Source organism: Drosophila subpulchrella, unplaced genomic scaffold (genome assembly GCF_014743375.2).
Source record: "Drosophila subpulchrella strain 33 F10 #4 breed RU33 unplaced genomic scaffold, RU_Dsub_v1.1 Primary Assembly Seq20, whole genome shotgun sequence".
Classification (NCBI taxonomy): Eukaryota; Metazoa; Arthropoda; class Insecta; order Diptera; family Drosophilidae; genus Drosophila; species Drosophila subpulchrella.
The window spans coordinates 406,360-478,448 of NW_023665530.1; the positions used below are offsets into that span (position 1 = coordinate 406,360).

The following is a 72,089-nucleotide window of genomic DNA, read 5'->3' on the forward strand; positions in this document are numbered from 1 at the left end:
ACATAAAAACGGTCATAATATTTACTACCCTAAAAGCTATATATTCTAATGCAAATAACAACATAATCATTTCACAAGCCCGTAAAGGTATGCCATATAAAAATCAGAGTCCTTTTGACCAAGTTATGGGCTTTTAAAGATGGAGAGAAGGCCCGTTTCTGTAAGCCTTTGCAAAATTAAAATCAATGACATAAAAACGGTCAAACTTTTTACTACCTTTAAAGTTATATATTGTAATGTAGATAACAACATAATCATTCCACAAGCCCATAAAGGTATGCCATATCGAAATCCGAGGCCTTTTGGCCAAGTTATGGGCTTTTAAAAATGGAGAGAAGGCCCATTTCTGTAAACCTTCGCAAAATTAAAATCAATGACATAAAAACGGTCATATTTTTTACTACCTTTAAAGCTATATATTCTAATGCAGATACAAAACATAATCATTCCACAAGCCCATAAAGGCATGCCATATCGAAATCCGAGTTCTTTTGACCAAGTTGTGGGCTTTTAAAGATGGAGAGAAGGCCCATATCTGTAAACTTTCGCAAAGTAAAAATCAATGACATAAAAACGGTCATATTTGTTACTACCTTTAAAGCTATATATTCTAATGCAGATACAAAACATAATCATTCCACAAACCCATAAAGGCATGCCATATCGAAACCCGAGTTCTTTTGTCCAAGTTGTGGGCTTTTAAAGATGGAGAGAGGGCCCGTTTCTGTAAGCCTTTGCAAAATTAAAATCAATGACATAAAAACGGTAATACTTTTTACTACCTTTAAAGCTATATATTCTAATGCAGATACAAAACATAATCATTCCACTGTATTCCATATCGAAATCCGAGCCTTTTTGGCCAAGTTATGGGCTTTTAAAGATGGAGAGAAGGCCCATTTCAATCAATCAATGACATAAAAACGGTCATATTTTTTACTACCTTTAAAGCTATATATTTTAATGCAAATAACAACATAATCTTTCCACAAGCCCATAAAGGTATGCCATATCGAAGCCAGAGTCTTTTTTGGCCAAGTTATAGGCTTTTAAAGATGGAGAGAGTCCCATTTCTGTAAACCTTTGCAAAATTAAAATCAATGACATAAAAACGGTCATATTTTGTACTACCTTTAAAGCTATATATTCTAATGCAGATAACAACATAATCATTCCACAAGCCCATAAAGGTATGCCATATCGAAACCCGAGTCTTTTTGGCCAAGTTATGGGCTTTTAAATATGGAGAGAAGGCCCATTTCTGTAAACCTTTGCAAAATTAAAATCAATGACATAAAAACGGTCATATTTTTTACTACCTTTAAATCTATATATCTTAATGCAGATAACAACATAATCATTCCACAAGCCCATAAAGGTATGCCATATCGAAATCCGAGTCCTTTTGGCCAAGTTATGTTCTTTTAAAGATGGAGAGAAGGCCCATTTTTGTAAACCTTCGCAAAATTAAAATCAATGACGTAAAAATGTCATATATTTTACTACCTTTATAGCTATATATTTTAATGCAGATAACAACATAATCATTCCACAAGCCCATAAAGGTATGCCATATCGAATTCTGAGTCCTTTTGACCAAGTTATGGGCTTTTAAAGATGGAGAGAAGGCCCATTTCTGTAAGCCTTCACAAAATTAAAATCAATGAAATAAAAACGGTCATATTTTGTACTACCTTTAAAGCTATATATTCTAATGCAGATCACAACATAATCATTCCACAAGCCCATAATGGTATGCCATATCGAAACCCGAGTCTTTTTAGCCAAGCTATGGGCTTTTAAAGATGGAGAGAAGGCCCATTTCTGTAAGCCTTTGCAAAATTAAAATCAATGACATAAAAACGGTCATATTTTTTACTACCTTTAAATCTATATATCTTAATGCAGATAACAACATAATCATTCCACAAGCCCATAGAGGTATGCCATATCGAATTCCGAGTCCTTTTGACCAAGTTATGGGTTTTTAAAGATGGAGAGAATGCCCATTTCTGTAAGCCTTCACAAAATTAAAATCAATGAAATAAAAACGGTCATATTTTTTACTGCCTTTAAAGCTTTATATTCTAATGCAGATAACAACATAATCATTCCACAACCCCATAAAGGTATGCCATATCGAAATCCGAGTCCTTTTGGCCAAGTTATGGGCTTTTACAAATGGAGAGAAGGCCCATTTCTGTAAACCTTCGCAAAATTAAAATCAATGACATAAAAACGGTCATATTTTTTACTACCTTTAAAGCTTTATATTCTAATGCAGATACAAAACATAATCATTCCACAAGCCCATAAAGGCATGCCATATCGAAATCCGAGTTCTTTTGACCAAGTTGGGGGCTTTAAAAGATGGAGAGAAGGCCCATTTCTGTAAGCCTTTGCAAAATTAAAATCAATGTCATAAAAAAGGTCATATTTTTTACTACCTTTAAATCTATATATCTTAATGCAGATAACAACATAATCATTCCACAAGCCCATAGAGGTATGCCATATCGAATTCCGAGTCCTTTTGACCAAGTTATGGGCTTTTAAAGATGGAGAGAAGGCACGTTTCTGTAAGCCTTCGCAAAAATAAAATCAATGACATAAAAACGGTCAAACTTTTTACTACCTTTAAAGTTATATATTGTAATGTAGATAACAACATAATCATTCTACAAGCCCATAAAGCTATGCCATATCGAAATCCGAGTCCTTTTGGCCAAGTTATGGGCTTTTACAAATGGAGAGAAGGCCCATTTCTGTAAACCTTCGCAAAATTAAAATCAATGACATAAAAACGGTCATATTTTTTACTACCTTTAAAGCTTTATATTCTAATGCAGATACAAAACATAATCATTCCACAAGCCCATAAAGGCATGCCATATCGAAATCCGTGTTCTTTTGACTAAGTTGGGGGCTTTAAAAGATGGAGAGAAGGCCCATATCTGTAAACTTTCGCAAAATAAAAATCAATGACATAAAAGAGGTCATATTTGTTACTACCTTTAAAGCTATATATTCTAATGCAGATACAAAACATAATCATTCCGAGTCTATTTGGCCAAGTTATGGGCCTTTAAAGATGGAGAGAAGGCCCATATCTGTAAACTTTCGCAAAATAAAAATCAATGACATAAAAACGGTCATATTTGTTACTACCTTTAAAGCTCTATTTTCTAATGCAGATACAAAACATAATCATTCTACCAGCCCATAAAGGCATGCCATATCGAAATCCGAGTTCTTTTGACCAAGTTGTGGGCTTTTAAAGATGGAGAGAGCCCCGTTTCTGTAAACCTTTGCAAAATTAAAATCAATGACATAAAAACGGTCATATATTTTACTACCTTTAAAGGTATATATTCGAATGCAGATACAAAACATAATCATTCCACAAGCCCATAAAGGCCTGCCATATCGAAACCCGAGTCTTTTTGGCCAAGTTATGGGCTTTTAAAGATGGAGAGAAGGCCCATTTCTGTACACCTTTGCAAAATTAAAATCAATGACATAAGAACGGTCATATTTTTACTACCTTTAAATCTATATATCTTAATGCAGATAACAACATAATCATTCCACAAGCCCATAAAGGTACGCCATATTGAAATCCGAGTTCTTTTGACCAAGATGTGGGCTTTCAAAGATGGAGAGAAGGCCCATTTCTGTAAACCTTCGCAAAATTTAAATCAATGACATAAAAACGGTCATATTTTTTACTACCCTTAAAGCTATATATTCTAATGCAAATAGCAACATAATCATTCCACAAGCCCGTAAAGGTATGCCATATCAAAATCAGAGTCCTTTTGACCAAGTTATGGGCTTTTAAAGATGGAGAGAAGGGCCGTTTCTGTAAGCCTTTGCAAAATTAAAATCAATGACATAAAAACGGTCATATTTTTTAATACCTTAAAAGGTATATATTCGAATGCAGATACAAAACATAATCATTCCACAAGCCCATAAAGGCCTGCCATATCGAATCCGAGTTCTATTGACCAAGTTGTGGGCTTTTAAAGATGGAGAGAAGGCCCATTTCTGTAAACCTTTGCAAAATTAAAATCAATGACATAAAAACGGTCATAATATTTACTACCCTTAAAGCTATATATTCTTATGCAGATAACAACATAATCATTCCACAAGCCCGTAAAGGTATGCCATATTAAAATCAGAGTCCTTTTGAGCAAGTTATGGGCTTTTAAAGATGGAGAGAAGGCCCGTTTCTGTAAACCTTTGCAAAAATAAAATCAATGACATAAAAACGGTCAAACTTTTTACTACCTTTAAAGTTATATATTGTTATGTAGATAACAACATAATCATTCCACAAGCCCATAAAGGTATGCCATATCGAAATCCGAGTCCTTTTGACCAAGTTATGGGCTTTTAAAGATGGAGAGAACCCCGTTTCTGTAAACCTTTGCAAAAATAAAATCAATGACATAAAAACGGTCAAACTTTTTACTACCTTTAAAGTTATATATTGTTATGTAGATAACAACATAATCATTCCACAAGCCCATAAAGGTATGCCATATCGAAATCCGAGTCCTTTTGGCCAAGTTATGGGCTTTTAAAAATGGAGAGAAGGCCAATTTCTGTAAACCTTCGCAAAATTAAAATCAATGACATAAAAACGGTCATATTTTTTACTACCTTTAAAGCTTTATATTCTAATGCAGATACAAAACATAATCATTCCACAAGCCCATAAAGGCATGCCATATCGAAATCCGAGTTCTTTTGACCAAGTTGTGGGCTTTTAAAGATGGAGAGAAGGCCCATATCTGTAAACTATCGCAAAATAAAAATCAATGACATAAAAACGGTCATATTTGTTACAACCTTTAAAGCTATATATTCTAATGCAGATACAAAACATAATCATTCCACAAGCCCATAAAGGCATGCCATATCGAAATCCGAGTTCTTTTGACCAAGTTGTGGGCTTTTAAAGATGGAGAGAAGGCCCATTTCTGTAAGCCTTCGCCAAATTAAAATCAATGACATAAAAACGGTCATAATTTTTACTACCCTTAAAGCTATATATTTTAATGCATATAACAACATAATCATTCCACAAGCCCATAAAGGTATGCCCTATCGAAATCCGAGTCCTTTTGGCCAAGTTATGGGCTTTTAAAGATGGAGAGAAGGCCCGTTTCTGTAAGCCTTTGCAAAATTAAAATCAATGACATAAAAACGGTCATACTTTTTACTACCTTTAAAGATATATATTCTAATGCAGATAACAACATAATCATTCCACAAGCCCATAAAGGTATGCCATATCGAAACCCGAGTCTTTTTGGCCAAGTTATGGGCTTTTAAAGATGGAGGCCCATTTCTGTAAACCTTTCCAAAATTAAAATCAATGACATAAAAACGGTCAAAATTTTTACTACCTTTAAATCTATATATCCTAATGCAGATAACAACATCATCATTTCACAAGCCGATAAAGGTATGCCATATCGAAATCCGAGTCCTTTTGGCCAAGTTATGTTCTTTTAAAGATGGAGAGAAGGCCCATTTTTGTAAACCTTCTCAAAATTAAAATCAATGACATCAAAATGTCATATATTTTACTACCTTTACTGCTATATATTTTAATGCAGATAACAACATAATCATTCCACAAGCCCATAAAGGTATGCCATATCGAATTCTGAGTCCTTTTGACCAAGTTATGGGCTTTTAAAGATGGAGAGAAGGCCCATTTCTGTAAGCCTTCACAAAATTAAAATCAATGACATAAAAACGGTCATAATATTTACTACCCTTAAAGCTATATATTCTTATGCAGATAACAACATAATCATTCCACAAGCCCGTAAAGGTATGCCATATCAAAATCAGAGTCCTTTTGAGCAAGTTATGGGCTTTTAAAGATGGAGAAAAGGCCCGTTTCTGTAAGCCTTTGCAAAATTAAAATCAATGACATAAAAACGGTCATATTTTTTACTACCTTTAAAGCTATATATTCTAATGCAGATACAAAACATAATCATTCCACAAGCCCATAAAGGCCTGCCATATCGAATCCGAGTTCTTTTGACCAAGTTGTGGGCTTTTAAAGATGGAGAGAAGGCCCATTTCTGTAAACCTTCGCAAAATTAAAATCAATGACATAAAAACGGTCATATTTTTTACTACCTTTAAAGCTATATATTTTAATGCAGATAACAACATAATCATTCCTTAAGCCCATAAAGGTATGCTATATCGAAACCCGAGTCTTTTTTGACCAAGTTATAGGCTTTTAAAGATGGAGAGAGGCCCATTTCGGTAACCTTTGCAAAATTAAAATCAATGACATAAAAACGGTCATAATTTTTACCACCCTTAAATCTATATATTTTAATGCATAAAACAACATAATCATTCCACAAGCCCATAAAGGCATGCCATATCGAAATCCGAGTTCTTTTGACCAAGTTGTGGGCTTTTAAAGATGGAGAGAATTTCTGTAAGCCTTCGCAAAATTAAAATCAATGACATAATAACGGTCATAATTTTTACTACCCTTAAATCTATATATTTTAATGCATAAAACAACATAATCATTCCACAAGCCCATAAAGGTGTGCCCTATCGAAATCCGAGTCCTTTTGGCTAAGTTATGGGCTTTTAAAGATGGAGAGAAGGCCCGTTTTTGTAAGCCTTTGCAAAATTAAAATCAATGACATAAAAACGGTCATATTTGTTACTACCTTTAAAGCTATATATTCTAATGCAGATACAAAACATAATCATTCCACAAGCCCATAAAGGCATGCCATATCGAAATCCGAGTTCTTTTGACCAAGTTGTGGGCTTTTAAAGATGGAGAGAAGGCCCATTTCTGTAAGCCTTCGCAAAATTAAAATCAATGACATAAAAACGGTCATAATTTTTACTACCCTTAAATCTATATATTTTAATGCATAAAACAACATAATCATTCAATAAGCCCATAAAGGTATGCCCTATCGAAATCCGAGTCCTTTTGGCTAAGTTATGGGCCTTTAAAGATGGAGAAAAGGCCCGTTTTTGTAAGCCTTTGCAAAATTAAAATCAATGACATAAAAACGGTCATATTTTTTACTACCCTTAAAGCTATATATTCTAATGCAAATAACAACATAATCATTCCACAAGCCCGTAAAGGTATGCCATATAAAAATCAGAGTCCTTTTGACCAAGTTATGGGCTTTTAAAGATGGAGAGAAGGCCCGTTTCTGTAAGCCTTTGCAAAATTAAAATCAATGACACAAAAACGGTCATATTTTTTACTACCTTTAAAGCTATATATTCTAATGCAGATAACAACATAATCATTCCACAAGCCCATAAAGGTATGCCATATCGAAACCCGAGTCTTTTTGGCCAAGTTATGGGCTTTTAAAGATGGAGAGAAGGCCCACTTCTGTAAACCTTTCCAAAATTAAAATCAATGACATAAAAACGGTCATAATTTTTACTACCTTTAAATCTATATATCTTAATGCAGATAACAACATAATCATTCAACAAGCCCATAAAGGTATGCCATATCGAAATCCGAGTCCTTTTGGCCAAGTTATGTTCTTTTAAAGACGGAGAGAACTCCCATTTTTGTAAACCTTCTCAAAATTAAAATCACTGACATAAAAACGGTCATATGTTTTACTACCTTTAAATCTATATATTTTAATGCAGATAACAACATAATCAATCCACAAGCTCATAAAGGTATGCCATATCGAATTCCGAGTCCTTTTGACCAAGTTATGGGCTTTTAAAGATGGAGAGAAGGCCCATTTCTGTAAGCCTTCACAAAATTAAAATCAATGAAATAAAAACGGTCATATTTGTTACTACCTTTAAAGCTATATATTCTAATGCAGATACAAAACATAATCATTCCACAAGCCCATAAAGGCATGCCATATCGAAATCCGAGTTCTTTTGACCAAGTTGTGGGCTTTTAAAGATGGAGAGAAGGCCCATTTCTGTAAGCCTTCGCAAAATTAAAATCAATGACATAAAAACGGTCATAATTTTTACGACCCTAAAAGCTATATATTTTAATGCAGATAACAACATAATCATTCCACAAGCCCATAAAGGTATGCCATATCGAAACCCGAGTCTTTTTTGGCCAAGTTATAGGCTTTTAAAGATGGAGAGAGGCCCATTTCTGTATACCTTTGCAAAATTAAAATCAATGACATAAAAACGGTCATATTTTTTACTACCTTTAAAGCTATATATTCTAATGCAGATAACAACATAATCATTCCACAAGCCCATAAAAGTATGCCATATCGAAACCCGAGTCTTTTTGGCCAAGTTATGGGCTTTTAAAGATGGAGAGAAGGCCCATTTCTGTAAGCCTTTGCAAAATTAAAATCAATGACATAAAAACGGTCATATTTTTTACTACCTTTAAATCTATATATCTCAATGCAGATAACAACATATACATTTCACAAGCCCATAAAGGTATGCCATATCGAAACCCGAGTCCTTTTGGCCAAGTTATGTTCTTTTAAAGATGGAGAGAAGGCCCATTTTTGTAAACCTTCGCAAAATTAAAATCAATGTCATAAAAATGTCATATATTTTACTACCTTTATAGCTATATATTTTAATGCAGATAACAACATAATCATTCCACAAGCCCATAAAGGTATGCCATATGGAATTCTGAGTCCTTTTGACCAAGTTACGGGCTTTTAAAGATGGAGAGAAGGCCCATTTCTGTAAGCCTTCACAAAATTAAAATCAATGAAATAAAAACGGTCATATTTTTTACTACCCCTAAAGCTATATATTCTAATGCAGATAACAACATAATCATTCCACAAGCCCATAAAGGTATGCCATATCGAAACCCGAGTCTTTTTGGCCAAGTTATGGGCTTTTAAAGATGGAGAGAAGGCCCATTTCTGTAAGCCTTCGCAAAATTAAAATCAATGACATAAAAACGGTCATAATTTTTACTTCCCTTAAAGCTATATATTTTAATGCAGATAACAACATAATCATTCCACAAACCCATAAAGGTATGCCCTATCGAAATCCGAGTCCTTTTGACCAAGTTATGGGCTTTTAAAGATGGAGAGAAGGCCCATTTCTGTAAACCTTCGCAAAATTAAAATCAATGACATAAAAACGGTCATATTTTTTACTTCCCTTAAATCTATATATCTTAATGCAGATAACAACATAATCATTCCACAAGCCCATAAAGGTATGCCATATCGAAATCCGAGTCCTTTTGGCAAAGTTATGATCTTTTTAAGATGGAGAGAAGGCCCATTTCTGTAAACCTTCGCCAAATTAAAATCAATGAAATAAAAACTGTCATATTTTTTACTACCTTTAAAGCTATATATTCTAATGCAGATAACAACATAATCATTCCACAAGCCCATAAAGGTATGCCATATCGAAATCCGAGTTCTTTTGACCAAGTTGTGGGCTTTTAAAGATGGAGAGAAGGCCCATTTCTGTAAACCTTCGCAAAATTAAAATCAATGACATAAAAACGGTCATATTTTTTACTACCTTTAAAGCTTTATATTCTTATGCAGATACAAAACATAATCATTCCACAAGCCCATTAAGGCATGATATATCGAAATCCAAGTTGTGGGCTTTTAAAGATGGAGAGAAGGCCCATTTCTGTAAACCTTCGCCAAATTAAAATCAATGAAATAAAAACGGTCATATTTTTTACTACCTTTAAAGCTATATATTCTAATGCAGATAACAACATAATCATTCCACAAGCCCATAAAAGTATGCCATATCGAAACCCGAGTCTTTTTGGCCAAGTTATGGGCTTTTAAAGATGGAGAGAAGGCCCATTTCTGTAAACCTTTGCAAAATTAAAATCAATGACATAAAAACGGTCATATTTTTTACTACCTTTAAATCTATATATCTCAATGCAGATAACAACATAATCATTTCACAAGCCCATAAAGGTATGCCATATCGAAATCCGAGTCCTTTTGGCCAAGTTATGTTCTTTTAAAGATGGAGAGAAGGCCCATTTTTGTAAACCTTCGCAAAATTAAAATCAATGTCATAAAAATGTCATATATTTTACTACCTTTATAGCTATATATTTTAATGCAGATAACAACATAATCATTCCACAAGCCCATAAAGGTATGCCATATCGAATTCTGAGTCCTTTTGACCAAGTTACGGGCTTTTAAAGATGGAGAGAAGGCCCATTTCTGTAAGCCTTCACAAAATTAAAATCAATGAAATAAAAACGGTCATATTTTTTACTACCCCTAAAGCTATATATTCTAATGCAGATAACAACATAATCATTCCACAAGCCCATAAAGGTATGCCATATCGAAACCCGAGTCTTTTTGGCCAAGTTATGGGCTTTTAAAGATGGAGAGAAGGCCCATTTCTGTAAGCCTTCGCAAAATTAAAATCAATGACATAAAAACGGTCATAATTTTTACTTCCCTTAAAGCTATATATTTTAATGCAGATAACAACATAATCATTCCACAAACCCATAAAGGTATGCCCTATCGAAATCCGAGTCCTTTTGACCAAGTTATGGGCTTTTAAAGATGGAGAGAAGGCCCATTTCTGTAAACCTTCGCAAAATTAAAATCAATGACATAAAAACGGTCATATTTTTTACTACCCTTAAATCTATATATCTTAATGCAGATAACAACATAATCATTCCACAAGCCCATAAAGGTATGCCATATCGAAATCCGAGTCCTTTTGGCAAAGTTATGATCTTTTTAAGATGGAGAGAAGGCCCATTTCTGTAAACCTTCGCCAAATTAAAATCAATGAAATAAAAACGGTCATATTTTTTACTACCTTTAAAGCTATATATTCTAATGCAGATAACAACATAATCATTCCACAAGCCCATAAAGGTATGCCATATCGAAATCCGAGTTCTTTTGACCAAGTTGTGGGCTTTTAAAGATGGAGAGAAGGCCCATTTCTGTAAACCTTCGCAAAATTAAAATCAATGACATAAAAACGGTCATATTTTTTACTACCTTTAAAGCTTTATATTCTTATGCAGATACAAAACATAATCATTCCACAAGCCCATTAAGGCATGATATATCGAAATCCAAGTTGTGGGCTTTTAAAGATGGAGAGAAGGCCCATATCTGTAAACTTTCGCAAAATAAAAATCAATGACATAAAAACGGTCATATTTGTTACTACCTTTAAAGCTATATATTCTAATGCAGATACAAAACATAATCATTCCACAAGCCCATAAAGGCATGCCATATCGAAATCCAAGTTGTGGGCTTTTAAAGATGGAGAGAGGCCCATATCTGTAAACTTTCGCAAAATAAAAATCAATGACATAAAAACGGTCATATTTGTTACTACCTTTAAAGCTATATATTCTAATGCAGATACAAAACATAATCATTCCACAAGCCCATAAAGGCATGCCATATCGAAATCCGAGTCCTTTTGGCCAAGTTATGGGCTTTTAAAAATAGAGAGAAGGCCCATTTCTGTAAGCCTTCGCAAAATTAAAATCAATGACATAAAAACGGTCATAATTTTTACTACCTTTAAAGCTTTATATTCTAATGCAGATACAAAACATAATCATTCCACAAGCCCATAAAGGCATGCCATATCGAAATCCAAGTTGTGGGCTTTTAAAGATGAAGAGAAGGCCCATATCTGTAAACTTTCGCAAAATAAAAATCAATGACATAAAAACGGTCATATTTGTTACTACCTTTAAAGCTTTATATTCTTATGCAGATACAAAACATAATCATTCCACAAGCCCATAAAGGTATGCCATATCGAATTCTGAGTCCTTTTGACCAAGTTACGGGCTTTTAAAGATGGAGAGAAGGCCCATTTCTGTAAGCCTTCACAAAATTAAAATCAATGAAATAAAAACGGTCATATTTTTTACTACCCTTAAAGCTATATATTCTAATGCAGATAGCAACATAATCATTCCACAAGCCCATAAAGGTATGCCATATCGAAACCCGAGTCTTTTTGGCAAAGTTATGGGCTTTTATAGATGGAGAGAAGGCCCGTTTCTGTAAGCCCTTGCAAAATTAAAATCAATGACATAAAAACGGTCATATTTTTTACTACCCTTAAATCTATATATCTTAATGCAGATAACAACATAATCATTCCACAAGCCCATAAAGGTATGCCATATCGAAATCCGAGTCCTTTTGGCCAAGATATGATCTTTTTAAGATGGAGAGAAGGCCCATTTCTGTAAACCTTCGCCAAATTAAAATCAATGACATAAAAACGGTCATATTTTTTACTATTTTTAAAGCTATATATTTTAATGCAGATAACAACATAATCATTCCACAAGCCCATAAAGGTATGCCCTATCGAAATCCGAGTCCTTTTGACCAAGTTATGGGCTTTTAAAGATGGAGAGAAGGCCCATTTCTGTAAACCTTCGCAAAATTAAAATCAATGACATAAAAACGGTCATATTTGTTACTACCTTTAAAGCTATATATTCTAATGCAGATACAAAACATAATCATTCCACAAGCCCATAAAGGCATGCCATATCGAAATCCGAGCCCTTTTGGCCAAGTTATGGGCTTTTAAAAATGGAGAGATGGCCCATTTCTGTAAGCCTTTGCAAAATAAAAATCAATGACATAAAAACGGTCATATTTTTTACTATCTTTAAATCTATATATTCTAATGCAGATAACAACATAATCATTCCACAAGCCCATAAAGGTATGCCATATCGATATCCGAGTTCTTTTGACCAAGTTGTGGGCTTTTAAAGATGGAGAGAAGGCCCATTTCTGTAAGCCTTCGCAAAATTAAAATCAATGACATAAAAACGGTCATATTTTTTACTACCTTTAAAGCTTTATATTCTAATGCAGATACAAAACATAATCATTCCACAAGCCCATTAAGGCATGATATATCGAAATCCAAGTTGTGGGCTTTTAAAGATGGAGAGAAGGCCCATATCTGTAAACTTTCGCAAAATAAAAATCAATGACATAAAAACGGTCATATTTGTTACTACCTTTAAAGATATATATTCTAATGCAGATAGAAAACATAATCATTCCACAAGCCCATAAAGGCATGCCATATCGAAATCCAAGTTGTGGGCTTTTAAAGATGGAGAGAAGGCCCATATCTGTAAACTTTCGCAAAATAAAAATCAATGACATAAAAACGGTCATATTTGTTTCTACCTTTAAAGCTATATATTCTAATGCAGATACAAAACATAATCATTCCACAAGCCCATAAAGGCATGCCATATCGAAATCCGAGTCCTTTTGGCCAAGTTATGGGCTTTTAAAAATAGAGAGAAGGCCCATTTCTGTAAGCCTTCGCAAAATTAAAATCAATGACATAAAAACGGTCATAATTTTTACTACCTTTAAAGCTTTATATTCTAATGCAGATACAAAACATAATCATTCCACAAGCCCATAAAGGCATGCCATATCGAAATCCAAGTTGTGGGCTTTTAAAGATGGAGAGAAGGCCCATATCTGTAAACTTTCGCAAAATAAAAATCAATGACATAAAAACGGTCATATTTGTTACTACCTTTAAAGCTATATATTCTTATGCAGATACAAAACATTATCATTCCACAAGCCCATAAAGGTATGCCATTTCGAATTCTGAGTCCTTTTGACCAAGTTACGGGCTTTTAAAGATGGAGAGAAGGCCCATTTCTGTAAGCCTTCACAAAATTAAAATCAATGAAATAAAAACGGTCATATTTTTTACTACCCTTAAAGCTATATATTCTAATGCAGATAGCAACATAATCATTCCACAAGCCCATAAAGGTATCGAAACCCGAGTCTTTTTGGCAAAGTTATGGGCTTTTAAAGATGGAGAGAAGGCCCGTTTCTGTAAGCCCTTGCAAAATTAAAATCAATGACATAAAAACGGTCATATTTTTTACTACCCTTAAATCTATATATCTTAATGCAGATAACAACATAATCATTCCACAAGCCCATAAAGGTATGCCATATCGAAATCCGAGTCCTTTTGGCCAAGTTATGATCTTTTTAAGATGGAGAGAAGGCCCATTTCTGTAAACCTTCGCCAAATTAAAATCAATGACATAAAAACGGTCATATTTTTTACTATTTTTAAAGCTATATATTTTAATGCAGATAACAACATAATCATTCCACAAGCCCATAAAGGTATGCCCTATCGAAATCCGAGTCTTTTTGACCAAGTTATGGGCTTTTAAAAATGGAGAGAAGGCCCATTTCTGTAAACCTTCGCAAAATTAAAATCAATGACATAAAAACGGTCATATTTGTTACTACCTTTAAAGCTATATATTCTAATGCAGATACAAAACATAATCATTCCACAAGCCCATAAAGGCATGCCATATCGAAATCCGAGCCCTTTTGGCCAAGTTATGGGCTTTTAAAAATGGAGAGAAGGCCCATTTCTGTAAGCCTTTGCAAAATAAAAATCAATGACATCAAAACGGTCATATTTTTTACTATCTTTAAATCTATATATTCTAATGCAGATAACAACATAATCATTCCACAAGCCCATAAAGGTATGCCATATCGATATCCGAGTTCTTTTGACCAAGTTGTGGGCTTTTAAAGATGGAGAGAAGGCCCATTTCTGTAAGCCTTCGCAAAATTAAAATCAATGACATAAAAACGGTCATATTTTTTACTACCTTTAAAGATTTATATTCTAATGCAGATACAAAACATAATCATTCCACAAGCCCATTAAGGCATGATATATCGAAATCCAAGTTGTGGGCTTTTAAAGATGGAGAGAAGGCCCATATCTGTAAACTTTCGCAAAATAAAAATCAATGACATAAAAACGGTCATATTTGTTACTACCTTTAAAGCTATATATTCTAATGCAGATACAAAACATAATCATTCCACAAGCCCATAAAGGCATGCCATATCGAAATCCAAGTTGTGGGCTTTTAAAGATGGAGAGAAGGCCCATATCTGGTAACTTTCGCAAAATAAAAATCAATGACATAAAAACGGTCATATTTGTTACTACCTTTAAAGCTATATATTCTAATGCAGATACAAAACATAATCATTCCACAAGCCCATAAAGGCATGCCATATCGAAATTCGAGTCCTTTTGGCCAAGTTATGGGCTTTTAAAAATGGAGAGAAGGCCCATTTCTGTAAGCCTTCGCAAAATTAAAATCAATGACATAAAAACGGTCATAATTTTTACTACCTTTAAAGCTTTATATTCTAATGCAGATACAAAACATAATCATTCCACAAGCCCCTAAAGGCATGCCATATCGAAATCCAAGTTGTGGGCTTTTAAAGATGGAGAGAACCCCCATTTCTGTAAACTTTCGCAAAATAAAAATCAATGACATAAAAACGGTCATATTTGTTACTACCTTTGAAGCTATATATTCTTATGCAGATACAAAACATAATCATTCCACAAGCCCATAAAGGTATGCCATATCGAATTCTGAGTCCTTTTGACCAAGTTACGGGCTTTTAAAGATGGAGAGAAGGCCCATTTCTGTAAGCCTTCACAAAATTAAAATCAATGAAATAAAAACGGTCATATTTTTTACTACCCTTAAAGCTATATATTCTAATGCAGATAGCAACATAATCATTCCACAAGCCCATAAAGGTATCGAAACCCGAGTCTTTTTGGCAAAGTTATGGGCTTTTAAAGATGGAGAGAAGGCCCATTTCTGTAAGCCTTTGCAAAATAAAAATCAATGACATAAAAACGGTCATATTTTTTACTATCTTTAAATCTATATATTTTAATGCAGATAACAACATAATCAATCCACAAGCCCATAAAGGTATGCCATATCGAATTCCGAGTCCTTTTGACCAAGTTATGGGCTTTTAAAGATGGAGAGAAGGCCCATTTCTGTAAGCCTTCACAAAATTAAAATCAATGAAATAAAAACGGTCATATTTTTTACTACCTTTAAAGTTATATATTGTAATGTGGATAACAACATAATCATTCCACAAGCCCATAAAGGTATGCCATATCGAAATCCGAGTCCTTTTGGCCAAGTTATGGGCTTTTAAAAATGGAGAGAAGGCCCATTTCTGTAAACCTTCGCAAAATTAAAATCAATGACATAAAAACGGTCATATTTTTTACTTCCTTTTAAGCTTTATATTCTAATGCAGATACAAAACATAATCATTCCACAAGCCCATAAAGGCATGCCATATCGAAATCCAAGTTGTGGGCTTTTAAAGATGGAGAGAAGGCCCATATCTGTAAACTTTCGCAAAATAAAAATCAATGACATAAAAACGGTCATATTTGTTACTACCTTTAAAGCTATATATTCTAATGCAGATACAAAACATAATCATTCCACAAGCCCATAAAGGCATGCCATATCGAAATCCAAGTTGTGGGCTTTTAAAGATGGAGAGAAGGCCCATATCTGTAAACTTTCGCAAAATAAAAATCAATGACATAAAAACGGTCATATTTGTTACTACCTTTAAAGCTATATATTCTAATGCAGATACAAAACATAATCATTCCACAAGCCCATAAAGGCATGCCATATCGAAATCCGAGTCCTTTTGGCCAAGTTATGGGCTTTTAAAAATGGAGAGTGTAGTGGCGACTGAATAGGCCGTTTTAGTTCATCCTAGAAGTATGCTCCTCTTCAGTATCTGTAAGCCGAGCTTCGTTGCATATCCGAAATTTTGGTGCAATGTTATCGGGGTAATACCAATGAGAATGGTAATTCATCGAAGGTCAGCCGGCGCAGGGAGTCTTTGGAAAGCTCGACTCAGCTGTGAAACATTTCCGCCGATGGCCCCAGTTAGGCCACGCTATTTTAGATTCGGTCTTTTCAAATCAAGCCGTCATTGAGTGCAGATGCACTCACTCTCTATTCCAATAAAATTGGTAACATCCCACGTGTAGCTCAGGCAGGAGATGCAGGAAAGCCCCTGAGATAGGGCCCTAAGTCCGATCGCGAATTCATTTTTTTAAATCTGTGGAACATTTTTTTTTGGGCATAAGAACCCCAAAACCACCAGGTGGGTAAACCTTGTGCTCGATTTTCCCCGCACTTAAAATTTACAGTAGCCATACAAATTTCGCAGAGCTGCAGAGAAGCAGCCAAATCGGAGAAGCATACGCCGGAGGAGCACCCTGCCCACCTAGCACACGTCGGAGAAGTAGCCTTTTGGCCGCATCTGAGAAACATCCGCCAGAGGAGCACCCTGTCCACACAGCACACGTCGGAGAAGTAGCCTCTTTGGCCGCATCTGAGAAGCATTCGCCAGAGGAGCACCCTGCCGCAGAGCACACGCCAGAGGAGCACCCTGTCCACACAGCACACGTCGGAGAAGTAGCCTCTTTGGCCTCATCTGAGAAACATCCGCCAGAGGAGCACCCTGCCCACACAGCACACGTGGGAGAAGTAGCCTCTTTGGCCGCATCTGAGAAGCATTCGCCAGAGGAGCACCCTGCCGCAGAGCACACGCCAGAGGAGCACCCTGTCCACACAGCACACGTCGGAGAAGTAGCCTCTTTGGCCGCATCTGAGAAGCATTCGCCAGAGGAGCACCCTGCCGCAGAGCACACGCCAGAGGAGCACCCTGTCCACACAGCACACGTCGGAGAAGTAGCCTCTTTGGCCGCATCTGAGAAGCATCCGCCAGAGGAGCGCCCTGTCGAGGAGCGCGCACCGGAGTAGCCGCGCCGTAAGAGGAAGCCCTGCCGGAGGAGCAGCCCCATCGGAGAAGCACCCGCCGGAGAAGTGCCCAAGAGACCGCTGCCTGAGGCGCGCGCATCGCTCGTTCGCTTAGCCGTCAGAGGAGCCGTTTAGATTCCCCGGTTGGCGTCGTCATTGAGTGAGCCACTGGGGCTTGACCCATTGGTGCCAGGGACGTTCGACTAGCCCCAGACAACTAGTGTAGAAGAGGAGCGACTTCCGACAGTTAACCAATTGCACAAGACAGAAAATTCTAGGCCATATTTTTTTTGTGAGAGAGAGATATTCGCGATGTAAAATGCCGGGATGATAATCAGAAAAGTTTTCTTCCAATCGTTTGCACTCACCAAGAAAAGTGAAAGTATTTTAACCCATAGGGCGGTATGAAACGCCTGATTTTTTTCAGCATGTACGTTGAACGGAAGATCGATCTTTCGCCGATGGAAATCTGAGTGAGTTGTCTTGTTTAATTTACATTCGCATTCGAATGGTATCTGAATCTATGGTTGAAACTTTTGTTTGGTCTTGGGCGAGATTTAATAGACACCAATTACAAAAAAAAAAATAACAAATAAACAAGGAAAAGGAAAACAATATTAATTATAATATATTTTACTAGATATTTCAATATTAAATAAATACTCGTAGTTCGTAAATTCTATACCTTGAGAAGAAATTAACTCGGGTCATTTAAACCAATCTAATTAAACCTAAAAAAAATTGTGAAAATTGTGGGAAAAGATTATAAGTGAAAAAAAAGAACCCCGATAATGAAGTTGATATCTTAAACATATTCTTGGGTTTTAAATACGCTCACCAAAATTATATACATACGAAATTTATGCCTATACCTGAACATATTTTTACAGAAAATTATTATAATGAATTATTCTTTTTGCTTATATTACTATTACACTCTATATTATTATTATAAACCTGATTTACTATATTTTCTTTGATAATATTAAGATCTTTTGAATTTTGTCATTAAAAATGGAAACTTAAAAGTAACGTGTTGCTGAACTGAGCTGATGATTCCACGGTCGTAGGGAAAAGAGGGGTCACCAGAGCCATGCTCTAGTGGAAGGCGACCTAGGTAGGGTGGGCGATAAGCGGGCGCAATTACACCAGCGGCCACGCAAATAGTTACATCCCTCTTTCTTTGAACTTTGCTTTACATGCTGTTTTTTTTTTTTATTTTTTTTGGAATTTGGTTTATCGTTCTTCCTTTCAATGTCGCAAGCACGCTCAATTTCTTGTGATGTTAATAATAATGTGTGCATCGTAACTAAATCTGTGAGAGCAAGACCTCCACCCCAAAGCCACGAGCTAGCGCCGGACCTACAGCGTGCAACGCCATCACAGATCCTTTCGAAAATTAGTCCCTCAGTCGAACGTTACACGTTACAGTTATAATTAATTATTATTAATATCAGAGGTGGCGCCCAACGTAAGCGCCTTAGTGAGTTTACTCATTAAGACTCATGGATAAACCAATTCGACTCCTTTTCATTTTTTTATTTCCTTCTCCTCATCTCAAGGGTTTTTTGTAAATTTTAAATTTTTCTCGGAAATCAAAACTGTATAATTATTAACATTATTTTTTTTGACCGAAAATCAAGAATTATCAAAGAAAACTTCCTAAATTTAGCAGAGAAAACATGGTACTTAACAAGCTGAGGAAAACGGGAAGAAAACACACGCACTTAGGTCGATTTCTGTCCCGGTTTGAAATGCCATTACTTACTTACTTAAATAAAATCACAAACTAAGCTAAACGGAAAATGCCGGCGTTGCTTGAGAGAAGCGTCACATCCAGAAGTAGTTTATGACAATTATTATTCTTTCACAGGGGCACTATAATTTATTCGGGATCTGGAATACATGTGAGATGTTTTCCGAAAAGTCACTGTCCGATACCGGAATAAAGTAAATTAGCGTCTCCCTCCTTTAGGCCAGGTCATTGCGCCTTTCTATATCTTTTTTTATTTCTAAGGATGGTAACAAGAAAAATACCCTTCGATTCGTGTGACATCAAGCAATCAGTTCAGTAAACAAATTTTTTATTTTTTTATCTTATCGCAAAGCTACGATCGTTGTAAATTTTTTTCGTTTTAATTTTATTACTGCGGTTAGTTAACTGTGGTCGGATTATTTTGGGATACATTTGTTCGGACACGGAGATAGTCTCGCTAGAAAATGGGGTTAGACCGATCTCCGGAAAGGGACGCTGAGAACAGCTCAAATTCACTCTGTCCTATATGCAAAGGCGAGATTAGCGGTGTCGATGTTTATAGAACAGCGTGTCAACATGAATTTCATAAGAGATGCATAGAGGGTCACAGTGTCCGGTGTGCAAAAGTTCCTGTAGGCCCAAAGTCCCAAAGGTCTCCGATAATGCGGAGCGGGAAACGCGTAGTCAATCAAGGAACCGTCCACTCGTCGAGAATATTGAAAGAGAAGTTGCGGACAACACAGCCTCTACGTCAGGACTTAATGCAAGTACCAACAGCAGCGGCAACAGCAATACAAGTGTTATTAATGCTAATGCCATCACCTTATTGGCAATGGAACGCAGATTACTAGCGACTCTATCGGAAAGGATGGCGGAATTAATCCAAAGTTCTGTATCTGATATCATAACCAGGGTGAGAGCAACTCAAAGCCCAGAGGCTAATAATAGCCAGGGTGAACAGTCTTCTCAACAGACTATTAGAGACGTTAATAATAGGGCCAACGCGAGTGGGGGAACTGATGATAATCTACGGGATGTCAGAATGACTTCGGTTTCAACTGCTTCGCATCAAAGTTCCACATCCGATTTATTGAGCCGTCCTGATAAAGTGGTACATATTCTGAACGGATGGAAGATTAAATATTCCGGAGGAGGAGTGCCAGTGGACAATTTTATTTACCGAGTTGAAGCACTGACTAGGGAAACGTTAGGAAATAATTTTTCCGTGCTCTGTAAGAACGCATCTGTTCTGTTTGAAGGAAAAGCCAACGAGTTCTATTGGCGATATCATAAAGCACATGGTGAAGTCCGTTGGGATAATTTCTGTTCAGCTCTACGTCTACAGTTTAGACAAAATAGAGATGATGGGGATATCGAGGAGTTAATCAGAAATACAAAACAAAAGCCGAATGAAACTTTCGATTGCTTTTACGACAATATATCTGATTTAGTCGATCAGCTAGAGCAGCCGTGGGCGCCGAACAAACTGGTAAGAGTCCTTAAGAACAACTTACGTACGGAAATAAGGCATGAGCTCCTGAATCTGGATATTAAAACAGTTTCAGACTTGAGAGAAATTTGTCGAAGGCGCGAAGTTTTTTTGGCTGATGCTAAGCGATACCAGGGGTACATAAGAAACACGCCATTTAAGCGCGACGTCTCAGAGTTTGCTGAAACCTCAGAAAGTCTTCAGGAAACGGAATCTGAAAATGAAGGGGATATCTCTGCGCTTGCACTGTCATGCTGGAATTGCCGCAAAGAAGGGCACCGGTATCAGGACTGCGTGACCGAAAGAAGAATATTTTGTTACGGCTGTGGAGCCGCCAATACATACAAACCTAGTTGCAGCAAGTGCTCAAAAAACTCAAAACCCGGCACTTCGAGGTCGCTTGTCAAACAGAAACCCTCGAGTGCCGTTCGAAGCCAAGCAACGATGACCGACTAATAGAGGAGGCAGCTATGGTAGCAGGACTCCCCAACCCAGACGAACAAAGACCGGCTATTAATTCGTTACTTCATAGTAAAATACCTGACTTAATGAAGCTAGATATCTCGGAATGCAACTTTCAATCAGACTCAAAGATACGTCGATCCCGAAGTTCTCGTCGGATAAAGGCGTATTGGGAGAACATAAAGATATGCAACGTTGGCGTCCAGTACATTAATTCAATTCCGGCTGGGCAGAAGGATCCTCGCCCATTTTTACCAGTTCAAGTGTTCGATCGTACTGTCTATGGCTTATTAGACTCGGGAGCTTCGATTAGTTGTGTTGGTGGGAGGTTAGCGGAGGAGATAAAAGCTAGCGGTAATTATAAATAGATAAAAGGTCATGCTACCACGGCAGATGGAACATCGCAGCAGATACTGGGCCATTTGAAAGTCGAAGTAGAATACATCGATAAGAAAAGTATCGTAAAGCTTTATGTGGTACCATCGCTGAAGCAGGATCTATATCTGGGTATAGATTTCTGGAGGCTGTATGACTTGCTTCCTAAAAATATAAGCATATCTGAATTAGAATCGTCGCAAAGTAACGCTAAAGCGGAGGTTGATCAGCATAAATTGTCTGAGAGCGATCGAACCAAGCTAGCGAATGTAATAAATTGTTTTCCGTCATTTAAACAAGAAGGGCTCGGTAAGACCAACCTGATATCGCATTCGATTGATGTGGGAACGGCAAAACCAATTAAACAACGCCATTTCCCCGTCTCCCCAGCGGTCGAAAAGGCCATGTACACCGAAATCGACCGAATGATAGCATTGGGAGTAATAGAAGAATCCGAAAGTTCATGGTCATCCCCTATCGTAATTGTAACCAAACCTGGCAAAGTAAGGATTTGTTTGGAGTGTAGGAAGGTGAACAGTTTCACCGAGAAAGATGCTTACCCACTTCCTCAAATCAGTGGGATCTTAAGTCGGTTACCAAGAGCTGAGTATATTTCAAGCCTGGATCTAAAGGACGCTTATTGGTAGGTGCCTCTAGAGGAATCATCCCAGGCAGACCTCTCTACCAATTTAAGGTAATGCCGTTCGGGCTTTGTAACGCCACAAGCACAATGTCCCGACTAATGGATAAGGTGGTACCAGCCCATCTCCGCAATGAGGTGTTTATTTATCTTGACGATTTATTGGTAGTTTCTTCCACATTTGAACGGCATCTCGAAGTACTGAGAGAATTGGCCTTGCAAATTAAACGGGCAGGTTTGACTCTAAATATTGGTAAAAGTCATTTCTGTATGCTACGCGTTCGATATTTAGGGCACATCATAGGCGACGGTGGAATCCGGACGGATCCCGAAAAGGTGGCAGCAATCAAAAATGTTCCTGTCCCTAAAAGTCTGCGAAGCTTGAGAAGTTTCATGGGCTTGTGTGGATGGTATCGAAAGTTTGTGCCAAATTTTGCTACACTCGCTACCCCTTTGACCGACTTAATGACCACAAAACGAAAGTTTAGTCTAACTGACGAAGCTATAAAAGCCTTCGAGGAGCTGAAGCATCGTCTAAGCGAAGCCCCAGTTTTGTGTAGCCCCGATTTCTCGAAACCGTTCGCAATACACTGCGATGCGAGTGAAACGGGGGTAGGCGCTGTGCTTGTACAAATATCCGAAGAAGGGGATGAACGTCCGATTGCCTTCATCTCCAAGAAGCTAAACAAGGCCCAACGCAACTATACTGTAACCGAGCAAGAATGTTTAGCGGCCATCGTAGCTCTCAAAAGTTTCAGGGCATATGTTGAAGGAATGGAATTCGCAATCATAACGGATCACGCCTCATTGAAGTGGTTAATGTCCAACCATGACCTGAATTCCCGGTTGGCACGATGGGCGTTGGCTTTGCAAAGGTACAACTTTAAGATTGAGCATCGCAAAGGCTCCCTTAACGTTGTTCCCGATTCGTTGTCTCGCGTCAACGAAGACGTGATAGCCGCTGTAGATTTACGGGAAGGACTCCTGGTGGACTTGGATTCTGAAGAGTTTAAGAAAGCAGAATATGTGGATCTAGTAGAAAAAGTAAAAGCAAATCAAGCTAACTTTCCTGACCTCAAAGCAGATAATGGCTATGTGTATCGGAAATCTGAGCATTCTACAGGGGAACAAATCCACGATGATTACGCGTGGAAACTCTGGATACCGAAGGAACTAGTGCCAGAAATCCTTAAGAGAGCACACGATGGTTCTATGTCTTGCCACGGTGGCATACATAAGACCATAGAGAGAGTGAGGCGTTATTATTTTTGGCCTGGCCTGGTGCCAGATGTAAAGGCATACATTAACGCCTGCGAAGTGTGCAAAACGACAAAAGCGCCGAATTATACACTGCGACCGCCATTAGAAAAAGCACCGGAAAGTCAACGGTTTTTCCAAAGATTGTTCGTAGACTTTCTTGGGCCATACCCTAGATCAAGAAGCGGGAACGTGGGAATTTTTATCGTTCTAGACCATTTTTCCAAATACGTATTCCTTAAACCAGTTAGGAAGATTGACACCAGTGGGGTCACAAAATACTTGGAAGGGGAACTGATCATGGCATATGGAGCTCCGGAAACCGTGGTGTCAGACAACGGATCACAATTTCGTTCTCACGCTTTTCGGAAATTGATGCAGCAGTATGGCATCACACACACATTAACGGCGGTGCATTCACCGCAAGCTAATGCTTCCGAACGCGTTAATCGCTCCGTGATTGCTGCGATCCGAGCATATGTGCGACCAGACCAGAAGGACTGGGACGAACACCTAAACAGGATATGTTGTGCATTGAGGTCCTCCGTTCATGCTAGTTTGGGAACTTCTCCATATTACATGGTTTTTGGACAGCATATGATAACATCCGGTTCTACGTACTCACTGTTAAGGAAATTAAATTTACTTGATGATCGTTCACTAAAATTCAATCGCCAGGACTCATTTGAGATTGTTCGAGATAAAGCATGTAAGCGTATGTTGGAACAGCACGCCGAAAACGAGAAGCGCTATAACCTTCGCACTATAGGCTGGCTGACCACTTTTTGTGGCCAAAAATCCATTTTTCGAAAGTCGTTAATATTAAAATCTAATGACGTCAAAGTGTTGGGAAAACTTCAAACTTCAATGTTACGTAACAGAAATTTTAACAGAGTCACGATCTGTTAAAGTATCGGCTGTTAAAACAGCTGTTCGGTGTCACGGGCGCACGAAATCTACTTTGTGAAAAAAAGAGTTGGTTTAAGATTATAAAAATAAGGCACCAAACAAAGATTTTACCAAACAAGTTATAATGGCATCGAAAGATAGCGGCTTGTACTTTATGTTTATGGTCGTCACAAGTTGGATTTGTTTGTGTTGTCCCTGTAATTGAGTGTTTTTTATAGTCGCCTTACGTGTATAAATTTACAATAAAAACTAACTTTAAATAGAGATATACAGTGAGTTTCACCTAGTTTTACCTTAATATTTACACTGTGTTGTCGGTAGTTCAGTTCTTGTTCATATGAATGCTATCCTAAAGTGCACTTTTGCGCACTTTCGTCGCAATTTATCTTTTTAGGTCACAACCTCAGATTGGCCAATACAACATTGTTTGGGATTTGGAGTTCTGGAGAGACAAAGCAGGCAATATTTGACAGATTTAGACCTTCGATATCTGGTTCAGATGCTTATGAGGATGTTTTAAAAAAACAAAGCGAAGCTTTTTGTCATAGATTGTCCCGTAAATGGACATCTTGCAAAATAAATTTGAGTCATTTCAAAAGAAAGTACTTAACTTGGCTTACATCCCACATTGAGGCTTTCAGAAATGGCAGGCCAAAATTGCCTTATTTGTTGCCGGGAGCAAGGGCTCAGAGAAGACCAGCTTAAAATTTTATCAAACCCACTGCTGGGAATATTAAATTATTAATAAATTCACCTAGTGGGGCTGCACGTAAGGGCGGTAACATGTAAAAAATGGGCGGTGCCACACCTTTTTTCTAAATATATGTTCATTATATCAATATAAATCCAAATCAAAAATATACACCTTTATATTAAGTTTTGTTTTTAGGGTAAGTATTTTCTTATCTATTTTTATATTATTTTTTATGATATAACAAGAAATTTCTCCAAAAAGGGGCGTTGCCACGCCTTTTTTCTGTTAATTTGCTAATTATAAGCCCAAATATAAGAACCGAACTCAAATATTTGGTTTTGCTTGAAGTTATTAATTTTGGCCACAAAAAGTGTTCAGCCAGCCTATAGTGCTTCGGTCTCGAAACGTCTCATTCGTGGAAGGACAAAAGGTGTATCGCCGGAACTTCAAACAAAGCTGCTTCCAGACAGGATACACTGCCAAATTCGGACCTTCCTTTGTAAAGGCAAGAGTTCGCAAGAAGCTGGGAAGCGCGTATTATGAACTGGAACACTTACAAGGCACACTTGTAGGTACCTATCACGCCAAGGATATTCGGCATTAATGCCTCTTCCGTCGGTATCAGTCTAGGGTACCAGGGATAGTATACCCTAGCCTGATTGTTTGGGGGGGCTTTGTAGTGGCGACTGAATAGGCCGTTTTAGTTCATCCTAGAAGTATGCTCCTCTTCAGTATCTGTAAGCCGAGCTTCGTTGCATATCCGAAATTTTGGTGCAATGTTATCGGGGTAATACCAATGAGAATGGTAATTCATCGAAGGTCAGCCGGCGCAGGGAGTCTTTGGAAAGCTCGACTCAGCTGTGAAACATTTCCGCCGATGGCCCCAGTTAGGCCACGCTATTTTAGATTCGGTCTTTTCAAATCAAGCCGTCATTGAGTGCAGATGCACTCACTCTCTATTCCAATAAAATTGGTAACATCCCACGTGTAGCTCAGGCAGGAGATGCAGGAAAGCCCCTGAGATAGGGCCCTAAGTCCGATCGCGAATTCATTTTTTTAAATCTGTGGAACATTTTTTTTGGGGCATAAGAACCCCAAAACCACCAGGTGGGTAAACCTTGTGCTCGATTTTCCCCGCACTTAAAATTTACAGTAGACATACAAATTTCGCAGAGCTGCAGAGAAGCAGCCAAATCGGAGAAGCATACGCCAGAGGAGCACCCTGCCCACCTAGCACACGTCGGAGAAGTAGCCTTTTGGCCGCATCTGAGAAACATCCGCCAGAGGAGCACCCTGTCCACACAGCACACGTCGGAGAAGTAGCCTCTTTGGCCGCATCTGAGAAGCATTCGGCAGAGGAGCACCCTGCCGCATAGCACACGCCAGAGGAGCACCCTGTCCACACAGCACACGTCGGAGAAGTAGCCTCTTTGGCCGCATCTGAGAAACATCCGCCAGAGGAGCACCCTGCCCACACAGCACACGTCGGAGAAGTAGCCTCTTTGGCCGCATCTGAGAAGCATTCGCCAGAGGAGCACCCTGCCGCAGAGCACACGCCAGAGGAGCACCCTGTCCACACAGCACACGTCGGAGAAGTAGCCTCTTTGGCCGCATCTGAGAAGCATTCGCCAGAGGAGCACCCTGCCGCAGAGCACACGCCAGAGGAGCACCCTGTCCACACAGCACACGTCGGAGAAGTAGCCTCTTTGGCCGCATCTGAGAAGCATCCGCCAGAGGAGCGCCCTGTCGAGGAGCGCGCACCGGAGTAGCCCCGCCGTAAGAGGAAGCCCTGCCGGAGGAGCAGCCCCATCGGAGAAGCACCCGCCGGAGAAGTGCCCAAGAGACCGCTGCCTGAGGCGCGCGCATCGCTCGTTCGCTTAGCCGTCAGAGGAGCCGTTTAGATTCCCCGGTTGGCGTCGTCATTGAGTGAGCCACTGGGGCTTGACCCATTGGTGCCAGGGACGTTCGACTAGCCCCAGACAACTAGTGTAGAAGAGGAGCGACTTCCGACAGTTAACCAATTGCACAAGACAGAAAATTCTAGGCCATATTTTTTTTGTGAGAGAGAGATATTCGCGATTTAAAATGCCGGGATGATAATCAGAAAAGTTTTCTTCCAATCGTTTGCACTCGCCAAGAAAAGTGAAAGTATTTTAACCCATAGGGCGGTATGAAACGCCTGATTTTTTTCAGCATGTACGTTGAACGGAAGATCGATCTTTCGCCGATGGAAATCTGAGTGAGTTGTCTTGTTTAATTTACATTCGCATTCGAATGGTATCTGAATCTATGGTTGAAACTTTTGTTTGGTCTTGGGCGAGATTTAATAGACACCAATTACAAAAAAAAAATAACAAATAAACAAGGAAAAGGAAAACAATATTAATTATAATATATTTTACTAGATATTTCAATATTAAATAAATACTCGTAGTTCGTAAATTCTATACCTTGAGAAGAAATTAACTCGGGTCATTTAAACCAATCTAATTAAACCTAAAAAAAATTGTGAAAATTGTGGGAAAAGATTATAAGTGAAAAAAAAGAACCCCGATAATGAAGTTGATATCTTAAACATATTCTTGGGTTTTAAATACGCTCACCAAAATTATATACATACGAAATTTATGCCTATACCTGAACATATTTTTACAGAAAATTATTATAATGAATTATTCATTTTGCTTATATTACTATTACTGTCTATATTATTATTATAAACCTGATTTACTATATTTTCTTTGATAATATTAAGATCTTTTGAATTTTGTCATTAAAAATGGAAACTTAAAAGTAACGTGTTGCTGAACTGAGCTGATGATTCCACGGTCGTAGGGAAAAGAGGGGTCACCAGAGCCATGCATGATAAGCGGGCGCAATTACACCAGCGGCCACGCAAATAGTTACATCCCTCTTTCTTTGAACTTTGCTTTACATGCTTTTTTTTTTTTTTTTTCCTCTTTTTTGGAATTTGGTTTATCGTTCTTCCGATTTATATGACTAGCTCCTTTCAATGTCGCAAGCACGCTCAATTTCTTGTGATGTTAATAATAATGTGTGCATCGTAACTAAATCTGTGAGAACAAGACCTCCACCCCAAAGCCACGAGCTAGCGCCGGACCTACAGCGTGCCACGCCATCACAGATCCTTTCGAAAATTAGTCCCTCAGTCGAACGTTACACGTTACAAGAGAAGGCCCATTTCTGTAAGCCTTCGCAAAATTAAAATCAATGACATAAAAACGGTCATACTTTTTACTACCTTTAAAGCTTTATATTCTAATGCAGATACAAAACATAATCATTCCACAAGCCCATAAAGGCATGCCATATCGAAATCCAAGTTGTGGGCTTTTAAAGATGGAGAGAAGGCCCATATCTGTAAACTTTCGCAAAATAAAAATCAATGACATAAAAACGGTCATATTTGTTACTACCTTTAAAGCTATATATTCTTATGCAGATACAAAACATAATCATTCCACAAGCCCATAAAGGTATGCCATATCGAATTCTGAGTCCTTTTGACCAAGTTACGGGCTTTTAAAGATGGAGAGAAGAACCATTTCTGTAAGCCTTCACAAAATTAAAATCAATGAAATAAAAACGGTCATATTTTTTACTACCCTTAAAGCTATATATTCTAATGCAGATAGCAACATAATCATTCCACAAGCCCATAAAGGTATGCCATATCGAAACCCGAGTCTTTTTGGCAAAGTTATGGGCTTTTAAAGATGGAGAGAAGGCCCATTTCTGTAAACCTTCGCAAAATTAAAATCAATGACATAAAAACGGTCATATTTTTTACTACCCTTAAATCTATATATCTTAATGCAGATAACAACATAATCATTCCACAAGCCCATAAAGGTATGCCATATCGAAATCCGAGTCCTTTTGGCCAAGTTATGATCTTTTTAAGATGGAGAAAAGGCCCATTTCTGTAAACCTTCGCCAAATTAAAATCAATGACATAAAAACGGTCATATTTTTTACTATCTTTAAATCTATATATTTTAATGCAGATAACAACATAATCAATCCACAAGCCCATAAAGGTATGCCATATCGAATTTCGAGTCCTTTTGACCAAGTTATGGGCTTTTAAAGATGGAGAGAAGGCCCATTTCTGTAAGCCTTCACAAAATTAAAATCAATGAAATAAAAAATACCTTTAAAGTTATATATTTAATGTGGATAACAACATAATCATTCCACAAGCCCATAAAGGTATGCCATATCGAAATCCGAGTCCTTTTGACCAAGTTATGGGCTTTTAAAAATGGAGAGAAGGCCCATTTCTGTAAACCTTCGCAAAATTAAAATCAATGACATAAAAACGGTCATATTTTTTACTACCTTTAAAGCTTTATATTCTAATGCAGATACAAAACATAATCATTCCACAAGCCCATAAAGGCATGCCATATCGAAATCCAAGTTGTGGGCTTTTAAAGATGGAGAGAAGGCCCATATCTGTAAACTTTCGCAAAATAAAAGTCAATGACATAAAAACGGTCATATTGGTTACTACCTTTAAAGCTATATATTCTAATGCAGATACAAAACATAATCATTCCACAAGCCCATAAAGGCATGCCATATCGAAATCCGAGTTCTTTTGACCAAGTTGTGGGCTTTTAAAGATGGAGAGAAGGCCCATTTCTGTAAGCCTTCGCAAAATTAAAATCAATGACATAAAATCGGTCATAATTTTTACTATCCTTAAAGCTATATATTTTAATGCAGATAACAACATAATCATTCCACAAGCCCATAAAGGTATGCCCTATCAAAATCCGAGTCCTTTTGACCAAGTTATGGGCTTTTAAAGATGGAGAGAAGGCCCATTTCTGTAAACCTTCGCAAAATTAAAATCAATGACATAAAAACGGTCATATTTTTTACTACCTTTAAAGCTATATATTTTAATGCAGATAACAACATAATCATTCCACAAGCCCATAAAGGTATGCCATATCGAAACCCGAGTCTTTTTTGGCCAAGTTATAGGCTTTTAAAGATGGAGAGAGGCCCATTTCTGTAAACCTTTGCAAAATTAAAATCAATGACATAAAAACGGTCATATTTTTTACTACCTTTAAAGCTATATATTCTAATGCAGATAACAACATAATCATTCACAAGCCCATAAAAGTATGCCATATCGAAACCCGAGTCTTTTTGGCCAAGTTATGGGCTTTTAAAGATGGGGAGAAGGCCCATTTCTGTAAACCTTTGCAAAATTAAAATCGATGACATAAAAACGGTCATATTTTTTACTACCTTTAAATCTATATATCTTAATGCAGATAACAACATAATCATTCCACAAGCCCATAAAGGTATGCCATATCGAAATCCGAGTCCTTTTGGCCAAATTATGTTCTTTTAAAGATGGAGAGAAGGCCCATTTTTGTAAACCTTCGCAAAATTAAAATGAATGATATAAAAATGTCATATATTTTACTACCCTTATAGCTATATATTTTAATGCAGATAACAACATAATCATTCCACAAGCCCATAAAGGTAAGCCATATCGAATTCTGAGTCCTTTTGACCAAGTTACGGGCTTTTAAAGATGGAGAGAAGGCCCATTTCTGTAAGCCTTCACAAAATTAAAATCAATGAAATAAAAACGGTCATATTTTTTACTACCTTTAAAGCTATATATTATAATGCAGATAACAACATATTCATTCCACAAGCCCATAAAGGTATGCCATATCGAAATCCGAGTTCTTTTGACCAAGTTGTGGGCTTTTAAAGATGGAGAGAAGGCCCATTTCAGTAACCCTTCGCAAAATTAAAATCAATGACATAAAAACGGTCATATTTTTTACTACCTTTAAAGCTTTATATTCTAATGCAGATACAAAACATAATCATTCCACAAGCCCATTAAGGCATGCCATATCGAAATCCAAGTTGTGGGCTTTTAAAGATGGAGAGAAGGCCCATATCTGTAAACTTTCGCAAAATAAAAATCAATGACATAAAAACGGTCATATTTGTTACTACCTTTAAAGCTATATATTCTAATGCAGATACAAAACATAATCATTCCACAAGCCCATAAAGGTATGCCATATCGAAATCCGAGTTCTTTTGACCAAGTTGTGGGCTTTTAAAGATGGAGAGAAGGCCCATTTCTGTAAGCCTTCGCAAAATTAAAATCAATGACATAAAAACGGTCATAATTTTTACTACCCTTAAAGCTATATATTTTAATGCAGATAACAACATAATCATTCCACAAGCCCATAAAGGTATGCCCTATCGAAATCCGAGTCCTTTTAACCAAGTTATGGGCTTTTAAAGATGGAGAGAAGGCCCATTTCTGTAAACCTTCGCAAAATTAAAATCAATGACATAAAAACGGTCATATTTTTTACTACCTTTAAAGCTATATATTTTAATGCAGATAACAACATAATCATTCCACAAGCCCATAAAGGTATGCCATATCGAAATCCGAGTCCTTTTGGCCAAGTTATGATCTTTTTAAGATGGAGAGAAGGCCCATTTCTGTAAACCTTCGCCAAATTAAAATCAATGACATAAAAACGGTCATATTTTTTACTATCTTTAAGTCTATATAGTTTAATGTAGATAACAACATAATCAATCCACAAGCCCATAAAGGTATGCCATATCGAATTCCGAGTCCTTTTGACCAAGTTATGGGCTTTTAAAGATGGAGAGAAGGCCCATTTCTGTAAGCCTTCACAAAATTAAAATCAATGAAATAAAAACGGTCATATTTTTTACTACCTTTAAAGCTATATATTCTAATGCAGATACAAAACATAATCATTCCACAAGCCCATAAAGGTATGCCATATCGAAATCCGAGTTCTTTTGACCAAGTTGTGGGCTTTTAAAGATGGAGAGAAGGCCCATTTCTGTAAGCCTTCGAAAATTAAAATCAATGACATAAAAACGGTCATAATTTTTACTACCCTTAAAGCTATATATTTTAATGCAGATAACAACATAATCATTCCACAAGCCGATAAAGGTATGCCCTATCGAAATCCGAGTCCTTTTAACCAAGTTATGGGCTTTTAAAGATGGAGAGAAGGCCCATTTCTGTAAACCTTCGCAAAATTAAAATCAATGACATAAAAACGGTCATATTTTTTACTACCTTTAAAGCTATATATTTTAATGCAGATAACAACATAATCATTCCACAAGCCCATAAAGGTATGCCATATCGAAATCCGAGTCCTTTTGGCCAAGTTATGAGCTTTTAAAGATGGAGAGAAGGCCAGTTTCTGTAAGCCTTTGCAAAATTAAAATCAATGACATAAAAACGGTCATATTTTTTTCTACCTTTAAATCTATATATCTTAAGGCAGATAACAACATAATCATTCCACAAGCCCATAAAGGTATGCCATATCGAAATCCGAGTCCTTTTGGCCAAGTTATGATCTTTTTAAGATGGAGAGAAGGCCCATTTCTGTAAACCTTCGCCAAATTAAAATCAATGACATAAAAACGGTCATATTTTTTTCTACCTTTAAATCTATATATCTTAAGGCAGATAACAACATAATCATTCCACAAGCCCATAAAGGTATGCCAAATCGAATTCCGAGTCCTTTTGGCCAAGTTATGGGTTTTTCAAAATGGAGAGAAGGCCCATTTCTGTAAGCCTTCACAAAATTAAAATCAATGAAATAAAAACGGTCATATTTTTTACTACCTTTAAAGTTATATATTCTAATGCAGATAACAACATAATCATTCCACAAGCCCATAAAGGTATGCCATATCGAAATCCGAGTTCTTTTGACCAAGTTATGGGCTTTTAAAGATGGAGAGAAGGCCCGTTTCTGTAAACCTTCGCAAAAATAAAATCAATGACATAAAAACGGTCAAAATGTTTACTACCTTTAAAGTTATATATTGTAATGTAGAAAACAACATAATCATTCCACAAGCCCATAAAGGTATGCCATATCGAAATCCGAGTTCTTTTGACCAAGTTGTGGGCTTTTAAAGATGGAGAGAAGGCCCATTTCTGTAAACCTTCGCCAAATTAAAATCAATGACATAAAAACGGTCATATTTTTTACTATCTTGAAATCTATATAGTTTAATGTAGATAACAACATAATCAATCCACAAGCCCATAAAGGTATGCCATATCGAATTCCGAGTCCTTTTGACCAAGTTATGGGCTTTTAAAGATGGAGAGAAGGCCCATTTCTGTAAGCCTTCACAAAATTAAAATCAATGAAATAGAAACGGTCATATTTTTTACCACATTAAAGCTATATATTTTAATGCAGATAACAACATAATCATTCCACAAGCCCATAAAGGTATGCCCTATCGAAATCCGAGTCCTTTTAACCAAGTTATGGGCTTTTAAAGATGGAGAGAAGGCCCATTTCTGTAAGCCTTCGCAAAATTAAAATCAATGACATAAAAACGGTCATATTTTTTACTACCTTTAAAGCTATATATTTTAATGCAGATAACAACATAATCATTCCACAAGCCCATAAAGGTATACCATATCGAAATCCGAGTCCTTTTGGTCAAGTTATGAGCTTTTAAAGATGGAGAGAAGGCCCATTTCTGTAAGCCCTTGCAAAATTAAAATCAATGACATAAAAACGGTCATATTTTTTACTACCTTTAAAGCTATATATTTTAATGCAGATAACAACATAATCATTCCACAAGCCCATAAAGGTATGCCATATCGAAATCCGAGTCCTTTTGGCCAAGTTATGATCTTTTTAAGATGGAGAGAAGGCCCATTTCTGTAAACCTTCGCCAAATTAAAATCAATGACATAAAAACGGTCATATTTTTTTCTACCTTTAAATCTATATATCTTAAGGCAGATAACAACATAATCATTCCACAAGCCCATAAAGGTATGCCATATCGAAATCCGAGTTCTTTTGACCAAGTTGTGGGCTTTTAAAGATGGAGAGAAGGCCCATTTCTGTAAGCCTTCGCAAAATTAAAATCAATGACATAAAAACGGTCATAATTTTTACTACCCTTAAAGCTATATATTTTAATGCAGATAACAACATAATCATTCCACAAGCCCATAAAGGTATGCCCTATCGAAATCCGAGTCCTTTTAACCAAGTTATGGGCTTTTAAAGATGGAGAGAAGGCCCATTTCTGTAAACCTTCGCAAAATTAAAATCAATGACATAAAAACGGTCGTATTTTGTACTACCTTTAAAGTTATATATTTTAATGCAGATAACAACATAATCATTCCACAAAACCCTAGTGGTTTGCCATATCGAGATCCGTGTCCTTTAGACCAAGTTATGGGCTTTTAAAGATGGAGAGAAGGCCCATTTCTGTAAACCTTCGCAAAATTAAAATTAATGACATAAAAACGGTCATATTTTTTACTACCTTTAAAGCGATATATATTTTAATGCAGATAGCAACATTATCATTCCACTAGCCCATAGAAGTTTTCCATATCGAAATCCGAGTCCTTTTGATCAAGTTATGGGCTTTTAAAGATGGAGAGAAGGGCCATTTCTGTATACCTTCGCAAAATTAAAATAAATGGCATAAAAACGGTCATATTTTTTATTACATTTAAAGCTATATATTTCAATGCAGATAACAACATAATCATTCAACAATCCCATAAAGGTATGCCATATCGAAATCCGAGTTCTTTTAACCAAGTTATCGGCTTTTAAAGACGGAGAGAAGACCCATTTCTGTAAACCTTCGCAAAAATAAAATCAATTACATAAAAACGGTCATATTTTTTACTACATTTAAAGCTATATATTTCAATGCAGATAACAACATAATCACTCCACAAGCCCATAAAGGTATACCATATCGAAATCCGAGTCCTTTTGACCAAGTTATGGGCTTTTAAAGATGGAGAGAAGGCCCATTTCTGTAAGCCTTCGCAAAATTAAAATCAATGACATAAAAACGGTCATATTGTTTACCATCTTTAAAGTTATATATTTTAGTCAACGGTCATATTTTTTACCATTTTTAAAGTTATATATTTTAGTCAACGGTCATATTTTTTACCATCTTTAAAGTTATATATTTTAGTCAACGGTCATATGTCTTACCATCTTTAAAGTTATACATTTTAGTCAACGGTCATATGTCTTACCATCTTTAAAGTTATACATTTTAGTCAACGGTCATATTTTTTACCATCTTTAAAGTTATATATTTTAGTGCAGATAACAACATAATCATTCCAGAAGCCTGTAAAGGTATGCCATATCGAAGTCCGAGTCCTTTTGACCAAGTTATGGGCTTTTAAAGATAAAGAGAAGGCCCATTTCTGTATGCCTTCGCAAAATTAAAATCAATGACATAAGAACGGTCATATTTTTTACTACCTTTAAAGCTATATAATTTAATGCAGATAACAACATAATCATTCCACAAGCCCATAAAGGTATGCCAAATCGAAATCCGAGTTCTGTTGACCAAGTTATGGGCTTTTAAAGATGCAGAGAAGGCCCGTTTCTGTAAGCCTTCGAAAACTAAAATCAATGACATAAGAACGGTCATAATTTGTACTACCCTTAAAGCTATATATTTTAATGCAGATAAAAACATAATCATGCCACAAGCCCATAAAGGTATGCCATATCAAAATCCAAGTCCTTTTGACCAAGTTATGGGCTTTTAAAGATGGAGAGAAGGCCCGTTTCTGTATACCTTCGCAAAAATAAAGTCAATGACATAAAAACGGTCATAATTTTTACTACCCTTAAAGCTATATATTTTAATGCAGATAACAACATAATCATTCTACAAGCCCGTAAAGGTATGTCATATCGAAATTCGAGTCCTTTTGGCCAAGTTATGGGCTTTTAAAGATGGAGAGAAGGCCCATTTCTGTAAGCCTTCGTAAAATTAAAATCAATGACATAAACACGGTCATAATTTTTACTATATATTTTAATGCAGATAAAAAAATAATCATTCCACAAGCCCATAAAGGTATGCCATATCAAAATCCAAGTCCTTTTGTCCAAGGCCCATTTCTGTAAACATTCGCAAAATTAAAATCAATGACATAAAAACGGTCATATTTTTTACTACCTTTAAAGCTATATATTTTAATGCAGATAAGAATATAATCATTTCACAAGCCCATAAAGGTATGGCATATCGAAAGTCGAGCCCTTTTGACCAAGCTGTGGGCTTTTAAAGATGGAGAGAAGGCCCATTTCTGTAAACCTTCGCAAAATTAAAATCAATGACATAGAACGGTCATATTTTGTACAACATTTAAAGCTTTATATTTTAATGCAGATAACAACATAATCATTCCACAAGCCCATAAAGGTATGCCATATCGAAATCCGAGTTCTTTTGACCAAGTTACGTGCTTTTAAAGATGGAAAAAAGGCCCATTTCTGTATACCTTCGGAAAATTAAAACCAATGACATAAAAACGGTCATATTTTTTACCATCTTTACAGTTATACATCTTAGTGCAGATAACAACATAATAATTCCACAAGCCCCTAAAGGTATGCCATATTGAAATCCGAGTCCTTTTGACCAAGTTATGGGCTTTTAAAGATGGAGAGAAGGCCCATTTCTGTAAGCCTTCGCAAACTAAAATCAATGACATAAGAACGGTCATAATTTGTACTACCCTTAAAGCTATATATTTTAATGCAGATAAAAACATAATCATGCCACAAGCCCATAAAGGTATGCCATATCAAAATCCAAGTCCTTTTGACCAAGTTATGGGCTTTTAAAGATGGAGAGAAGGCCCGTTTCTGTATACCTTCGCAAAAATAAAGTCAATGCCATAAAAACGGTCATAATTTTTACTACCCTTAAAGCTATATATTTTAATGCAGATAACAACATAATCATTCTACAAGCCCGTAAAGGTATGTCATATCGAAATTCGAGTCCTTTTGGCCAAGTTATGGGCTTTTAAAGATGGAGAGAAGGCCCATTTCTGTAAGCCTTCGTAAAATTAAAATCAATGACATAAACACGGTCATAATTTTTACTATATATTTTAATGCAGATAAAAAAATAATCATTCCACAAGCCCATAAAGGTATGCCAAATCAAAATCCAAGTCCTTTTGTCCAAGGCCCATTTCTGTAAACATTCGCAAAATTAAAATCAATGACATAAAAACGGTCATATTTTTTACTACCTTTAAAGCTATATATTTTAATGCAGATAAGAATATAATCATTTCACAAGCCCATAAAGGTATGGCATATCGAAAGTCGAGCCCTTTTGACCAAGCTGTGGGCTTTTAAAGATGGAGAGAAGGCCCATTTCTGTAAACCTTCGCAAAATTAAAATCAATGACATAGAACGGTCATATTTTGTACAACATTTAAAGCTTTATATTTTAATGCAGATAACAACATAATCATTCCACAAGCCCATAAAGGTATGCCATATCGAAATCCGAGTTCTTTTGACCAAGTTACGTGCTTTTAAAGATGGAAAAAAGGCCCATTTCTGTATACCTTCGGAAAATTAAAATCAATGACATAAAAACGGTCATATTTTTTACCATCTTTACAGTTATACATCTTAGTGCAGATAACAACATAATAATTCCACAAGCCCCTAAAGGTATGCCATATTGAAATCCGAGTCCTTTTGACCAAGTTATGGGCTTTTAAAGATGGAGAGAAGGCCCATTTCTGTAAGCCTTCGCAAAATTAAAATCAATGACATAAAAACGGTCATATTTTTTACTACATTTAAAGCTTTATATTTCAATGCAGATAACAACATAATCATTCCACAAGCCCATAAAGGTATACCATATCAAAATCCGAGTTCTTTTGACCAAGTTACGGGCTTTTAAAGATGGAAAAAAGGCCCATTTCTGTATACCTTCGGAAAATTAAAATCAATGACATAAAAACGGTCATATTTTTTACCATCTTTACAGTTATACATCTTAGTGCTGATAACGACATAATAATTCCACAAGCCCCTAAAGGTATGCCATATTGAAATCCGAGTCCTTTTGACCAAGTTATGGGCTTTTAAAGATGGAGAGAAGGCCCATTTCTGTAAACCTTCGCAAAATTAAAATCAATGACATAAAAACGGTCATTTTTTTTACTACCTTAAAAGCCAAATATTTTAATGCAGATAGCAACATTATCATTCCACTAGTCCATAGATGTATTCCGTATCGAAATCCGAGTCCTTTTGGCCAAGTTATGGGCTTTTAAAATTGGAAAGACGGCCCATTTCTGTAAGCATTCGCAAAATTAAAATCAATGACATTAAAACGGTCACATTTTTTACTACACTTAAAGCTTTATATTTCAATGCAGATAACAACATAATCATTCCACAAGCCCATAAAGGTATGCCATATCGAAATCCGAGTTCTTTTGACCAAGTTATGGGCTTTTAAAGATGGAGAGAAGGCCCATTTCTGTAAACCTTCGCAAAATTAAAATTAATCACATAAAAACGGTCATATTTTTTACTACCTTTAAAGCGATATATATTTTAATGCAGATATCAACATTATCATTCCACTAGCCCATAGAAGTTTTCCATATCGAAATCCGAATCCTTTTGACCAAGTTATGGGCTTTTAAAGATGGAGAGAAGGCCATTTCTGTATACCTTCGCAAAATTAAAATCAATGACATAAAAACGGTCATATTTTTTATTACATTTAAAGCTATATATTTCAATGCAGATAACAACATAATCATTCAACAATCCCATAAAGGTATGCCATATCGAAATCCGAGTTCTTTTGACCAAGTTATGGGCTTTTAAAGATGGAGAGAAGACCCATTTCTGTAAACCTTCGCAAAATTAAAATCAATTACATAAAAACGGTCATATTTTTTACTACATTTAAAGCTATATATTTCAATGCAGATAACAACATAATCATTCCACAAGCCCATAAAGGTATACCATATCGAAATCCGAGTCCTTTTGACCAAGTTATGGGCTTTTAAAGATGGAGAGAAGGCCCATTTCTGTAAGCCTTCGCAAAATTAAAATCAATGACATAAAAACGGTCAAATTTTTTACTACATTTAAAGCTATATATTTCAATGCAGATAACAACATAATCATTCCACAAGCCCATTAAGGTATACCATATCAAAATCCGAGTTGTTTTGACCAAGTTATGGGCTTTTAAAGATGGAAAAAGGCCCATTTCTGTAAACCTGCGCAAAATTAAAATCAATGACATAAAAACGGTCAAATTTTTTACCATTTTTAAAGTTATATACTTTAGTGCAGATAACAACATAATAATTCCACAAGCCCCTAAAGGTATGACGTATTAAAATCCGAGTCCTTTTGACCAAGTTATGGGCTTTTAAAGATGGAGAGAAGGCCAATTTCTGTAAACCTTCGCAAAATTAAAATCAATGACATAAAAACGGTCATATTTTTTACTACCTTTAAAGCTATATATTTTAATGCAGATAGCAACATAATCATTCCACAAGCCCATAAAGGTATGCCATATCGAAATCCGAGTCCTTTTGACCAAGTTATGGGCTTTTAAAGATGGAGAGAAGGCCCATTTCTGTAAGCCTTCGCAAAATTAAAATCAATGACATAAACACGGTCATAGTTTTTACTATATATTTTAATGCAGATAAAAACATAATCATTCCACAAGCCCATAAAGGTATGCCATATCAAAATCCAAGTCCTTTTGACCAAGTTATGGGCTTTTAAAGATGGAGAGAAGGCCCATTTCTGTAAGCCCTCGCAAAATTAACATCAACGACAAAAGAACGGTCATATTTTTTACTACATTTAAAGCTATATATTTCAATGCAGATAACAACATAATCATTTCACAAGCCCATAAAGGTATGGCATATCGAAAGTCGAGCCCTTTTGACCAAGCTATGGGCTTTTAAAGATGGAGAGAAGGCCCATTTCTGTAAACCTTCGCAAAATTAAAATCAATGACATAGAACGGTCATATTTTGTACAACATTAAAAGCTTTATATTTTAATGCAGATAACAACATAATCATTCCACAAGCCCATAAAGGTATGCCATATCGAAATTCGAGTTCTTTTGACCAAGTTACGGGCTTTTAAAGATGGAAAAAAGGCCCATTTCTGTAAAACTTCGCAAAATTAAAATCAATGACATAAAAACGTTCATATTTTTTACCATCTTTACAGTTATACACCTTAGTGCAGATAACAACATAATAATTCCACAAGCCCCTAAAGGTATGCCATATTGAAATCCGAGTCCTTTTGACCAAGTTATGGGCTTTTAAAGATGGAGAGAAGGCCCATTTTAGCTAAACCTTCGCAAAATTAAAATCAATTACATAAAAACGGTCTTATTTTTTACCATCTTTAAAGTTATATATTTTAGTCAACGGTCATATTTTTTACCATCTTTACAGTTATATATTTTAGTCAACGGTCATATTTTTTACCATCTTTAAAGTTATATATTTTAGTGCAGATAACAACATAATCATTCCAGAAGCCTGTAAAGGTATGCCATATCGAAATCCGAGTTCTTTTGACCAAGTTATGGGCTTTTAAAGATAAAGAGAAGGCCCATTTCTGTAAGCCTTCGCAAAATTAAAATCAATGACATAAGAACAGTCATATTTTTTACTACCTTTAAAGCTATATATTCTAATGCAGATACAAAACATAATCATTCCACAAGCCCATAAAGGCATGCCATATCGAAATCCGAGTTCTTTTGACCAAGTTGTGGGCTTTTAAAGATGGAGAGAAGGCCCATATCTGTAAACTTTCGCAAAGTAAAAATCAATGACATAAAAACGGTCATATTTGTTACTACCTTTAAAGCTATATATTCTAATGCAGATACAAAACATAATCATTCCACAAACCCATAAAGGCATGCCATATCGAAACCCGAGTTCTTTTGTCCAAGTTGTGGGCTTTTAAAGATAGAGAGAAGGCCCATTTCTGTAAACCTTCGCAAAATTAAAATCAATGACATAAAAACGGTCATATTTTTTACTACATTTAACGCTATATATTTCAATGCAGATAACAACATAATCATTCCACAAGCTTATAAAGGTATACCATATCAAAATCCGAGTTGTTTTGACCAAGTTATGGGCTTATAAAGATGGAAAAAGGCCCATTTCTGTAAACCTGCGCAAAATTAAAATCAATGACATAAAAACGGTCATATTTTTTACCATTTTTAAAGTTATATACTTTTGTGCAGATAACAACATAATAATTCCACAAGCCCCTAAAGGTATGCCATATTGAAATCCGAGTCCTTTTGACCAAGTTATGGGCTTTTAAAGATGGAGAGAAGGCCCATTTCTGTAAACCGTCGCAAAATTAAAATCAATGACATAAAAACGGTCATATTTTTTACTACCTTTAAAGCCATATATTTTAATGCAGATAGCAACATTATCATTCCACTAGCCCATAAATGTATTCCATATCGAAATCCGAGTCCTTTTGGCCAAGTTATGGGCTTTTAAAAATGGAAAGACGGCCCATTTCTGTAAACCTTCGCAAAATTAAAATCAATGACATTAAGACGGTCATATTTTTTACTACACTTAAAGCTATATATTTTAGTGCAGATAGCAACATTATCATTCCACTAGCCCATAGAAGTTTTCCATATCGAAATCCGAGTCCTTTTGACCAAGTTATGGGCTTTTAAAGATGGAGAGAAGGCCCATTTCTGTAAACCTTCGCAAAATTATAATCAATGCCATAAAAACGGTCATATTTTTTACTACATTTAAAGCTATATATTTCAATGCAGATAACAACATAATCATTCAACAATCCCATAAAGGTATGCCATATCGAAATCCGAGTTCTTTTGACCAAGTTGTGGGCTTTTAAAGATGGAGAGAAGGCCCATTTCTGTAAACCTTCGCCAAATTAAAATCAATGACATAAAAACGGTCATAGTTTTTACTATCTTTAAATCTATATAGTTTAATGTAGATAACAACATAATCAATCCACAAGCCCATAAAGGTATGCCATATCGAATTCCGAGTCCTTTTGACCAAGTTATGGGCTTTTAAAGATGGAGAGAAGGCCCATTTCTGTAAGCCTTCGCAAAATTAAAATCAATGACATAAGAACGGTCATATTTTTTACTACCTTTAAAGCTATATAATTTAATGCAGATAACAACATAATCATTCCACAAGCCCATAAAGGTATGCCAAATCGAAATCCGAGTTCTGTTGACCAAGTTATGGGCTTTTAAAGATGGAGAGAAGGCCCATTTCTGTAAACCTTCGCAAAATTAAAATCAATGACATAAAAACGGTCATATTTTTTACTACAATTAAAGCTATATATTTCAATGCAGATAACAACATAATCATTCCACAAGCCCATAAAGGTATACCATATCAAAATCCGAGTTGTTTTGACCAAGTTATGGGCTTTTAAAGATGGAAAAAGGCCCATTTCTGTAAACCTGCGCAAAATTAAAATCAATGACATAAAAACGGTCAAATTTTTTACCATTTTTAAAGTTATATACTTTAGTGCAGATAACAACATAATAATTCCACAAGCCCCTAAAGGTATGACGTATTAAAATCCGAGTCCTTTTGACCAAGTTATGGGCTTTTAAAGATGGAGAGAAGGCCAATTTCTGTAAACCTTCGCAAAATTAAAATCAATGACATAAAAACGGTCATATTTTTTACTACCTTTAAAGCTATATATTTTAATGCAGATAGCAACATAATCATTCCACAAGCCCATAAAGGTATGCCATATCGAAATCCGAGTCCTTTTGACCAAGTTATGGGCTTTTAAAGATGGAGAGAAGGCCCATTTCTGTAAGCCTTCGCAAAATTAAAATCAATGACATAAACACGGTCATAGTTTTTACTATATATTTTAATGCAGATAAAAACATAATCATTCCACAAGCCCATAAAGGTATGCCATATCAAAATCCAAGTCCTTTTGACCAAGTTATGGGCTTTTAAAGATGGAGAGAAGGCCCATTTCTGTAAGCCCTCGCAAAATTAACATCAACGACAAAAGAACGGTCATATTTTTTACTACATTTAAAGCTATATATTTCAATGCAGATAACAACATAATCATTTCACAAGCCCATAAAGGTATGGCATATCGAAAGTCGAGCCCTTTTGACCAAGCTATGGGCTTTTAAAGATGGAGAGAAGGCCCATTTCTGTAAACCTTCGCAAAATTAAAATCAATGACATAGAACGGTCATATTTTGTACAACATTAAAAGCTTTATATTTTAATGCAGATAACAACATAATCATTCCACAAGCCCATAAAGGTATGCCATATCGAAATTCGAGTTCTTTTGACCAAGTTACGGGCTTTTAAAGATGGAAAAAAGGCCCATTTCTGTAAAACTTCGCAAAATTAAAATCAATGACATAAAAACGTTCATATTTTTTACCATCTTTACAGTTATACACCTTAGTGCAGATAACAACATAATAATTCCACAAGCCCCTAAAGGTATGCCATATTGAAATCCGAGTCCTTTTGACCAAGTTATGGGCTTTTAAAGATGGAGAGAAGGCCCATTTTAGCTAAACCTTCGCAAAATTAAAATCAATTACATAAAAACGGTCTTATTTTTTACCATCTTTAAAGTTATATATTTTAGTCAACGGTCATATTTTTTACCATCTTTACAGTTATATATTTTAGTCAACGGTCATATTTTTTACCATCTTTAAAGTTATATATTTTAGTGCAGATAACAACATAATCATTCCAGAAGCCTGTAAAGGTATGCCATATCGAAATCCGAGTTCTTTTGACCAAGTTATGGGCTTTTAAAGATAAAGAGAAGGCCCATTTCTGTAAGCCTTCGCAAAATTAAAATCAATGACATAAGAACAGTCATATTTTTTACTACCTTTAAAGCTATATATTCTAATGCAGATACAAAACATAATCATTCCACAAGCCCATAAAGGCATGCCATATCGAAATCCGAGTTCTTTTGACCAAGTTGTGGGCTTTTAAAGATGGAGAGAAGGCCCATATCTGTAAACTTTCGCAAAGTAAAAATCAATGACATAAAAACGGTCATATTTGTTACTACCTTTAAAGCTATATATTCTAATGCAGATACAAAACATAATCATTCCACAAACCCATAAAGGCATGCCATATCGAAACCCGAGTTCTTTTGTCCAAGTTGTGGGCTTTTAAAGATAGAGAGAAGGCCCATTTCTGTAAACCTTCGCAAAATTAAAATCAATGACATAAAAACGGTCATATTTTTTACTACATTTAACGCTATATATTTCAATGCAGATAACAACATAATCATTCCACAAGCTTATAAAGGTATACCATATCAAAATCCGAGTTGTTTTGACCAAGTTATGGGCTTATAAAGATGGAAAAAGGCCCATTTCTGTAAACCTGCGCAAAATTAAAATCAATGACATAAAAACGGTCATATTTTTTACCATTTTTAAAGTTATATACTTTTGTGCAGATAACAACATAATAATTCCACAAGCCCCTAAAGGTATGCCATATTGAAATCCGAGTCCTTTTGACCAAGTTATGGGCTTTTAAAGATGGAGAGAAGGCCCATTTCTGTAAACCGTCGCAAAATTAAAATCAATGACATAAAAACGGTCATATTTTTTACTACCTTTAAAGCCATATATTTTAATGCAGATAGCAACATTATCATTCCACTAGCCCATAAATGTATTCCATATCGAAATCCGAGTCCTTTTGGCCAAGTTATGGGCTTTTAAAAATGGAAAGACGGCCCATTTCTGTAAACCTTCGCAAAATTAAAATCAATGACATTAAGACGGTCATATTTTTTACTACACTTAAAGCTATATATTTTAGTGCAGATAGCAACATTATCATTCCACTAGCCCATAGAAGTTTTCCATATCGAAATCCGAGTCCTTTTGACCAAGTTATGGGCTTTTAAAGATGGAGAGAAGGCCCATTTCTGTAAACCTTCGCAAAATTATAATCAATGCCATAAAAACGGTCATATTTTTTACTACATTTAAAGCTATATATTTCAATGCAGATAACAACATAATCATTCAACAATCCCATAAAGGTATGCCATATCGAAATCCGAGTTCTTTTGACCAAGTTGTGGGCTTTTAAAGATGGAGAGAAGGCCCATTTCTGTAAACCTTCGCCAAATTAAAATCAATGACATAAAAACGGTCATAGTTTTTACTATCTTTAAATCTATATAGTTTAATGTAGATAACAACATAATCAATCCACAAGCCCATAAAGGTATGCCATATCGAATTCCGAGTCCTTTTGACCAAGTTATGGGCTTTTAAAGATGGAGAGAAGGCCCATTTCTGTAAGCCTTCGCAAAATTAAAATCAATGACATAAGAACGGTCATATTTTTTACTACCTTTAAAGCTATATAATTTAATGCAGATAACAACATAATCATTCCACAAGCCCATAAAGGTATGCCAAATCGAAATCCGAGTTCTGTTGACCAAGTTATGGGCTTTTAAAGATGGAGAGAAGGCCCATTTCTGTAAACCTTCGCAAAATTAAAATCAATGACATAAAAACGGTCATATTTTTTACTACAATTAAAGCTATATATTTCAATGCAGATAACAACATAATCATTCCACAAGCCCATAAAGGTATACCATATCAAAATCCGAGTTGTTTTGACCAAGTTATGGGCTTTTAAAGATGGAAAAAGGCCCATTTCTGTAAACCTGCGCAAAATTAAAATCAATGACATAAAAACGGTCATATTTCTTACCATTTTTAAAGTTATATACTTTAGTGCAGATAACAACATAATAATTCCACAAGCCCCTAAAGGTATGCCGTATTGAAATCCGAGTCCTTTTGACCAAGTTATGGGCTTATAAAGATGGAGAGAAGGCCAATTTCTGTAAGCCTTCGCAAAATTAAAATCAATGACATAAAAACGGTCATATTTTTTACTACCTTTAAAGCTATATATTTTAATGCAGATAGCAACATTATCATTCCACTAGCTTATAAAGGTATGCCATATGGAAATCCGAGTCCTTTTGACCAAGTTATGGGCTTTTAAAGATGGAGATAAGGCCCGTTTCTGTATACCTTCGCAAAAATAAAATCAGTGACATAAATACGGTCATATTTTGTACTACCTTTAAAGATATATATTTTAATGCAGATAACAACATATTAATTCCACAAGCCCATAACGGTAGGCCATATCGAAATCCGAGTTCGTTTGACCAAGTTATGGGCTTTTGAAGATGAAGAGCAGGCCCATTTCTGTAAACCTTCGCCAAATTAAAATCAGTGACATAAAAACGGTCATATTTTTTACTACATTTAAAGCTATATATTTTAATGCAGATAACAACATAATCATTCCACAAGCCAATAAAGGTATACCATATCAAAATCCGAGTTTTTTTGACCAAGTTATGGGCTTTTAAAGATGGAAAAAAGGTCCATTTCTGTAAACCTTCGCAAAATTAAAATCAATGAGTTATATATTTTAGTGCAGATAACAACATAATAATTCCACAAGCCCATAAAGGTTTACCATATCAAAATCCGAGTCCTTTTGACCAAGTTATGGGCTTTTAAAGATGGAGAGAAGGCCCGTTTCTGTAAGCCTTAGCAAAATTAAAATCAATGACATAAAAACGGTTATATTTTTTACTACCCTTAAAGCTATATATTTTAATGCAGATAAGAACATAATCATTCCACAAGCCCCTAAAGGTATGCCATATTGAAATCCGAGTCCTTTTGACCAAGTTATGGGCTTTTAAAGATGGAGAGAAGGCCCATTTCTGTAAGCCTTCGCCAAATTAAAATCAATGACGTAAGAACGGTCATATTTTTTACTACCTTTAAAGATATATATTTTAATGCAGATAGCAACTTTATCATTCCACTAGCCCATAAAGGTATTCCATATCGAAATCCGAGTCCTTTTGGCCAAGTTATGGGCTTTTAAAGATAAAGAGAAGGCCCATTTCTGTATGCCTTCGCAAAATTAAAATCAATGACATAAAAACGGTCATATTTTTACTACCTTTAAAGCTATATAATTTAATGCAGATAACAACATAATCATTCCACAAACCCATAAAGGTATGCCAAATCGAAATCCGAGTTCTTTTGACTAAGTTATGGGCTTTTAAAGATGGAGAGAAGGCCCATTTCTGTAAACCTTCGCAAAATTAAAATCAATGACATAAAAACGGTGATATTTTTTACTACATTTAAAGCTATATATTTCAATGCAGATAACAACATAATCATTCCACAAGCCCATAAAAGTATACCATATCAAAATCCGAGTTGTTTTGACCAAGTTATGGGCTTTTAAAGATGGAAAAAAGGACCATTTCTGTAAACCTGCCCAAAATTAAAATCAATGACATAAAAACGGTCATATTTTTTACCATTTTTAAAGTTATATACTTTAGTGCAGATAACAACATAATAATTCCACAAGCCCCTAAAGGTATGCCGTATTGAAATCCGAGTCTTTTTGACCAAGTTATGGGCTTTTAAAGATGGAGAGAAGGCCCATTTCTCTAAACCTTCGCAAAATTAAAATCAATGACAGAAGAACGGTCTTATTTTTTACCATCCTTAAAGTTATTTATTTTAGTGCAGATAGCAACATAATAATTCCACAAGCCCATAAAGGTATGCCATATTAAAATCCGAGTCCTTTTTGACCAAGTTATGGGCTTTTGAAGATGGAGAGAAGGCCCATTTCTGTAAACCTTCGCAAAATTAAAATCAATGCCATAATAACGGTCATAAATTTTACTACCCTTAAAGTTATATATTTTAATGAAGATAACAACATAATCATGTCACAAGCCCATAAAGGTATGCCATATCGAAATCCGAGTTCTTTTGGCCAAGTTATGGGCTTTTAAAGATGTAGAGAAGGCCCATTTCTGTAAGCCTTCGCAAAATTAAAAACAATGACATAAAAACGGTCATATTTTTGTACCATCTTTAAAGTTATATACTTTAGTGCAGATAACAACATAATAATTCCACAAGCCCCTAAAGGTATGCCGTATTGAAATCCGAGTCCTTTTGACCAAGTTATGGGCTTTTAAAGATGGAGAGAAGGCCCATTTCTGTAAACCTCCGCAAAAATAAAGTCAATGACATAGAAACGGTCATATTTTTTACCATTTTTAAAGTTATATACTTTAGTGCAGATAACAACATAATAATTCCACAAGCCCCTAAAGGTATGCCGTATTGAAATCCGAGTCTTTTTGACCAAGTTATGGGCTTTTAAAGATGGAGAGAAGGCCCATTTCTGTAAACCTTCGCAAAATTAAAATCAATGACAGAAGAACGGTCATATTTTTTACCATCCTTAAAGTTATTTATTTTAGTGCAGATAGCAACATAATAATTCCACAAGCCCATAAAGGTATGCCATATTAAAATCCGAGTCCTTTTTGACCAAGTTATGGGCTTTTGAAGATGGAGAGAAGGCCCATTTCTGTAAACCTTCGCAAAATTAAAATCAATGCCATAGAAACGGTCATAAATTTTACTACCCTTAAAGTTATATATTTTAATGAAGATAACAACATAATCATGTCACAAGCCCATAAAGGTATGCCATATCGAAATCCGAGTTCTTTTGGCCAAGTTATGGGCTTTTAAAGATGTAGAGAAGGCCCATTTCTGTAAGCCTTCGCAAAATTAAAAACAATGACATAAAAACGGTCATATTTTTGTACCATCTTTAAAGTTATATACTTTAGTGCAGATAACAACATAATAATTCCACAAGCCCCTAAAGGTATGCCGTATTGAAATCCAAGTCCTTTTGACCAAGTTATGGGCTTTTAAAGATGGAGAGAAGGCCCATTTCTGTAAACCTCCGCAAAAATAAAGTCAATGACATAGAAACGGTCATATTTTTTACCATTTTTAAAGTTATATACTTTAGTGCAGATAACAACATAATAATTCCACAAGCCCATAAAGGTATGGCATATCGAAAGTCGAGTCCTTTTGACCAAGCTATGGGCTTTTAAAGATGGAGAGAAGGCCCATTTCTGTAAACCTCCGCAAAATTAAAATCAATGACATAAGAACGTTCATATTTTGTACTACATTTGAGGCCCAGTATTCAACCTAACAAAAAGTCGTCCAAAAACCAAAAAGTTCATATAAAAAAAAACGACTCAAAATTTTTGTGACGTCTTTTTCATATACAATTTTTGGTTTTGGACGACTTTTTGTTAGGTTGAATATTAGGCCTCAAGCTTTATATTTTAATGCAGATAACAACATAATCATTCCACAAGCCCATAAAGGTATGCCATATCGAAATCCGAGTTCTTTTGACCAAGTTATGGGCTTTTAAAGATGGAAAAAAGGCCCATTTCTGTAAGCCTTCGCAAAATTAAAATCAATGACATAAAAACGGTCATATTTTTTTACCATCTTTACAGTTATACATTTTAGTGCAGATAACAACATAATAATTCCACAAGCCCCTAAAGGTATGCCATATAGAAACCCGAGTCCTTTTGACAAAGATGGAGAGAAGGCCCATTTCTGTAAACCTTCGCAAAATTAAAATCAATTACATAAAAACGGTCATATTGTTTACCATCTTTAAAGTTATATATTTTAGTCAACGGGCATATTTTTTACCATTTTTAAAGTTATGTATTTTGGTCAACGGTCATATTTTTTACCATCTTTAAAGTTATATATTTTAAAGCAGATAACAACATAATCATTCCACAAGCCTGTAAAGGTATGCCATATCGAAATCCGAGTCCTTTTGACCAAGTTATGGGCTTTTAAAGATAAAGAGAAGGCCCATTTCTGTAAACCCTCGCAAAATTAAAATCAATGACATAAAAACGGTCATATTTTGTACCGCCTTTAAAAATATATATTTTATTGCAGATAGCAACATGATAATTCCACTAGCCCATAAAGGTATTCCATATCGAAATCCGAGTCCTTTTGGCCAAGTTATGGGCTTTTAAAGATGGAAAGAAGGCCCATTTCTGTAAGCCTTCGCAAAATTAAAATCAATGACATAAAAACGGTCATATTTTTTGCTACCTTTAAAGCTATATATTTTAATGCAGATAGCAACATTATCATTCCACTAGCCCATAGAGGTATTCCATATCGAAGTCCGAGTCCTTTTGGCCAAGTTTTGGGCTTTTAAAGATGGAAAGAAGGCCCATTTGTAGGGGTATGATATATTCCCCCAAAGTTAAACACCAACACACATATATATGTACTTCTAGTCTTTATTTTATAATTTCGTCTGTTCAGGATCACGGTCGGCGTTCAACTGCCCTCGCTCTCAGCTCACGATCCGCATCAACCCCCGACTCATTGGGAGAGTGTGAGAGCGATGAGAGAGATAGAGAACAGTGAGCGGCATCGTACAACAACAACAACTTATTCTTAGAACTTACACGAATGATCTAGAAGGAATACATTAACATACACATACATACATACTACGACGTAGCAATCCTGCTACAATTCGGCCGTCCTGACATTTTAAGATCCCCTGATCTTGTGTTAATTTACAATTGATTTTGGCTTATATTTATCTTAGTTTCTATAATTTAGTTTTGTATTTACAAATTCTTAGATATATTTACAACTTTATTTTCGTTTTCCAATCCAATGCTTAATATTTTGGCTACTCCAGACACCTTGATAAGGGCAACGCGATAATTGAAAACCTTCAACATCTTTTATCAAGTATCTATCATTTCTCAAAACTTTATCTATAACATAAGGACCCTTGTGTTTAGGTATTAGCTTTCTTGCAACTCCTACTGAGCTATCAAAATTTTTTACCATAATATAGTCTCCAACTTTGTACTCCGAACTCTTTGTCCTTTTTTCATTGTATCTCTGTTCGTTGTCTTTTTGTAATTTTCTTTGCGCTTCTGAACCATCTTTTCTAATTTTGTCTAAATCTCTAACATCACTAACATTATCTAATTCTTCTAACTTTTGTCTCAATTCATCAATAACTTTTCCTTTCTGCTCGATTCCAAACAACATTTTACTTGGCATTTGTGCTATGCTTCTTTGCTTCGTGTTGTTTAATGAAAACTCAACATCTTCCACAACTGAGTCCCAATGCATTTTCTGTTCTGGATCTGCTAATTTAGCTATCATTGGTCCCACAATTCTATTAATCCTTTCTACTTGTCCATTGGCTTGAGGTGACCCAGTCGCAATTTTGACATGTTTAATATTACATTCTTCCATAAATTTTCCAAAATCTTCCGACGTAAAACAGCTTCCCCTATCCGAAACTATACAAGTTGGTCTGCTGTAAGACCTAAAGTAGTCTTTCAATGCTATAATTACTTCCTTTGTGTTCGTCGTTTTTGTTGCATATAGCCTAACAAATTTAGTAATTACATCTATAACCACAAAGAGATGTTTCTTTGCTCTTCCATTATCAACCGGTCCATAATGATCAATATGTATAATTTCGAATGGCACATTTCCTTTCCCTGACTTTGGCAAATATGCTACACATCTTATACAATTTTCAATATGTCTAACCACTTTCTCTTTCATATTCGAAAACCAATACGTCCTAACAATAGCATCCATAACTTTATCTCTTCCTAAATGACCTAATTCATTGTGATATTTGTATAATATCTTTTCCTCCATTTCTTCTGGAACACAAAATAATAACTTTCCATCATTCGACTTTCTATATATAACTCCATTCCTCATCTCAAACATTTTATCTTCCTCATTTTCTAACTTTTTTCTAACATCTTTTAATTTTTCATCTTTCGCTTGACAAATAATTAAATTATCTTCAAAGCTATTCGTTTCTACTACCATTATGTTTGTATTTCTACTTAACGCGTCAACATGTTGCAAAAGTTTTCCCGATTTATGAACTAATTCAAAGTCATATTCTAGCAATTCTAATGCCCTCCGTGCAATACGGGGGTTTAACTCAATTCTATTTAACGTCAACGTCAGTGAGTTACAATCTGTGACTATTCTAAATCGTCTACCCTGCACATAAATTCTAAATCTTCTAAGAGCGTAAATTATTGCTAACGTTTCCAGTTCAAAACTATGATACTTTGCTTCGTCTTTTGTTGTTGCTTTCGAAAAATAAAATATTGGATGAAGCTTTTTATCCTCTTTTCTTTGCAGCAAAACTGCTCCAAAACCTTGTGCACTGGCGTCTGTATGCAATTCTACCTCGTCCTTGTAATAATATAATCCTAACACTGGAGCTTCTACTAACTTTTTCTTAAGCATTTCAAAACATTGCAATTCCTTTTCTTCAAATACAAATTCTTTATCCTTTTTTAACAATTCATATAGAGGTTTAGCGATCATCGAAAAATCTTTAATGAACCTTCTAAAATACGAACACAAACCCAGAAAGCTTCTAACACCGTGTACTTTGTCTGGAACGGGAAAATCTCGAACAGCTTCTATTCCTTTGTCATTAGCCTGTATTCCTTTGCTAGTTACCAAAAATCCTAAGTATTGTACACTTGCTTGTAGAAACTCACACTTGTCCAATCTTAATTCTAGTTTGTTCCATGCTAATCGATCAAAAACTTCTCTAAGAACACTTAAATGTTCTTGCATTTCTTTACTCGCAATCATGATATCGTCCATGTATATAACTACCTTACCATCCCTTATCATGTCTGCAAAAATCTTATTGATAAATCGTTGAAACACCGCTGGTGCATTCTTCAGCCCCATTGGCATCCGCATAAACTCAAATTGTCCCAAAGGCGTCATAAATGAGGTATATTTTATCGATTCCCTATCCACAAACACATGAAAGCAGCCATGCTTTAAATCTAATTTCGAAAATATTGTTTTATTTACTAATGTATCTAATAAATCGTCAATCAAAGGTAACGGATAATTATCTTTCACCATAGTCTTGTTAAGCTTTCGGTAATCTACACGTAGTCGTAAGTCGCTTGACTTCTTTTTAACTAACACTATTGGAGATGCATACTCAGATTAACTTGGCCTTATTATTCCTTCACTTAAGTATTCGTCTAACATCACCTGTAATTTTTCTTTCTCTGTGTAAGCTAAACGTCTGGGCGAACAACTGAAAGGTTTTGAGTCCTCTAATCTTAATTTCATTTCGCATCTAACCTCCGGTTCCTTTGGCCTTTCTTTATTAACATAACAACTTTCTACCATCCTAACAAACTGACACCTAACATTATAATTCACATGATCACCAACTTTGTGTTCTACACTTTCATCCGTTAAATTTATATTAAATAATTCCTTTTCCACAAGATTTATTTCCGGCTCAACATAATTTTTATTCGTAACTTCTTCTTTATCTCTGATTTTACTAAAAATTTCTTTAATTGTTTCCCTGCTGTCCCTAATTCCATGATTAACATCGCTAAAAATTGTATTTTTATCCCTAACATTACTAACAACATCGCTAATTATTTGCTTTTCATCACTAACATCATCGCTAACTATCTGTTTTTCATCACTAACATCATCGCTAACTATCTGCTTTTCATCACTAACATCATCGCTAACTATCTGCTTTTCATCACTAACATCATCGCTAACTATCAGCTTTTCATCACTAACATCATCGCTAACTATCTGCTTTCCATCACTAACATCATCGCTAACTATCTGCTTTTCATCACTAACATCATCGCTAACTATCTGCTTTTCATCACTAACATCTGAAGGATTTTCAATATTCTCAACTGTAACCATTTTCAAAGTGTCAAGGCTTAAATTTAGATTACAAGCATCCATAAAATCTCGTCCCAAGATTACATCATGACTCATAGATTCGTTTGCCACAATAACTAAATTAAAATGTATTTTATCTAAATTTTTCATAACATAACATAATACTTTTCCATGCGTTTTTAGGTAACTTTTGTTTAAACCGTAATATGAACTTAAAACTGGTAATTTTGAAATGTCTTTGGGTACTTTGGATATTTTGATAAATGAAATCAGACTTCCTGTATCTATGAGGCATTCTGCAATTAACCTGGTATTTGATTCATCTACAAAATTAATTTCAACATATCTTAAATAATTATTTTCGCCCTCGTTCATGTTTTTATTGTTCAAGCATTTCGCAACAAAATGTCCCCTCTTACCGCACGCATAGCACGATCCTTTCTCCCGCTTCGACTTCCTGCACTCGTATGCCCAATGCCCTTTTGCATTGCAATTGAAACAGCGAGTCTTCTTGCTGTCCTTGGGACCCGTTGATGTCGTCGGCCTGCCAACTCCATATGATTTTGGCAAGCTTACATCCGCAAACGCTCTCTTAATGTGCCCAATATCCACAAAGCATTGAATATGCGCCTGATTACGTAGCCCTTGATTGGGAATTCCTTCGATGATGCAGCTCAACATTTCATCAGCATCAATATTAATACCTTGAGCAAGCATTATCTTGTCGTCGACATAACTCCCAAAAGTTTCGCTTTGTTTCCATTTGCGACCTTCGAATTTGCGTCTTATCTCCAACTTCGATGATTTTCCGCCAAACGTTGAAATCAGCTCTGCAGTCAAGCCATCCAACGGTAGCAACACGCGATCTGAATTTGCGTGCAGCCACTCATAAGCTTTTCCTTTAATTTTGCTCACAATTAGCATTTTCTCGAATTTTCCACCTATTCCATAAATCTTCACGATATTATGCATTTGAGTAGTCCATTTGCAGGCACACGACTCGCCAGCAAACTCTCTCAACACCTGTGTTGCCATACTCAACGAGACGCCGATGCTCTCGTTAAAGTTTTCCACCACCGCAACGTTGCCGTTTTTCACCTTACGTTCGCTGCTCTTTGCGTTCCTAGAATTCTCTCCAGCCTGGTTGTGCATGTCGTCTTCTGTATAGTTTTCGTTCCGTTTGCTTCTAATTCTGAGGATGCTGCCAGCAATTTCGTCATTCCTTTCACCATCTTCGCCGTTAATTTCCCCGTCTTCTTCGTCGTAATTCTCAATGCTGCCGTCTTCGCCGTTACTTTTGTCGCCGTCTTCTTCGTCGTAACTCTGGATGCCGCCGTCTTTGCCGTTACTTTTGTCGCCGTCTTCTTCGTTGTAACTCTGGATGCCGCCGTCTTTGCCGTTACTTTCGTCGCCGTCTTCTTCGTCGTCACTCTGGATGCCGCCGTCTTTGCCGTTACTTTTGTCGCCGCCTTCTTTCTGGATAGTTCCGCCGCCGTCTTCGAAATTCTCGTCGCCGCTGTCTTCGCCTTTACTTTTGTCGCCGTCTTTGTCTCCTTTTTGTCTCGCCATTTCGTCAAACTTTTCCCGAATTTCCTTCGGTATATTATTTAATCGCAAGATCAATTGTCTCTTTGTTCCGGTTGTTGATAACTTCAATACACTCAACCACCTTTTTAATTGTTCAATCGACTCGTTGTTTAAATCCATTTTGATTTTCTTTGTACTAACGATTTAATTACTTGGCTCGTGATCGGCCCACTTCTGATTTTGTAGGGGTATGATATATTCCCCCAAAGTTAAACACCAACACACATATATATGTACTTCTAGTCTTTATTTTATAATTTCGTCTGTTCAGGATCACGGTCGGCGTTCAACTGCCCTCGCTCTCAGCTCACGATCCGCATCAACCCCCGACTCATTGGGAGAGTGTGAGAGCGATGAGAGAGATAGAGAACAGTGAGCGGCATCGTACAACAACAAGAACTTATTCTTAGAACTTACACGAATGATCTAGAAGGAATACATTAACATACACATACATACATACTACGACGTAGCAATCCTGTTACACATTTCTGTAAGCCTTCGCAAAATTAAAATCAATGACAAAAAAACGGTCATATTTTTTACTACATTTAAAGCTATATATTTCAATGCAGATAACAACATAATCATTCAACAAGCCCATAAAGGTATGCCATATCACAATGCGAGTCCTTTCGACCAAGTTATGGGCTTTTAAAGTTGGAGAGAAGGCCCATTTCTGTAACCTTCGCAAAATTAAAATCAATGACAGAAAAACGGTCATATGTTTTACCATCTTTAAAGTTATATATTTTAGTGCAGATAGCAACATAATAATTCCGCAAGCCCATAAAGGTATGCCAAATCGAAATCCGAGTTCTTTTGACCAAGTTATGGGCTTTTAAAGATGGAGGGAAGGCCCATTTCTGTAAACCTTCGCAAAATTAAAATTAATGACATAAAAACGTTCATAGTTTTTACTACATTTAAAGCTATATATTTCAATGCAGATAACAACATAATCCTTCCACAAGCCCATAAAGGTATACCATATCAAAATCAGAGTCCTTTTGACCAAGTTATGGGCTTTTAAAGATGGAGAGAAGGCCCATTTCTGTAAACCTTCGCAAAATTAAAAACAATGACATAAAAACGGTCATATTTTTGTACCATTTTTAAAGTTATATACTTTAGTGCAGATAACAACATAATAATTCCACAAGCCCCTAAAGGTATGCCGTATTGAAATCCGAGTCCTTTCGACCAAGTTATGGGCTTTTAATGAAGGAGAGTAGGCCCATTTCTGTAAACCTTCGCAAAATTAAAATCAATGACATAAAAACGGTCATATTGTTTACGACCTTTAAAGCTATATATTTTAATGCAGATAGCAACATTATCATTCCACTAGCCCATAGAGGTATTCCATATCGAAATCCGAGTCCTTTTGGCAAAGTTATGGGCCTTTAAAGATGGAAAGAAGGCCCATTTCTGTAAGCCTTCGCAAAATTAAAATCAATGACATAAAAACAGTCATATTTTGTACTACCTTTAAAGCTATATATTTTAATGCAAATAACAACATAATCATTCCACAAAACCCTAATGGTATGCCATATCGAAATCCGAGTCCTTGTGACGAAGTTATGGGCTTTTAAAGTTGGAGAGAAGGCCCATTTCTGTAAACCTTCGCAAAATTAAAATCAATGACAGAAAAACGGTCATATTTTTTACCATCTTTAAAGTTATTTATTTTAGTGCAGATAGCAACATAATAATTCCACAAGCCCATGAAGGTATGCCATATTAAAATCCGAGACCTTTTGACCAAGTTATGGGCTTTTAAAGATGGAGAGATGGCCCATTTCTGTAAGCCTTCGCAAAATTAAAATCAATGTCATAAAAACGGTTATATTTTTTACTACCTTTAAAGATATATATTTTAATGCAGATAACAACATAATCATTCCACAAGCCCATAAAAGTATGCCAAATCGAAATCCGAGTTCTTTTGACCAAGTTATGGGCTTTTAAAGATGGAAAGAAGGCCCATTTCTGTAAACCTTCGCAAAATTAAAATCAATGACATTAAAACTGTCATATTTTTTACTACCTTTAAGGCTATATATTTTAATGCAGATAACAACATAATCATTCCACAAGCCCATAAAGGTATGCCATATCGAAATCCGAGTTCTTTTGACCAAGTTATGGGCTTTTGAAGATGGAGAGAAGGCCCATTTCTGTATACCCTCGCAAAAATAAAATCAATGACATAAAAACGGTCATATTTTTTACTACCTGAAAAGCTATTTATTTTAATACAAATAACAACATAATCATTCTACAAAATCCTAATGGTATGCCATATCGAAATTCGAGTCCTTTCGACCAAGTTATGGGCTTTTAAAGTTGGAGAGAAGGCCCAATTCTGTAAACCTTCGCAAAATTAAAATCAATGACAGAAAAACGGTCATATTTTTTACCATCTTTAAAGTTATATATTTTAGTCAACGGTCATATTTTTAACCATCTTTAAAGTTATATATTTTAGTGCAGATAACAACATAATCATTCCAGAAGCCTGTAAAGGTATGCCATATCGAAATCCGAGTCCTTTTGACCAAGTTATGGGCTTTTAAAGATGGAGAGAAGGCCCATTTCTGTAAGCCTTCGCAAAATTAAAATCAATGACATAAAAACGGTCATATTTTTTACTACCTTTAAAGCTATATATTATAATGCAGATAGCAACATTATCATTCCACTAGCTTATAAAGGTATGCCATATTGAAATCCGAGTCCTTTTGACCAAGTTATAGGCTTTTAAAGATGGAGAGAAGGCCCGTTTCTGTATACCTTCGCAAAAATAAAATCAATGACATAAAAACGGTCATATTTTTTACTACCTTTAAAGATATATATTTTAATGCAGATAACAACATATTAATTCCACAAGCCCATAACGGTAGGCCATATCGAAATCCGAGTTCGTTTGACCAAGTTATGGGCTTTTGAAGATGGAGAGCAGGCCCATTTCTGTAAACCTTTGCCAAATTAAAATCAGTGACATAAAAACGATCATATTTTTTACTACATTTAAAGCTATATATTTTAATGCAGATAACAACATAATCATTCCACAAGCCAATAAAGGTATACCATATAAAAATCCGAGTTTTTTTGACCAAGTTATGGGCTTTTAAAGATGGAAAAAAGGTCCATTTCTGTAAACCTTCGCAAAATTAAAATCAATGACAGAAAAACGGTCATATTTTTTACCATCCTTAAAGTTATATATTTTAGTGCAGATAACAACATAATAATTCCACAAGCCCATAAAGGTATGCCATATCAAAATCCGAGTCCTTTTGACCAAGTTATGGGCTTTTAAAGATGGAGAGAAGGCCCATTTCTGTAAGCCTTCGCCAAATTAAAATCAATGACGTAAGAACGGTCATATTTTTTACTACCTTTAAAGATATATATTTTAATGCAGATAGCAACATTATCATTCCACTAGCCAATAAAGGTATTCCATATCGAAATCCGAGTCCTTTTGGCCAAGTTATGGGCTTTTAAAAATAAAGAGAAGGCCCATTTCTGTATGCCTTCGCAAAATTAAAATCAATGACATAAAAACGGTCATATTTTTAACTACCTTTAAAGCTATATAATTTAATGCAGATAACAACATAATCATTCCACAAGCCCATAAAGGTATGCCAAATCGAAATCCGAGTTCTTTTGACCAAGTTATGGGCTTTTAAAGATGGAGAGAAGGCCCATTTCTGTAAACCTTCGCAAAATTAAAATCAATGACATAAAAACGGTGATATTTTTTACTACATTTAAAGCTATATATTTCAATGCAGATAACAACATAATCATTCCACAAGCCCATAAAGGTATGTATACCATATCAAAATCCGAGTTGTTTTGACCAAGTTATGGGCTTTTAAAGATGGAAAAAAGGCCCATTTCTGTAAACCTGCCCAAAATTAAAATCAATGACATAAAAACGGTCATATTTTTTACCATTTTTAAAGTTATATACTTTTGTGCAGATAACAACATAATAATTCCACAAGCCCCTAAAGGTATGCCGTATTGAAATCCGAGTCTTTTTGACCAAGTTATGGGCTTTTAAAGATGGAGAGAAGGCCCATTTCTGTAAACCTTCGCAAAATTAAAATCAATGACAGAAGAACGGTCATATTTTTTACCATCCTTAAGGTTATTTATTTTTGTGCAGATAGCAACATTATAATTCCACAAGCCCATAAAGGTATGCCATATTAATACCCGAGTCCTTTTTGACCAAGTTATGGGCTTTTAAAGATGGAGAGAAGGCCCATTTCTGTAGTCCCTCGCAAAATTAAAATCAATGACATAAAAACGGTCATAATTTTTACTACCCTTAAGGGTATATATTTTAATGCAGATAACAACATAATCATTCCACAAGCCAATAAAGGTATACCATATCGAAATCCGAGTCCTTTTGACCAAGTTATGGGCTTTTAAAGATGGAGAGAAGGCCCATTTCTGTAAGCCTTCGCAAAATTAAAATCAATGACATATAAACGGTCATATTTTTTACTACCTTTAAAGCTATATATTATAATGCAGATAGCAACATTATCATTCCACTAGCTTATAAAGGTATGCCATATTGAAATCCGAGTCCTTTTGACCAAGTTATGGGCTTTTAAAGATGGAGATAAGGCCCGTTTCTGTATACCTTCGCAAAAATAAAATCAGTGACATAAAAACGGTCATATTTTGTACTACCTTTAAAGATATATATTTTAATGCAGATAACAACATATTAATTCCACAAGCCCATAACGGTAGGCCATATCGAAATCCGAGTTCGTTTGACCAAGTTATGGGCTTTTGAAGATGAAGAGCAGGCCCATTTCTGTAAACCTTCGCCAAATTAAAATCAGTGACATAAAAACGGTCATATTTTTTACTACATTTAAAGCTATATATTTTAATGCAGATAACAACATAATCATTCCACAAGCCAATAAAGGTATACCATATCAAAATCCGAGTTTTTTTGACCAAGTTATGGGCTTTTAAAGATGGAAAAAAGGTCCATTTCTGTAAACCTTCGCAAAATTAAAATCAATGACAGAAAAACGGTCATATTTTTTACCATCCTTAAAGTTATATATTTTAGTGCAGATAACAACATAATAATTCCACAAGCCCATAAAGGTATGCCATATCAAAATCCGAGTCCTTTTGACCAAGTTATGGGCTTTTAAAGATGGAGAGAAGGCCCATTTCTGTAAGCCTTCGCCAAATTAAAATCAATGACGTAAGAACGGTCATATTTTTTACTACCTTTAAAGATATATATTTTAATGCAGATAGCAACATTATCATTCCACTAGCCCATAAAGGTATTCCATATCGAAATCCGAGTCCTTTTGGCCAAGTTATGGGCTTTTAAAAATAAAGAGAAGGCCCATTTCTGTATGCCTTCGCAAAATTAAAATCAATGACATAAAAACGGTCATATTTTTAACTACCTTTAAAGCTATATAATTTAATGCAGATAACAACATAATCATTCCACAAGCCCATAAAGGTATGCCAAATCGAAATCCGAGTTCTTTTGACCAAGTTATGGGCTTTTAAAGATGGAGAGAAGGCCCATTTCTGTAAACCTTCGCAAAATTAAAATCAATGACATAAAAACGGTGATATTTTTTACTACATTTAAAGCTATATATTTCAATGCAGATAACAACATAATCATTCCACAAGCCCATAAAGGTATGTATACCATATCAAAATCCGAGTTGTTTTGACCAAGTTATGGGCTTTTAAAGATGGAAAAAAGGCCCATTTCTGTAAACCTGCCCAAAATTAAAATCAATGACATAAAAACGGTCATATTTTTTACCATTTTTAAAGTTATATACTTTAGTGCAGATAACAACATAATAATTCCACAAGCCCCTAAAGGTATGCCGTATTGAAATCCGAGTCTTTTTGACCAAGTTATGGGCTTTTAAAGATGGAGAGAAGGCCCATTTCTGTAAACCTTCGCAAAATTAAAATCAATGACAGAAGAACGGTCATATTTTTTACCATCCTTAAAGTTATTTATTTTTGTGCAGATAGCAACATTATAATTCCACAAGCCCATAAAGGTATGCCATATTAATACCCGAGTCCTTTTTGACCAAGTTATGGGCTTTTAAAGATGGAGAGAAGGCCCATTTCTGTAGTCCCTCGCAAAATTAAAATCAATGACATAAAAACGGTCATAATTTTTACTACCCTTAAGGGTATATATTTTAATGCAGATAACAACATAATCATTCCACAAGCCAATAAAGGTATACCATATCGAAATCCGAGTCCTTTTGACCAAGTTATGGGCTTTTAAAGATGGAGAGAAGGCCCATTTCTGTAAGCCTTCGCAAAATTAAAATCAATGACATATAAACGGTCATATTTTTTACTACCTTTAAAGCTATATATTATAATGCAGATAGCAACATTATCATTCCACTAGCTTATAAAGGTATGCCATATTGAAATCCGAGTCCTTTTGACCAAGTTATGGGCTTTTAAAGATGGAGATAAGGCCCGTTTCTGTATACCTTCGCAAAAATAAAATCAGTGACATAAAAACGGTCATATTTTGTACTACCTTTAAAGATATATATTTTAATGCAGATAACAACATATTAATTCCACAAGCCCATAACGGTAGGCCATATCGAAATCCGAGTTCGTTTGACCAAGTTATGGGCTTTTGAAGATGAAGAGCAGGCCCATTTCTGTAAACCTTCGCCAAATTAAAATCAGTGACATAAAAACGGTCATATTTTTTACTACATTTAAAGCTATATATTTTAATGCAGATAACAACATAATCATTCCACAAGCCAATAAAGGTATACCATATCAAAATCCGAGTTTTTTTGACCAAGTTATGGGCTTTTAAAGATGGAAAAAAGGTCCATTTCTGTAAACCTTCGCAAAATTAAAATCAATGACAGAAAAACGGTCATATTTTTTACCATCCTTAAAGTTATATATTTTAGTGCAGATAACAACATAATAATTGCACAAGCCCATAAAGGTATGCCATATCAAAATCCGAGTCCTTTTGACCAAGTTATGGGCTTTTAAAGATGGAGAGAAGGCCCATTTCTGTAAGCCTTCGCCAAATTAAAATCAATGACGTAAGGACGGTCATATTTTTTACTACCTTTAAAGATATATATTTTAATGCAGATAGCAACATTATCATTCCACTAGCCCATAAAGGTATTCCATATCGAAATCCGAGTCCTTTTGGCCAAGTTATGGGCTTTTAAAAATAAAGAGAAGGCCCATTTCTGTATGCCTTCGCAAAATTAAAATCAATGACATAAAAACGGTCATATTTTTAACCACCTTTAAAGCTATATAATTTAATGCAGATAACAACATAATCATTCCACAAGCCCATAAAGGTATGCCAAATCGAAATCCGAGTTCTTTTGACCAAGTTATGGGCTTTTAAAGATGGAGAGAAGGCCCATTTCTGTAAACCTTCGCAAAATTAAAATCAATGACATAAAAACGGTGATATTTTTTACTACATTTAAAGCTATATATTTCAATGCAGATAACAACATAATCATTCCACAAGCCCATAAAGGTATGTATACCATATCAAAATCCGAGTTGTTTTGACCAAGTTATGGGCTTTTAAAGATGGAAAAAAGGCCCATTTCTGTAAACCTGCCCAAAATTAAAATCAATGACATAAAAACGGTCATATTTTTTACCATTTTTAAAGTTATATACTTTAGTGCAGATAACAACATAATAATTACACAAGCCCCTAAAGGTATGCCGTATTGAAATCCTAGTCTTTTTGACCAAGTTATGGGCTTTTAAAGATGGAGAGAAGGCCCATTTCTGTAAACCTTCGCAAAATTAAAATCAATGACAGAAGAACGGTCATATTTTTTACCATCCTTAAAGTTATTTATTTTTGTGCAGATAGCAACATTATAATTCCACAAGCCCATAAAGGTATGCCATATTAATACCCGAGTCCTTTTTGACCAAGTTATGGGCTTTTAAAGATGGAGAGAAGGCCCATTTCTGTAGTCCCTCGCAAAATTAAAATCAATGACATAAAAACGGTCATAATTTTTACTACCCTTAAGGGTATATATTTTAATGCAGATAACAACATAATCATTCCACAAGCCAATAAAGGTATACCATATCGAAATCCGAGTCCTTTTGACCAAGTTATGGGCTTTTAAAGATGGAGAGAAGGCCCATTTCTGTAAGCCTTCGCAAAATTAAAATCAATGACATATAAACGGTCATATTTTTTACTACCTTTAAAGCTATATATTATAATGCAGATAGCAACATTATCATTCCACTAGCTTATAAAGGTATGCCATATTGAAATCCGAGTCCTTTTGACCAAGTTATGGGCTTTTAAAGATGGAGATAAGGCCCGTTTCTGTATACCTTCGCAAAAATAAAATCAGTGACATAAAAACGGTCATATTTTGTACTACCTTTAAAGATATATATTTTAATGCAGATAACAACATATTAATTCCACAAGCCCATAACGGTAGGCCATATCGAAATCCGAGTTCGTTTGACCAAGTTATGGGCTTTTGAAGATGAAGAGCAGGCCCATTTCTGTAAACCTTCGCCAAATTAAAATCAGTGACATAAAAACGGTCATATTTTTTACTACATTTAAAGCTATATATTTTAATGCAGATAACAACATAATCATTCCACAAGCCAATAAAGGTATACCATATCAAAATCCGAGTTTTTTTGACCAAGTTATGGGCTTTTAAAGATGGAAAAAAGGTCCATTTCTGTAAACCTTCGCAAAATTAAAATCAATGACAGAAAAACGGTCATATTTTTTACCATCCTTAAAGTTATATATTTTAGTGCAGATAACAACATAATAATTGCACAAGCCCATAAAGGTATGCCATATCAAAATCCGAGTCCTTTTGACCAAGTTATGGGCTTTTAAAGATGGAGAGAAGGCCCATTTCTGTAAGCCTTCGCCAAATTAAAATCAATGACGTAAGAACGGTCATATTTTTTACTACCTTTAAAGATATATATTTTAATGCAGATAGCAACATTATCATTCCACTAGCCCATAAAGGTATTCCATATCGAAATCCGAGTCCTTTTGGCCAAGTTATGGGCTTTTAAAAATAAAGAGAAGGCCCATTTCTGTATGCCTTCGCAAAATTAAAATCAATGACATAAAAACGGTCATATTTTTAACCACCTTTAAAGCTATATAATTTAATGCAGATAACAACATAATCATTCCACAAGCCCATAAAGGTATGCCAAATCGAAATCCGAGTTCTTTTGACCAAGTTATGGGCTTTTAAAGATGGAGAGAAGGCCCATTTCTGTAAACCTTCGCAAAATTAAAATCAATGACATAAAAACGGTGATATTTTTTACTACATTTAAAGCTATATATTTCAATGCAGATAACAACATAATCATTCCACAAGCCCATAAAGGTATGTATACCATATCAAAATCCGAGTTGTTTTGACCAAGTTATGGGCTTTTAAAGATGGAAAAAAGGCCCATTTCTGTAAACCTGCCCAAAATTAAAATCAATGACATAAAAACGGTCATATTTTTTACCATTTTTAAAGTTATATACTTTAGTGCAGATAACAACATAATAATTACACAAGCCCCTAAAGGTATGCCGTATTGAAATCCGAGTCTTTTTGACCAAGTTATGGGCTTTTAAAGATGGAGAGAAGGCCCATTTCTGTAAACCTTCGCAAAATTAAAATCAATGACAGAAGAACGGTCATATTTTTTACCATCCTTAAAGTTATTTATTTTTGTGCAGATAGCAACATTATAATTCCACAAGCCCATAAAGGTATGCCATATTAATACCCGAGTCCTTTTTGACCAAGTTATGGGCTTTTAAAGATGGAGAGAAGGCCCATTTCTGTAGTCCCTCGCAAAATTAAAATCAATGTCATAAAAACGGTCATAATTTTTACTACCCTTAAAGGTATATATTTTAATGCAGATACAAACATAATCATTCCACAAGCCCATAAAGGTATGCCATATCAAAATCCAAGTCCTTTTGACCAAGTTATGGGCTTTTAAAGATGGAGAGAAGGCCCGTTTCTGTATACCTTCGCAAAAATAAAGTCAATGACATAGAAACGGTCATATTTTTTACCATTTTTAAAGTTATATACTTTAGTGCAGATAACAACATAATAATTCCACAATCCCATAAAGGTATGGCATATCGAAAGTCGAGTCCTTTTGACCAAGCTCTGGGCTTTTAAAGATGGAGAGAAGGCCCATTTCTGTAAACCTCCGCAAAATTAAAATCAATGACATAAGAACGTTCATATTTTGTACTACATTTGAGGCCTAGTATTCAACCTAACAAAAAGTCGTCCAAAAACCAAAAAGTTCATATAAAAAAAACGACTCAAAATTTTTGTGACGTTTTTTTCATATACAATTTTTGGTTTTGGACGACTTTTTGTTAGGTTGAATATTAGGCCTAAAGCTTTATATTTTAATGCAGATAACAACATAATCATTCCACAACCCTGTAATGGTACGCCATATCGAAATCCGAGTCCTTTTGACCAAGTTATGGGCTTTTAAAGATAAAGAGAAGGCCCATTTCTGTAAACCCTCGCAAAATTAAAATCAATGACATAAAAACGGTCATATTTTGTACCGCCTTTAAAAATATATATTTTATTGCAGATAGCAACATGATAATTCCACTAGCCCATAAAGGTATTCCATATCGAAATCCGAGTCCTTTTGGCCAAGTTATGGGCTTTAAAAGATGGAAAGAAGGCCCATTTCTGTAAGCCTTCGCAAAATTAAAATCAATGACATAAGAACGGTCATATTTTTTACTACCTTTAAAGCTATATATTTTAATGCAGATAGCAACATTATCATTCCAAGTTTTGGGCTTTTAAAGATGGAAAGAAGGCCCATTTCTGTAAGCCTTCGCAAAATTAAAATCAATGACAAAAAAACGGTCATATTTTTTACTACATTTAAAGCTATATATTTCAATGCAGATAACAACATAATCATTCAACAAGCCCATAAAGGTATGCCATATCAAAATGCGAGTCCTTTCGACCAAGTTATGGGCTTTTAAAGTTGGAGAGAAGGCCCATTTCTGTAACCTTCGCAAAATTAAAATCAATGACAGAAAAACGGTCATATGTTTTACCATCTTTAAAGTTATATATTTTAGAGCAGATAGCAACATAATAATTCCACAAGCCCATAAAGGTATGCCAAATCGAAATCCGAGTTCTTTTGACCAAGTTATGGGCTTTTAAAGATGGAGGGAAGGCCCATTTCTTAAACCTTCGCAAAATTAAAACAAGGAAGAACGCTATAGCCGAGTACCTCGACTATCAGATACCCGTTACCCAGCTAAAGGGACCAAAAGAAAATGGAGATACCGGAAAATGGATTTAAGCGTTGTGGGCGTTAGAGTGGGCGTGGCATATTGGCGTAACAAACTTGCGCTGCGCTCAAGCCTACGGAATCTAAATCTGAAATCCCGTTTCTCTATCTTTGATATTTTCCGAGATATCCGCGTTCATATTTACGATTTTTTGAAGTTTGTGAGCGATTTGTGGGCGTTGAAGTGGGCGTGGCAAACTTTTTTTTAGATCAATCGGTAGGTATTGATGAGAACAACACATTTCAGTTAAATTTTTTTTTCTAGCATCAATACTGTAGGAGCCACAGTTTTGGGCGGTTTGTGGGCGTTAGAGTGGGCGTGGCACTCTTCTGAAACAAACTTGCGCTGCGCAGAAATCTCAGGAATCTGCATGCCTAATCCCAGTATTGTGTCTTTTATAGTTTTTGAGATCTCAGCGTTCATACGGACAGACGGACAGACGGACATGGCTAGATCGACTCGGCTAGTGATCCTGATCAAGAATATATACACTTTATGGGGTCGGAAAAGCTTCCTTCTGCCTGTTACATACTTTCCGACGAATCTAGTATACCCTTTTACTCTACGAGTAACGGGTATAATTAATGACATAAAAACGTTCATAGTTTTTACTACATTTAAAGCTATATATTTCAATGCAGATAACAACATAATCATTCCACAAGCCCATAAAGGTATACCATATCAAAATCAGAGTCCTTTTGACCAAGTTATGGGCTTTTAAAGATGGAGAGAAGGCCCATTTCTGTAAACCTTCGCCAAATTAAAAACAATGACATAAAAACGGTCATATTTTTGTACCATTTTTAAAGTTATATACTTAAGTGCAGATAACAACATAATAATTCCACAAGCCCCTAAAGGTATGCCGTATTGAAATCCGAGTCCTTTTGACCAAGTTATGGGCTTTTAAAGATGGAGAGAAGGCCCATTTCTGTAAACCTTCGCAAAATTAAAATCAATGACATAAAAACGGTCATATTTTTTACGACCTTTAAAGCTATATATTTTAATGCAGATAGGAACATTTTCATTCCACTAGCCCATAGAGGTATTCCATATCGAAATCCGAGTCCTTTTGGCAAAGTTATGGGCCTTTAAAGATGGAAAGAAGGCCCATTTCTGCAAGCCTTCGCAAAATTAAAATCAATGACATAGCTATATATTTTAATGCAAATAACAACATAATCATTCCACAAAACCCTAATGGTATGCCATATCGAAATCCGAGTCCTTGTGACCAAGTTATGGGCTTTTAAAGTTGGAGAGAAGGCCCATTTCTGTAAACCTTCGCAAAATTAAAATCAATGACAGAAAAACGGTCATATTTTTTACCATCTTTAAAGTTATTTATTTTAGTGCAGATAGCAACATAATAATTCCACAAGCCCATGAAGGTATGCCATATTAAAATCCAAGACCTTTTGACCAAGTTATGGGCCTTTAAAGATGGAGAGATGGCCCATTTCTGTAAACCCTCGCAAAATTAAAATCAATGCCATAAAAACGGTCATAAATTTTACTTCCCTTAAAGTTATATATTTTAATGAAGATAACAACATAATCATGTCACAAGCCCATAAAGGTATGCCATATCGAAATCCGAGTTCTTTTGACCAAGTTATGGGCTTTTAGATGTAGAGAAGGCCCATTTCTGTAATCCCTCGCAAAATTAAAATCAATGACATAAAAACGGTCATAATTTTTACTTCCCTTAACGCTATAAATTTTAATGCAGATAACAACATAATCATTCCACAAGCCCCTAAAGGTATGCCATATTGAAATCCGAGTCCTTTTGACCAAGTTATGGGCTTTTAGAGATGGAGAGAAGGCCCGTTTATGTATGCCTTCGCAAAATTAAAATCAATGACATAAAAACGGTCATATTTTTAACCACCTTTAAAGCTATATAATTTAATGCAGATAACAACATAATCATTCCACAAGCCCATAAAGGTATGCCAAATCGAAATCCGAGTTCTTTTGACCAAGTTATGGGCTTTTAAAGATGGAGAGAAGGCCCATTTCTGTAAACCTTCGCAAAATTAAAATCAATGACATAAAAACGGTGATATTTTTTACTACATTTAAAGCTATATATTTCAATGCAGATAACAACATAATCATTCCACAAGCCCATAAAGGTATGTATACCATATCAAAATCCGAGTTGTTTTGACCAAGTTATGGGCTTTTAAAGATGGAAAAAAGGCCCATTTCTGTAAACCTGCCCAAAATTAAAATCAATGACATAAAAACGGTCATATTTTTTACCATTTTTAAAGTTATATACTTTAGTGCAGATAACAACATAATAATTACACAAGCCCCTAAAGGTATGCCGTATTGAAATCCGAGTCTTTTTGACCAAGTTATGGGCTTTTAAAGATGGAGAGAAGGCCCATTTCTGTAAACCTTCGCAAAATTAAAATCAATGACAGAAGAACGGTCATATTTTTTACCATCCTTAAAGTTATTTATTTTTGTGCAGATAGCAACATTATAATTCCACAAGCCCATAAAGGTATGCCATATTAATACCCGAGTCCTTTTTGACCAAGTTATGGGCTTTTAAAGATGGAGAGAAGGCCCATTTCTGTAGTCCCTCGCAAAATTAAAATCAATGTCATAAAAACGGTCATAATTTTTACTACCCTTAAAGGTATATATTTTAATGCAGATACAAACATAATCATTCCACAAGCCCATAAAGGTATGCCATATCAAAATCCAAGTCCTTTTGACCAAGTTATGGGCTTTTAAAGATGGAGAGAAGGCCCGTTTCTGTATACCTTCGCAAAAATAAAGTCAATGACATAGAAACGGTCATATTTTTTACCATTTTTAAAGTTATATACTTTAGTGCAGATAACAACATAATAATTCCACAATCCCATAAAGGTATGGCATATCGAAAGTCGAGTCCTTTTGACCAAGCTCTGGGCTTTTAAAGATGGAGAGAAGGCCCATTTCTGTAAACCTCCGCAAAATTAAAATCAATGACATAAGAACGTTCATATTTTGTACTACATTTGAGGCCTAGTATTCAACCTAACAAAAAGTCGTCCAAAAACCAAAAAGTTCATATAAAAAAAACGACTCAAAATTTTTGTGACGTTTTTTTCATATACAATTTTTGGTTTTGGACGACTTTTTGTTAGGTTGAATATTAGGCCTAAAGCTTTATATTTTAATGCAGATAACAACATAATCATTCCACAACCCTGTAATGGTACGCCATATCGAAATCCGAGTCCTTTTGACCAAGTTATGGGCTTTTAAAGATAAAGAGAAGGCCCATTTCTGTAAACCCTCGCAAAATTAAAATCAATGACATAAAAACGGTCATATTTTGTACCGCCTTTAAAAATATATATTTTATTGCAGATAGCAACATGATAATTCCACTAGCCCATAAAGGTATTCCATATCGAAATCCGAGTCCTTTTGGCCAAGTTATGGGCTTTAAAAGATGGAAAGAAGGCCCATTTCTGTAAGCCTTCGCAAAATTAAAATCAATGACATAAGAACGGTCATATTTTTTACTACCTTTAAAGCTATATATTTTAATGCAGATAGCAACATTATCATTCCAAGTTTTGGGCTTTTAAAGATGGAAAGAAGGCCCATTTCTGTAAGCCTTCGCAAAATTAAAATCAATGACAAAAAAACGGTCATATTTTTTACTACATTTAAAGCTATATATTTCAATGCAGATAACAACATAATCATTCAACAAGCCCATAAAGGTATGCCATATCAAAATGCGAGTCCTTTCGACCAAGTTATGGGCTTTTAAAGTTGGAGAGAAGGCCCATTTCTGTAACCTTCGCAAAATTAAAATCAATGACAGAAAAACGGTCATATGTTTTACCATCTTTAAAGTTATATATTTTAGAGCAGATAGCAACATAATAATTCCACAAGCCCATAAAGGTATGCCAAATCGAAATCCGAGTTCTTTTGACCAAGTTATGGGCTTTTAAAGATGGAGGGAAGGCCCATTTCTTAAACCTTCGCAAAATTAAAACAAGGAAGAACGCTATAGCCGAGTACCTCGACTATCAGATACCCGTTACCCAGCTAAAGGGACCAAAAGAAAATGGAGATACCGGAAAATGGATTTAAGCGTTGTGGGCGTTAGAGTGGGCGTGGCATATTGGCGTAACAAACTTGCGCTGCGCTCAAGCCTACGGAATCTAAATCTGAAATCCCGTTTCTCTATCTTTGATATTTTCCGAGATATCCGCGTTCATATTTACGATTTTTTGAAGTTTGTGAGCGATTTGTGGGCGTTGAAGTGGGCGTGGCAAACTTTTTTTTAGATCAATCGGTAGGTATTGATGAGAACAACACATTTCAGTTAAATTTTTTTTTCTAGCATCAATACTGTAGGAGCCACAGTTTTGGGCGGTTTGTGGGCGTTAGAGTGGGCGTGGCACTCTTCTGAAACAAACTTGCGCTGCGCAGAAATCTCAGGAATCTGCATGCCTAATCCCAGTATTGTGTCTTTTATAGTTTTTGAGATCTCAGCGTTCATACGGACAGACGGACAGACGGACATGGCTAGATCGACTCGGCTAGTGATCCTGATCAAGAATATATACACTTTATGGGGTCGGAAAAGCTTCCTTCTGCCTGTTACATACTTTCCGACGAATCTAGTATACCCTTTTACTCTACGAGTAACGGGTATAATTAATGACATAAAAACGTTCATAGTTTTTACTACATTTAAAGCTATATATTTCAATGCAGATAACAACATAATCATTCCACAAGCCCATAAAGGTATACCATATCAAAATCAGAGTCCTTTTGACCAAGTTATGGGCTTTTAAAGATGGAGAGAAGGCCCATTTCTGTAAACCTTCGCCAAATTAAAAACAACGACATAAAAACGGTCATATTTTTGTACCATTTTTAAAGT

General features: G+C 35.6%; 1 protein-coding gene across 1 annotated transcript; it reads left to right on the top strand.

The window, feature by feature from the left end:
* Positions 1-14,992: 14,992 nt before the first annotated feature.
* On the top strand, positions 14,993-17,743 carry LOC119559289 (histidine-rich glycoprotein-like). The gene is made up of 2 exons (XM_037872366.1): positions 14,993-15,014; positions 17,148-17,743. Exons 1-2 carry the CDS (start codon positions 14,993-14,995, stop codon positions 17,741-17,743), a joined length of 618 nt encoding a protein of 205 aa, XP_037728294.1.
* Positions 17,744-72,089: the final 54,346 nt, after the last annotated feature.

Excerpts from the sequence above, each read along its gene's own strand:
- LOC119559289 (XM_037872366.1), top strand. The coding sequence starts at position 14,993 with ATGGAGAGAAGGCCCATATCTG. Across the intron at positions 15,015-17,147 it reads GGAGAGAAGGCCCATATCTG|AGCTGCAGAGAAGCAGCCAA; the intron begins GTAACTTTCGCA and ends CAAATTTCGCAG.